Here is a 72,089-nt window from a genome sequence, read left to right as displayed (position 1 = left end):
CATGATAGATAACTCACTGAAAGTGTCAAGACAGTGTGCGTTTGCAATAAAAAAGGCCAATGCCATGCTGGGAATTATTAGGAAGGGAATTGAAAACAATTATTAGGAAGGGAATTATTAGGAAGGGAATTGAAAACAATAAATCGATGGTGCGGTCTCATTTGGAGTACTGTGTGCAGTTCTGGTCGCCGCACCTCGAAAAGGATATTATAGCTTTAGAGAAGGTGCAGAGAAGGGCAACTAGAATGATTAAAGGGCTGGAGCACTTTCCCTATGAAGAGAGGTTGAAACGCTTGGGACTCTTTAGCTTGGAGAAACGTCGACTGCGGGGTGACATGATAGAGGTTTACAAGATAATGCATGGAATGGAGAAAGTAGAGAAAGAAGTACTTTTCTCCCTTTCTCACAATACAAGAACTCGTGGGCATTCGATGAAATTGCTGAGCAGACAGGTTAAAACGGATAAAAGGAAGTACTTCTTCACCCAAAGGATGATTAACATGTGGAATTCACTGCCACAGGAGGTGGTGGCAGCCACAAGTATAGCCACCTTCAAGAGGGGTTTAGATAAAAATATGGAGCAGAGGTCCATCAGTGGCTATTAGCCACAGTGTATGTGTGTATATAACATTTTTTGCCACTGTGTGACACAGAGTGTTGGACTTGATGGGCCGTTGGCCTGATCCAACATGGCTTCTCTTATGTTCTTATGTTCTTATGTTCCCGTGGCACTGTAACACCCCAGCCACACTGTGGATGTCCCAGCTGCGCCCTGCTCTCTCTCTAAGGCGCTTAAACAGTCCATTATTGCCTGGCGCATCTCACTACCATCCAACAGATCCTCCTCTGGACTACCCAGATGAACCCATTTTCTAGTACCTTTAGCGAGCTGTTCGCCCATAGAAGGGCCTTGCCCCTTCTTTGGACTCATTGCCGCTGCACTCCCAGAAGCCTACTCCCAGCCGAATAAAATGTGAGGAGGGGGGTGGTAGCAGTTAAACCACTCACCCACCCCAAAGAGCCCCCAACACCACAACGGCTCAATAATTTTTTATATATATTGGGGGGGATAAAGGGAACTAGAGAGGGCCGTGTGTGCCACCAGCCCAACGGCCACCAGCCTCCACACAACCACCACTGCTACCACTCAACCCCACACCAGGCGAACACTCCTACTTCACCCCCCAACCCAGTACCACACAGGGGCTGCTGCTCCAAGGCAGCCCCCTGCTCCCCCTTTTTACTGCTGCCCCTCCAGGGGCTTGGAGCCAACACTCGCAGCCTCGTGCTGCCCAAAGATGCTCCCTGACGCCGCACCACAGGCCGCCGCTACCGCTGAGCGCCCGCTACGTCTGCGCCCTCAAACACCACCGCCAAAGGACGACACTCCCCGATGCCGCTCCGCAGCACATCGCCGCCACACGCCTGCCACCTGGGCCTTCGGCCCTCCGCCGACACCTCCCCCACTCTCGGCCTCGGAAGCCTGACGTGCCTCTGACTGGGCCGAGAGCCAAAAGAAACTGCGCAGTTTGGGCGGGGCCGAGGCTATATATATAGCCACCCCCTGGCAGGACCCAGATGACCGGGAAGCTCACTCCGGCCTCATCCATCTGGTGAGGCAAATGCTGTCCCCACAGCACTTAGCCGCTTTTGCGGCCCAGCCAGAGCAGGAACAAATTCTGCTTCTAACTTCTCTGGGTGCATACGCTCCTGACTGACTCACATAGGTTTTTTTTAAACTGGTGAGGGAAAAAAATCCCCATAGCTGTTGCAGAATAAAAGGCCACAATTGAAAACAAAACTTAAATGTTATTTGTTTCTCAGATTATTTTGGAATGAGAGTTGTATGCATGCACTAAATTGTCAAGCTGGAAAACTCATATAAACATGCATTTGCTATCATGCTACAGTTCTGACTTTCCAGAGAAATATCATTAAGCTGGAAGAGGTTCAGAAAAGGATGTTACTAATTATTGACATGTTTAAAAAAGTAAAGGTAGTCCCCTGTGCAAGCACCAATCGTTTCTGACTCTGGGGTGATGGCACATCATGACATTTTCACAGCAGACTTTTTACAGGGTGTTTTGCCATATCCTTCCCCAGTCATCTACACTTTACCCCAGCAAGCTGGGTACCAATTTTACCGACCTTGGAAGGATGGAAGGCTGAGTCAACCTTGAGTCGGCTACCTGAACCCAGCTTCCACTGGAACCAACTCAGGTCGTGAGCAGAGGGCTTGGACTTCAGTAGTACAGCTTTACCACTCTGTGCCATGGGGCTCCTACTGTTGACATGTTAGAACACCTTTATTTATTTATTTAAAATATCTATTAGTTGTCTTTCTTCCCAGTGGAGCTCAAGGAGGCTTACAACAGAAATAAAATAATTAAAAACACAATTAAAACAACATAAAATAACTGCTCAGTTCCTACATTTCTTCTGTCTTCTCTTGTGAGAGAAAAGGTGCTCCTTATGGAAAACAGAACACATGATGAGGGAAGGGAGTTGCAGCCTAGGATCAGCACAGGGGTAAACACCTAGTTTCTTTAAATGTTTTCCCTAAACACCTAGTTTCTTTAAATGAAACTAAGTCCTTGGGGCCAGATGAACTGCATCCAAGGCTACTGAAAGAACTTGCAGACATAATTTCTGAGCTTCTGGCTATTATTTTTGAGAATTCTTGCAGAACAGGTGAGGTGCCAGAAGATGGGTATAGCATAAGCAGCTCTGACCAGGCCCCTTCTTGCCTCCTGTGTTGTTTTCAGCAGAGAGTGGAGGAGTATTCAACAGAATGGGTTGAGTCCTTTGATCTGGTGGAATCAGCAAAAGGGGAAACCTGCCTGATACAGATACCATGGGCCTGATACAGATACCATGACTATGTTTTGGGACAGGGAGGTGGACACAGTCCTGTTATACTAAATGTGGGAGCAGGATATGGGTTGTACTGTAACACCCTTTCATAATGAGTAGCATCAAATATGTCAGTTGAAAGCTGGTATACCATAGCAGCTAGGACAATGAACTGATTACGAAACCACCATTCAAATCTTGCTTCTGCCATGAATTTACTTAGTGATCTTAGGCAAGGCACCATTTCTTGGCTGCAGTCCCCCATCAGCAACATGGGGATAATAATATTGGACTGCCTTGCAGAGCTGTTGTATATAACACACTTTTAAACAGACAGACAGACTAAGTTTTGATACAAGATCAGCTCTGAGAATCTGTAAATAATAAAAGGAAAAGTACATGCAATATGACAAGCCCAAAACAATGAACACAAATTAAGAGGGGTACAAAGAAAGTAATACCCTCCTTGAACAGATAAACAAAATTACTGGGACTTGATCAGCTGTTTGCATATCCCACATGCACACAGGCAAAATTTGGCCATTTTGTAAGTTTTCTCCTTGGAGGAGTCAGCAAAGAGGAGAGAGGCATAAAGTTGTTCACATCTTCCCAATATAGTTGAGAGAACCGGAGCAACATAGTACTAGATGTCATTGCAGAATGGACAATGCAGCAGAACATGTTCAATAGACTCTACATTCCCTATATGACATAGGCAAAGCTGTTGAGGAAGCAGGACATGATGGTATCTGCCTTCCAGAAGGGCTGAAGGTAAAAAATGCAATTCTGGCTGCAGCCACTAGGGGCGCAGGGAAGTCTGAACATAGCAAAAAGCATGATAGGTTGCCAATCCCCAGTTAGGGGCAGGGAATCACCTGGTTTGGAGCCCCCCCCCTCCACTACAAGGTTATCAGAAAGTGGGTAATCAGAAAGCAGAGTTATCAGAGAGAGGGATGTTGAATGTCCACTGGACATTTCATTATACCCTATGGAGACTGGTCCCCATAGGGTATAATGGAGAATCAACCTGTGAGTATCTGGGACTTGGTGGAATGTTCCCTGAGGTAGAGGCACCAAATTTTCAGCGCAGTATTTAGTGCCTCTCCTAAACTGCTCCCCCCCTACCCGCCCAGGTTTCATAAAGATTGGACCAGAAGCTGGACAGCCCCAGACTAGTCTGATCTCATCATATCTCAGAAGTGAAGTGGGGCTGATGTGGTGACAAGCAATAGCAAACCACCTCTAAATGTTGCTTGTCTTGAAAGCCCTCTAGGGTCACCATAAGTCAGCTCTAACTTGACTGCAAATAAACAAAAATAGAGGTGGGGGTGTTAAACATTATCCACCCCCAGTGCCAAATAGGCAAGGTACACCACTGGCTGGTTCTCTTGTATTTAGGTGTTAAGTTTTACTGGCATTCATTTCATTGTTTTATTATTATTTTGTGTACTGCTTTGAACAAAATTTGGTTTTAAGAAAGCAAGATAGCTGTAATTGTGTGACCCTTAATTTGTGAACCGCCCTGAGCCTGCCTTTGGCAGGGAGGGCGGGATATTAAATAAATAAATAATTTGAATAAATTAAAAACTAAAATATACTAGACATCCAAGTTACTTCATTAAACTGAGATGCAGTAACTTCAGAACAGACAAAAAACCCCTTATTTATACAACACTTAACTAATTCACTGACAAGAGATTTGGTGATAGAGCTTAGATGGGCTTTAGAACAGATAAAGAAATCCATGGAGGACAGATCCATCAGTATTATATTGAGACTAACAGCTAAACAGAATTTCCATATTCAGATTCAGTGTACCATATAATACATGATGCAGAGAACAAACAGAACTGCAGAAATGAAGTGAGAAGGGTATAAAAAGTGAGAATGTGGCAGAGCAGGGGCTTAAAATCATATCTGCCTTTTGTAACCACAGAAACAGCACTGAAGGGGTGGGTGAGAAGGTCACCTTGAGGAGAAACAAGATACAAAATCCAAGAAATACACATGCATCAATTCTATTATTCTTTTTTGAAACAAAAACTTGAGCATTCTTGGTAGCTGAAAGAAGTCCCAATCAAATTGTGATTGTCAATTTTCATTCTAAATCAATTTGCTTTGTGATCTGCATTATAAGAAATGTCAGTGTAAGGTGACCTGAATGAGAATCCTTTTCACTGGCATTAGAAGTCTCAAAATGAACCCTTCCTACATAAGTTCTGGGGAATGTATTGCCAACCAGAAAATCCTGCCCTGGCAACGGTGGGATAAACAGCCATGTTCAGACACTTGTAAAACGTTTATACTTTATGTAAAAAGACAGTGACAATCTACTTTACTCTCATGCTAAAAGGTTAGTGAAACCTGTCAAAAAGCATCTGGTTCCCTCTGAGAAAGCAAAGAAGACAGATCCCAGGTTTTGAAAACTGCCTTTAAAGACATGGCCAGTTAGAATGGCAGCTGGCAAACTTTGAATGAGAGGATTTGCCCGGAAGGTAAAAAGGAATCACTTTACGAAACATAAGAGAAGAGGGAAATAAATGGAATTCAGATGTGGCACTATTTGTAAGGGGTTATATAATTAAAGTCTTTTAAACAATGTCCCTAGTGACTAGCCATGAACCATTAAGAACAGAATGCTAGATAAGAGTCAGAAGCAACTATTATTTATTTTAACAGATATCTATCCCATTCTTCCTACAGCACAAACATCTCTCTCTCTTTCATACATATACAAATATTAATTATGTATTTTTTTAAGTTAGTTCATTCTTCTGCAAAAGGGGTCAGGGCTGCTTGCAATAGACATAAAAATAAAACTGAAACAAACTTAAGTCAATAATAGAGTTAAGAATAAAAATTACTAATAACAAACTATATCAACAAAAAAATAAACAATAAAAGAATAATGTGAATTTGGAATAATGCCAATCTCCAGTTGAGGGCAGGCAATCCCCTGGTTTGGAGGCCCTTCCCCCACTTCTGGGTTATCAGAAAGTAGGGGAGGGGTGTGAATGTCCACTGGGCACTCCATTATACCCAATGGAGACTGGTCCCCATAGCATATAATGGAGAATTGATCTGTGAGTATCTGGGGCTTGAGGGGCTTTTCTTTCTTTTTTTGAGGCAGAGGCACCAAATGTTCAGTTTAGCATCTGGTACCACTTCTAAAAAAACACACAACAAGTTTCAAAAAGATTGGACCAGGGGATCCAATTCTATGAGCCCCATAAGAAGGTGCCCCCATCCTCTGTTATTTCCAATGAAGGGAAGATATTTAAAAGACGTGTGGTCCCTTTAAATGTGATGGCCAGAACTCTCTTTGGAGTTCAATATTGCTTGTCACAACTTTGCCCCTGGCTCCATCCCCAAAGTCCCCAGATATTTCCTGAGTTGGACCTGGTAACCCTTAATGGGATCTCTGTATCCTAAATCAACCGAAACAGATTTTTCCAACACCATGGTGCCACCAATTAAATTTACAAAAGGAGGATTTAAAAGTCAAAACTCAGTTTTATTCTTCTGCCTTTCTTACAGCCTCTGCCCTTCTTTGATCTCCATCTTTCTTTCCTCTTCCTACTTTTCTTTCATTATAGAGAAGCCTAGTCTACCCTAACCAGCAACTAACTACAGACTCTCTAATGAGACAAATTGCTAAAAACCAACATTGCATTTAACAGGAGGTAGTCAAATATAACAAAAGCCCCATCTGGGCTTAACTGTCACAGTGTCAAAATTATGGAACTTCACCCCCAGAGTTATTTGTCTGTCCCTCTCTATCACTGTTTCCCCCCAGCACATAGAGACCATTGTTTGTCAGGGAGAGGGAAAGGTAGGGGTGTAAGCCCTCAAAACGAGGTTGGGAATTGACAGGTGGGCACCTGGCTTAAAAAGGATCTTTTAATCTATGTATACAGGATACATGTCCAGAAATTATTGCTTAAATTTACCAAGGACACTAATTAAGTAAAAACAATTAAAATTTATTCCAGAAAATATAGACACACATACAAGATAATAAACTCATAAAACATACATACAGTCCTAAGAAAAATAGAGAGATTCAGAGACAACACAAGGATAGACAGGGTGATAATTATCGATCGTAGTCTTCAAGGAAGGCTCCAATGGTGACGAACAAAGACTAGGGGGAGGAGACTCTCAACTGATCAGGAATCGGGGATGTATTTAGACAGAGGAACTGGGGTGCTGCTAGATGCACATCTGGGAGGAGCTGGGTCACAGGTTATAAGGACTACCTTGAGCCCTTAGAGGATGGGAGGTACAGGGGCAGATGACAGTGGTCAGCTGGTACATGACCTCAGAAAAAGGGGAGGCTCTGCAGTGACCATAAGGGCTGGACTTCTGCAGTAGCCAATAGCCAGTTAATTGGCGGCCCCTGATTGGATGCTCATAGCTAGCCAATGAGCAGACTTGGCCTTAGTTACCTGATTGGACTTCCAGATAATAATGGGACAAGGGGGAGGTTCCAGGATGACCATTAAGGGAAAAAATGGGAAAAATTATTGTGGGGGTACTTAAGTCTATCAAACTTATCTAAAAAGGTGAGAATAGATGGCCAAATTGCTACCTAGGTAACACCCGGTCTATACAAAGAAACTTGGCTCTGGGTGAAGATGTTCTTCCTCCTCTTCGATCTTCTATTGGCACCAGTCTTTGTCTTGAGTTCCGTTGGAGAAAGGCTTAGGCGGTCTGGCAGGATCCACGCCTAAGATAAGCTTGATGGCTTTATGCATAGGTGACATCTGTTGACTACGTGAGCTTCTCGCTTCGCTGTTATGGAGTCTGGCACTGCAGGAAGATAGCTGCTGGTGGTGTTAGCCTCCCAAGATGGATTCTGTGGTTAAGGCTGGAAACTGCTTGCCCGGACAGTTCCTGGTGGCACACGGAGAGCTGCTGCAATGTTGTGGCTGTTAGTACTCATAAGTCCCTTCCAGTTTGGTAGACAAAACCCACTCCTGGCAGATGTGTGTGAGTTGAGTCTCCAGGCACCCTGGCAACCAAGCAGGTGACTACAATGTTCTGGAAATAGGGGTATTATTCTCACAGGGGTGGGGAGAATGATGGACCAATGGTACAACATCACTTCCAGAGAATACCTGGAAGTGATGTCACTGCACTGGCATGAGTCTCTAGGAAAATTCTTAATTGGTATCCATTTTGGTGGCCATAACGGAGAAGAGAGAGGGGATATAAATTTTATAAACAGATAAATAATCTCTGTTGGCTGGAATACCTGCAAATGGAAATCTACAGAGGATCTGAATAGAGGGCTTGGTTTGTACATGAGAAAGCAGTCCTTTAGATACCCTGAGTCCAAATCATAGAGATAATTAAATGTCAAAAGTGGGTCTTCAAATTGTAACCAGAAAGAAACTGCTGACCAATGAAATTCTTTTAAGATGGCTAAAAAGACCATTATGGTGTCGCCCCATCAACACATTTATTGCAGCATTTTGGGCCAGCTGAACTTTTTGAGAGTTCCTGAAACTCCCTTAAAGCTATGAGTGTAACTTGCTAAGAATTAGGCCATATTTGGAATTTTTTTTTTATGAGAAAAGTTTTTTATTTAGAAAAGTTGCACGTACAGAAAAGAAAAGAAAAGATAATACACATAAACACATATACACACAAGCATGCATACCAAACAAAACACAGGAAATACACTACCACAAAACCCAGTCATACATACTGGGAGAAGGAGAGGTTTCTAAAAATAAAGAATCATAGTTACTCCAATCCAAAACCATATTTGGAATTTTTATTAAATCTAGTTTTATTTTAGATGTGTGAGAATCTCTTAATCTACAATGAAAATTCCCTCTTGTTGTATGCTAAGATTATCAGAATGAGTGTTATGTATTAAAGCTGTGAAATAAGCACAAAATGACCCCAGTGCAATCCTTTCCACGGGTCAACAGTTAAGCATAGCTGTTCATCTTACTAGAAGTGCCTTTCAATCTGCAATGAGGAGTACCTCAAGTGCATTATTGAGCACAAAAGAGAAGGGAAAACATGATGTGCTTGACTGGAGAATAGCCTTCACTCAGAAGATATTTTGGAGCCACTGTCTAATTACAAGGACCAACTGCTTTCCAGCTATCTTGTGATAGGAAGATTCAGGCTGTTTTCTGAAAAATTCTCTTTCACTTAAGAAAAACAAACCCTTCTTCTAACAAAATTTACATACATTAAGGAAAATGTCTAGAGTCTTTAATTTCTGTTGGTTTGTTGGACTAGTCTCATTAATATTTGGCTTGAAGCAAATTCAAGGACAATAATGTGGAGATGAAACCTGAGTAGTCAAGAGTTTTTAAAAGACAATGTAGGTCTGTCAGGAAATGTTTCGCCACATCTGTAGAAAATCCCTTTTGCCCATGAGGAATGCTTTTGAAATTCTCATTGGTTATTATTTAATATTTTGCACATTTTGTTTCATTCCTCCATTGCACTAAAGTAAAACAAATCTTATGAAAACTGGTTATTCCCCCACCCCCAGTTTCAGCTTGTTTAGAATATTTTCCTTCAGGAAACATGCATCCTGATTTTATTTATTATCTAAAATATTTATAAGCCTGCTTTTCTCGTGACAACACAGGACTCAAGCTCAGTAACAACAGTATATAAAAAATACAATCAACTTAAACATAATACATTCAAACAAAATGCATTAAAACTGCATTAAAATAACCAGTATGAAATTACCCTGTTCACATGCCCTATCTTGCCCCCCGTCACACTGTTCCCAAAGTATTCTGCAACAATGCTGTTTTACAGCCTTGCTGGAAACTCAGGAAACCAGAAGACCCTCTGACCTCTTCTGGGAGGCTGTTCAGCTGTTCCCCAAGTATAGGGCAGCCATTCTTGCAGAACACACCATACACAAAAGAGGCACAGACAATAGACCTTCCTGTGGGGAGTGAAGCTGCCATATGCATCTAAGCATGGGCATATAAACATAACAATCCCTCATTGACAGTTAACATATGAAAGGTGTATAGAAAGAATCCCACAAAAATGCAGGAAAAAATGTGAACAACATGAACAAAATGCCACATGGAAAGTGAACTGGAAGATAAATTGATATCTTTATTAATAACAGATCTCATTTGCGGCAAAAGTTCACAGGAGTGGAGCTCCGGAACCTCTAAATTTTACTGTGCTCTTTCTTTCTGACCCCCTCCCCCTCTATCTATCTATCTATCTATCTATCTATCTATCTATCTATCTATCTATCTATCTATCTATCTATCTATCTATCTATCTATCATCTATCTATCTATCTATCTATCTATCTATCTATCTATCTATCTATCTATCTATCTATCTATCTATCTATCATCTATCTATCTATCTATCTATCATCTCTATACACACACACACTTGCTTCTGGGCTCCATTGTTCAAACCCCCTTTGAGAATTTTGCTGAACTCTAAGATCTGACAAACTTTCCAACGTTTTTCCTCCACAAAAAAATGGGAAAATAACCAAAACATGTAGACATATGGAAATCTTCATCATGCCACTATGGCCACATAGGAGAAAGTAATTTTGATATGATGGGAGTAAGGTTTTATTATGACAATTATAATTCAAGAAGCATTTTAAGGTAGATGCTGAGCTGATATAATTTAGTACACTTTCCAGTGATGTTAGGGGTATGTGGCATATGCAAATAAGTTATGCAAATGACTTGTTCTAATGATCTACGGCACCTCTTTTTCTACGAAATGACCCCTGATGAATAATATCATTATTGATATTCCTAATAACAAAAACTGATAAATAAAATGTGACACATTCATATATCTCTACTATGAATTCTAGAACAAAAAAGGAAATTGTGAGTGGAGAATAAGTGTGGTTGAAGTTGAAGTCTTCCTATCAGGCCATTGGGCCATCTAACAAATGACACAGAGTTAAATAAACAAGCTGGGATAGTGCAAATAATGATCAGAAGCAAGCATGGACTTGCAAATATTTTCTCCGTTGCCTTCTGCTATCCTACTCACAAGAATACGCCACAAAAATAAAAGAGGAAATAATACAATACATGGATTCTTTCTATTTTATACAGCATGTTGAACAAAATTCTTGATTCCCCATGATAATGTTTCCCTCCCTTCCACTCGTTTGCTACCCCACACTAATTATACCAGCTTTGCCCCATAAACAAGGCTGTAACTCATTTAAAAACTGGCTTTGTCTTCCTCTCCAGCAGACCTTTCTCCCTTTATAAGCATTCCTCATTAGCACATCTCTGTCTCTAGACTAATTAAGTAAACACAGATGTAAGCGAGAATATTAATTTGCTACAAAGTAGCATCCCCCCCCCTTCTCCTCCTCCATTTCTACAATCTCTCAGCCAAATAACATGCAATTTGATTTGGAAATCTATTTGCCTTCAATAATTATCTGAAACAGGTTAAATTCTGTGCTTCATTATGCAACTGACCTTGGATCATCTTCATTTCATTTAAGGAAATGTGTTAAGATGGAAGAATTTTCAGCTTTGAAAGGGCAGCTGGTGCCAACTAAAGAACAAAAGGGGGAAATCAAATGCAATTTGAGCCGAGGGCAGTGATTGTCAAACTTTCATCCTTCAGACTTGCCTACATATGTGTGTTGCTATACCCCAAAGGATTATAGAAGACCAGGAATAAGGCTTGGTGAGGGGAAAAATACAGTGGGCTCTAGAAAGAGGCTCTAGGAGAGTGCCCCCACTCTTGGTGTCTTCCCACCCACCCACCCAAGTGAAGGTATTCACTCCCCCCACACTTGGTGTCTCTCCCCCACATCCTCCAACTCCCCCCCACCCCCAACCACCTTTTCCTTTCGACAATCCCTGCACCCTTGGCACTCCACTACTCTCTCCACTTGTGACATTCACTCACCCCCACCCTTGATGCCTTCCCACCTACACCCCAGCTGAAACAGATGCTGGCTTTCCCCCTACACACACACACACACAAGTGTGTGTGTCCCCATGTCTGTAGTAGCTCACAGCTTTGAAAGAGGCCCAGAATGGAGATAAGGAAGAATAATTAGGGGTGTGTGGGGGGCACGGTCACACAGTTGCTGAAGCTCAGCATTCCTTCTGTTTGCAGTGCATTGCTGCCACCTTTTTCTGTCATATTCAGCCTTGCAGCACTTAGCATCAGCATGAGCTTGAGGTGTGGTCTGTTTTTTTTCGTCTGGCATGATTGTGTCACATTACTAGTTTCATCTTGTCTCTTTGCCATCTCCCTACCACTGCTGCCTACTTTTTCTTCCTCATGCCACAGAGCGTGGGTAGGTGACTGTGGGCAGAAGAGAAGCAGACTCAATCAATGGAACACAACAGAATGTGAGTGGCAGTTGATGGACCAATGGCTGATGCAGTGAGTTGTGACCAGTACACTTGAGCTTTTATATTAAAAGGATATTCTTGTACATGTTGACTTCCAGAAAGCTTTTGATAAAGTTCCTCATCAAAGGCTCCTTAGAAAGCTTGAGAGTCATGGAGTTAAAGGACAGGTCCTCTTGTGGATCAAAAACTGGCTGAGTAATAGGAAGCAGAGAGTGAGTATAAATGGGTAGTCTTCACAGTGGAGGACGGTAAGCAGTGGGGTGCCGCAGGGCTCGGTACTGGGTCCCATGCTCTTTAACTTGTTCATAAATGATTTAGAGTTGGGAGTGAGCAGTGAAGTGGCCAAGTTTGCGGATGACACTAAATTGTTCAGGGTGGTGAGAACCAGAGATGATTGTGAGGAACTCCAAAGGGATCTATTGAGGCTGGGTGAGTGGGCGTCAACGTGGCAGATGCGGTTCAATGTGGCCAAGTGCAAAGTAATGCACATTGGGGCCAAGAATCCCAGCTACAAATACAAGTTGATGGGGTGTGAACTGGCAGAGACTGACCAAGAGAGAGATCTTGGGGTCGTGGTAGATAACTCACTGAAAATGTCAAGACAGTGTGTGTTTGCAATAAAAAAGGCCAACGCCATGCTGGGAATTATTAGGAAGGGAATTGAAAACAAATCAGCCAGTTTCATAATGGCCCTGTATAAATCGATGGTGCGGTCTCATTTGGAATACTGTGTGCAGTTCTGCTCGCCGCACCTCAAAAAGGATATTATAGCATTGGAGAAAGTCCAGAGAAGGGCAACTAGAATGATTAAAGGGCTGGAGCACTTTCCCTATGAAAAAAGGTTGAAACGCTTGGGACTCTTTAGCTTGGAGAAACGTCGACTGCGGGGTGACATGATAGAGGTTTACAAGATAATGCATGGGATGGAGAAAGTAGAGAAAGAAGTACTTTTCTCCCTTTCTCACAATACAAGAACTCGTGGGCATTCGATGAAATTGCTGAGCAGACAGGTTAAAATGGATAAAAGGAAGTACTTCTTCACCCAAAGGGTGATTAACATGTGGAATTCACTGCCACAGGAGGTGGTGGCGGCCACAAGTATAGCCACCTTCAAGAAGGGTTTAGATAAAAATATGGAGCACAGGTCCATCAGTGGCTATTAGCCACAGTGTATGTGTGTATATAAATTTTTTTGCCACTGTGTGACACAGAGTGTTGGACTTGATGGGCCGTTGGCCTGATCCAACATGGCTTCTCTTATGTTCTTATGTTCTTATGTTTTTAGAGTACGTGTTCAGTTAGTGTTGGGAACTAATCAGGGTTATTAAGTCTCATTTGAACTGAATCTCACCTAGAACTAGGATTGCCAGTCTCACCTAGAACTTTGATTGCCATGAGATGGCAATCAAAGCCGCAAAGAAAACATACTTTGCGACTAAGATTGCGTCCGCAACTTCGCGCCCGGCACAATTGTTTGATATAATTCGGAACCTTACGACACTGCCACAAGGCAGACCAAATTCTATTGAATTGGAGATTGGCTGTGAGGCTTTTGCGAAATTCTTTGCGGACAAGATCGCGTCACTCCGCACCGACCCCCCGGCCATATTTGAGACAGTTAGTGAAACCGAGGCTCCGGGCCTGTCTTCGGATTGTGTTCTGGATGGCTTCGGCCCCCTCAGCCTGGAGGAAGTTGACAGGATTTTCTTATCTGCACGCCCAACAACCTGTAATCTGGACCCTTGCCCCTCCTGGCTTATTAAATCTTGCCAGAGGGAGCTTAGATATCCTATACGGGATATCATAAATAGATCCCTGATGGAAGGGCATTTTCCAACGCCGCTCAAAGAGGCAGTGGTCTGCCCCCTCTTAAAAAAAACCAACTTTAGACCCGGCCCAATTGGCGCACTATCGGCCGGTCTCAAACTTGCCCTTTTTGGGCAAGCTTATCAAGAGGGCAGTGGCGATGCAGTTACAGACTTTCCTGGAGGATGCTTCCGTCCTTGACCCACTCCAGTCCGGCTTTTGCCCGAGTCACGGGACGGAGACGGTGTTGGTCGCCCTGGTGGATGACCTCCAACGGCATCTGGATCGGGGCGGCTCGGCGGTGCTGATGTTGTTGGACCTGTCGGCGGCGTTCGACACTGTCGACCATCGGTTACTGACCTGCCACCTCACCGACGCAGGGATTCAGGGGTTGGCTTTACAGTGGCTTTCCTCTTTCCTCGAAGGTCGGGGACAAAGGGTCGCGATTGGGGGTGAGCTATCCCAGAGGCGAACGCTTGATTGCGGAGTGCCTCAGGGGGCGGTTCTCTCCCCGATGTTATTCAACATCTATATGCGTCCCCTTGCCCAGATTGCTCGAAGGTACGGGCTGGGTTGTCACCAGTATGCTGATGACACCCAGTTCTATCTACTTATGGATGGCCGACCAGTGTCCGCCCCAGAAAATCTAGACCGGGCATTACAGGAAGTGGCTGGGTGGCTCAGACTGAGCGGGCTGAGGCTAAATCCAGCGAAGACAGAGGTCCTTTGCTTGGGTCATCGGGGCCCAGGGAGGGAAATCCCCCCACCAGCTTTTGAGGGTGCGCCACTGATAGCGGCGGACAAGGTCAAAAGCCTGGGGGTACTATTGGAGCCCTCCTTATCGATGGAGGCTCAGATAGCAGCCACTGCCAATTCTGCATTTTTTCACCTTAGGCGGGCAAGGCAGTTGGCCCCCTTCCTGGAACGTGACGATCTAGCAAGAGTGATCCATGCCACGGTCACCTCGAGGTTGGACTACTGCAATGCTCTCTACATGGGGCTGCCTTTGTGCCGAACCCGAAAGCTGCAGCTAGTGCAGAATGCCACGGCCCGGCTGTTGTTAGGACTCCCAAGAAGGGAGCACATCCGGCCGGGGCTCCGGGACCTGCACTGGCTGCCGATAGCTTACCGAGTCCGGTGCAATGTGCTGGTTATTACCTTTAAAGCCCTATATGGCCTAGGACCTGCCTACCTGAAGGACCGTCTCTCCCCGCATGTTCCCCAGAGAGTACTGAGATCGGGAACTCAAAATCTCCTAGATATCCCCGGGCCAAAGGAAGCCCGCTTAAAATCGACAAGGGACCAGGCCTTTTCTATTATGGCCCCCTCCTGGTGGAACCAGCTGCCGGAAGAGGTGAGGGCCCTGTGGGACCTCGCCCAGTTCTGCAGGGCCTGTAAGACAACCCTCTTCCGGCTGGCCTATGACTAGCTGGTACAAGAAACTGAGCGTAGTTATACTGGATGTCTGCTGCCCCCATTGTTTTAAATGGTTTAATGTTTAAATTTAATGCTCTATGTTTAACGCCTATTTATGTCAGATTCCTGTATTGTAAGCCGCCCTGAGCCACTTGTTGGGAAGGGCGGGATAGAAGTCATAAAATAAATAAATAAATAAATAAATAAATAAATAAATAAATAAATAAATAAGTCTGCACAATACAACCAGCGGGACTTAGGGGCACGGACATGGGGAGGCAAGTACAGTATCATGAAGTGAGAATGTGTAATGATACTGTATAGCTCATTCTCATCAAATCTTGCCTCTGACCCATTCAGCTTGCTAGCCATCTCTTTCCTCGCACAATTCAAAGTATCTTTCAGTTCCAGTGCAATCCTATGCAGATTTACTCCAGTCTAAATCCTTTGAAATGAATGAGTTTAGACTGGAGTAACTTCCCTTAGGATGGTACTGATTTAAGGGTTGTGGCTAGGGTACCTAAAGGACCATCTCATCTGATACTATCTAGTCCTCTAGTTAAAGTCTGTCTCTCAAGCCCTGCTCCATATGCCCTCATCTTCAGAGGTGAAATGGATGGTGACTAGAGACAGGGCACTTTCCTGTGGTGGCACCTCACCCTCCCCATTGAAGCTTACCTGATGCTTCCATTGTTTTCATTTAGGTGCCAGACTAAATCACATCTTTCTTTCTTTTTTAAACTCAGATTTTTAATTAGGGGTTTATTTTATCCTCTTTTAAAATGGACTGTTTAGTTTTATGGATAGCTTTTATGCCACGTACATCTAATGTCTTGCGTATTTTACTGGTTTGTACTTTATACTGTGTTTTAATTGCAAGTTGCTTCAAGCAGAACTCTGAAGAGTTGGCATAGAAATATTATAAATAAATACCCTGGTTAATAAACAAGAAAGACTAGGGTTTAATTGCTGACATTCCCAGTTGAATGATCTCAGATAGTAGGTTATGGGAAAGACTTTCCCGCATCCTGTATCCCCAGAGAGCTGCTGCCAGTCAGAGTAGACAATACTGAGCTAGATAGAATCAGTATAAGGTAGTTTCGATGATGCTCAACTTTCTTTTCCTTTGCACACATATCCCCTTTAGATAACAAAGATGCAAAATAGCTGGAGTGTAAATGATAATAAGTCTCATTATAGTTCAATTGCACAGAATGACAATTACATTATAAAAGATCTCCAGAGATGCCTTGATGTCTTTGTTTTGCTGTGTTTTATTTTTAATCTCAGGATACACTACTCAAATCTAATGACACCAATAATTAGCAGCAGAAAAGGAGGGGAACCCTCTTTTGGGATCCTGTTGTGGGGAATGTGTTGTGATCATGAGATATTTTATAAGCGTGGCTCTGGGCATATTTTCTTGATCTGAAGCATGCAACTTTCTATCACCACAACATGAAGCCTTGATAATGTGGAAATGCTCACCGTTAGCTGATTTCTCTTTCTTTGTGACACAATCATGAGAATTATCAGAATATAAGAATTTGTTGTATCAGAAGTAGACCAAATTTCTACCTAATCTCGCCTTCTGTGGTCTGCTGTTCGTCAGCCAGATGACTTTGGATGCTTACAGCATCTCAGTCTGACCCTACATCTCCATCATGAGTTATTTAGATGCATATTGTATCTCTACACAATGAGAATTCATTTTAGTAAACGTAGCACTCATGGGTCCTCTTATAGATTAAAAATTGCTTCATGTTAACCAACATGAAGCAGAGAGCAAGAATCAATGAACAGTTGTGACACTGGAGGAAAATAAGCAGTGGGATCCCAAAAGGATAGGTATTTGACTAGTGCTGTTTAATTGGAATATCTCAAAACTGCTCAAATGAGCAATAATGTGGTAAATGAACTTCAGCACAGGTAAGTGCAAGATGTTGTGCACTGGAAAAACATCAAAAAACTTCACTTTAAATATATGCTGATCAAGTCTGAGAATGAGAGTGAAAGAGATCTCGAGGCTGTAGTGAATAGCTCATGAAAATGAAGACTACATGTGAAAAAGACAAATTTAATGCTGGGGATTATTAGGACAGAGATTAAGGTTGCCAACTCTGGGTTGGGAAAATCCTGGAAATTTAGATGGTGGGGTTTGAGGATGGAACAAAGGTCAGTGCGATGTGATGCCATACAGGGCTTTTTTTTTTTGTAGAAAACGCCCATCGGGCACTCATTTGCATATTAGGTTGCACCCCAATGCTAAGCCAATTCTAGGAGATCTCCAAGCACCAGCAACCCTAAACAGGACTGAAAATAAAATGAACAATGCCCTCTGATAGATCTATGGTGCAGGCTCATTTGAAAAACTATGTACAGTTCTGGTCACCATATCTCCAGAAAAGTACAGAAGGCAACCAAGATTATTACAAAGCTGTAAGGAAAGCCTAAAGATTCTGGGGCTTTTTGGTTCAGAAAAAGACAACTGGTATGGGGGTTAATTTATAACATATAATTTATAATGGAGATCATTTTTCTTTCATAAAATTAGAACTCAGTGGCACTCAGTTGACAAAAGAAAATAATTTTCTTAACTCAATGAGAGATTAAATTGTGGAATTTCTGTCAGAAGATATAGTGATGGCCACAACCATAGATGGCTTCAAGATGAGGTTAGACAAAGTCATGGAGGATATAAGTCCACCAGTGACTACGAGGCACCCTCCACATATATACAAGCAGTAAACCTCTGAATACCAGCACCAGAAGTCAGTATTTGGCCTCTATGTTCAGTTTGTGTTGACCCTCTATGGCAATACTGAAAGAAATAGAATGTTGTACTATATTCACCACTGGTCTGATCCAGCAGGGTTCTTCTTGTGTTCTAGTCGGCCCAAAGACGTTTACAGTAATGTGCATACAAGATAATAACAATCAGGGGTCATTTTGTAGAAAACTAGGTAATGGAGCTCATTAGCACAACTCATTTACATAACCTATTTGCATATGCCACATACCCTTGACATCACTGGAAAGTGTACTACATTATATCAGCTCAACATCTACCTTAAAATGCTTCTTGAATTATAATTGTCATAATAAAACCTTACTCCCACCATGCTTTTTAAATTATTTTTTCCTATGTGGCCACAGTGGCATAATGAAGTTTTCCATCTGTCTGGTTTATATGTTTTTATTATGTTCCCATTTTTTGTGGGGGGAAATATTAGAAAGTTTGTCAAATCATAGAGTTCAGCAAAATTCTCACAGGGGGGTTGAACAATGGAGCCCAGAAGCAAGTATTGGGGGGGGGGAGGTCAGAAAGAAAGAGCACAATAAAATGTAGAGGATCCGGAGCTTTGCTCCTGTGAGCTCCTGCCCAAAATGAGGCCTAATAACAATTAAGATCATGAAACAGCCCAACTCTCTAGCAGAAAGACAGCAACCTACAACTCAGTCCAACAACTCTCAGTGATGATCAATGGAATTGGATCTGGGTCATCTAACCTATTTCATACTAAACTGATTAGCTCAAAACTACTGTCTTACAAAATCATAACTCATTGGTACTTTACACCTAAAAAGCTATCAATATCATCTAACCATTCCCCATTATGTTGGAAAAATTGTGGTGAAGTAGATGACTTTGCTGGTGGAGGTGCCCCCAAATTGTTTCATTCTGGCATGAGATTTTGCAACAAATCAAAATTATAACGGGATATGAAATTCTCTTTCTTCCTCATTTGATCTTCTTAAATATTTGGCAGAATCCAACAGTACCTCACTTTAGATGAACTCTGATAACAAGCATGTTGGTAGCGGCAAAAACTCTAATTGCTTCAAAATGGAAATCTCCTCAAGTTCCATCAATCTCCAGTTGGTTATCCAAAGTTTGGGACATTCTCATCATAGAAAAGATTACTGAATATATCCAACAATCAAACTCAGACAACGTACACTCAAAATTCACAGAGAAATGGTTTCCTTTTATTGAATTCATTGCAGCAAACAACATTCGACCACACAAACCAGAATTTCTTGATCTTCTCTACTTATAAGTTATTACTATTTTTATTATTTTTGTAATTATTATTTTCTCTTTCTCTTTTCTTTTGTTCTTTACCTTTATTTTCTCTTACTGTGCTAGTCGTGGATCACACCTAATAATAATTACCTAATAGTAATTTTTTGAAATAACCTGCATAATACGTATAGAATATATTTAGGCAGTTAGGGATTAATATATATGATATAATTTTTTAATCATATAAGTATTTTTTTAATTGATTGTATCTTGATATTCATCTTGCCCTCTCTTCTTGAATAGAGAGTGGTTAGCATGTCTAGTTACTTTTATGTAACTTAATATCCTTCCTCGATATTTATTATATGCATTTAAGTATTTGTGCTAGTTTATAACTTGTTTTTAATTAGATTAATTAATGGTATACACATATTAATATTGATGTTTACTTGTTTACTTCAATAAATAACAAAAAATGTTAATGATAAAAAAAAACTCAGTCCATAATCCATGGACTCAAATTTTGCTCATAGTTCATATAGGCAGCATTAAATTCAAATTTCTATCAGGCAAAAATCCTTCAATGTAGCAATATCATGCATAGTGTCTGGAAAGCACATGGAGAGGGTATAACTCTTTCCTCAACTGGTAACCTATTCCAGACCACCAAAACAGCTAGAGCAAACTGCCACAGTGCACAAAGAGAAAAGTAATTGGATATGAGACCCAGGCCCATCATTATGTTTCAGAACATCAAAATTGCACTCTCATTGTGCTACCAGATAATCCAGTTGCAACTGTTTGCAATCACAGGATAGAACTCCAATATCCAACCAAATGTGAATGTATTCTGTGTCTGTATCAAGTCTGCAGGTGTTTCTGTTGCAACTAATTTAATTAACATTTTTAGATTAAGAAACTGAATCAAAATATGAGAGAACTGCTAACAACATTAAAGCATAAACAAACATTAAAAAGCAATAGGTGGCATTGTTATAATGGAGTTACTACTTGGTTCATTCATTCAGATAATTCTTATCAAGTTCTTGCAGTGGTTTGTTCAGTTTATTTATCTAATTGCAACATATAGTCACTTTCTGCAGATATCTAAATCTGTAGATGAGGGCCATACTAATGCTGAACAGATTTTCTAGCAAACTCAGGGGACCACCCAGGTCTTCAGAAAAATCTGAAATATTTTAAATAAATATACTGGTGTGTATGTGAGTTAAATTCCTTCCCAAATAAAAATGTCTTGTTTGTGCAACCACCGATGATGCAACAGTGATGATGGCAGCCAATGTCTACTGCAGGTCTGGCAATGGCAGCAGCCAATCTGGCAACAGAGTTAGGCTGACAGAGAAGAAATGGGGGCAGAAGGAAAGAGTGTTATCATACTGGGAAATTGGTATGAGTTTGGCATTAGCTTGAGTTTGGTCCATTTCCAAGCTATCAGACAGCCACTGCTGAAGCGACAGGATCACAACAGTGGTCTGTGGTTCGCCATTCACACTGCTAGTGTGCCTCAACCATGGACCTGCTGTGGAAAGGGTTGTTGTTGTTTTTTTAAAGTCCCCCTATGTGTGCGCTCAAGCAGAAGTGTAGAAGTGCTCCTTGGAGTGGAGTTAGGGGGATAAAACCCCAAACATGCCAGAAACAGCTTAGCGTGATCACACTTCTCTTCTGCTAATGAGTCACGCTACGGTGGTCAGATGGCCAGTGAATATGTGACCTAAATGCAATTCAGGGGAAAACTACTGGGAAGATCTGGGTTGGCGATCTGGCTGGTGTACCGACCGCCTAACGCACCGGCCAGCGCCTTACCGTCCCTGGTGGAGGCCGCGGCGGGCTGGGCGTTGGAGCACCCAAAGCTTTTGGTCTTGGGTGACTTCAATGTCCATGCTGATGATGTGGCCTCCAGCCAGGCGACGGACCTGGTGTCATCCATGGTGACACTGGGACTCTCCCAGGTTGTTACAACGCCCACTCATCAGGCGAGACACATGTTGGACCTGGTCTTTGCGGCCGGAATATTAGTGACTGATATTGCAATGGAAGCAGTGCCATGGTCAGATCACTTTGCCCTTAAGGCTTGTATGGGGGTGTCACCCAAAACCTGTTTAGGCGGAGAGCGCATTTTAGCTCACCCGCGGAGCCTGATGGACCCGGAACGGTTCCTAACGGCTCTATGGGACACCTGGCCCACTGGCGATTCCCTGGATGATCTGGTAGAGTCCTGGAATGATGGGCTCTCCAGGGCCATCGAGGAGGTCGCACCCAAGCGCCCTCTGTGCCCCCGCTCAAAGCCGTCACCCTGGTTCAACCGGGAGCTGCGGCAACAAAAGTGGGGACTCAGACGACTGGAGAGGCAATGGCGGCATACTCGAGACGAAGTGACCCGAACATCTTATAGAGAGAGTTTGAAGGCCTATGAGATGGCAATCAAAGCCACAAAGAAAGTGTTCTTTGCGGCTAAGATTGCGTCCGCAACTTCGCGCCCGGCACAATTGTTCGACATAATTAGAGGACTTACAACACTGCCGCAAGGCAGACTAAATTCTATTGAATTGGAAATAGGCTGCGAGGCTTTTGCGAATTTTTTTGTGGATAAAATCGCGTCACTCCGCCCCGACCCTCCTGCCAATTTTGAGACAGTTAGCGAAATCGAGGCTCCGAGCCTGTCTTCGGATTATACTCTGGATGGCTTTAGCCCCCTCAGCCTGGAGGAAGTTGACAGGATCCTCTTATCTGCTCGCCCAACAACTTGCAAATTGGACCCATACCCTTCCTGGCTTATTAAATCTTGCCAGGGTGATCTTAGATATCCTATACGGGATATCATAAATAGATCCCTGATGGAAGGGCACTTTCCAACGCCGCTCAAAGAGGCTGTGGTCCGCCCCCTCTTAAAGAAACCATCTTTAGGTCCGGCCCAATTGGCACACTATCAGCCGGTCTCAAATTTGCCCTTTTGGGGCAAACTTATTGAGAGGGCAGTGGCGATGCAGCTACAGACTTTCCTGGAGGATGCTTCTGTCCTTGACCCATTTCAGTCCAGCTTTCGCCCGGGACATGGGATGGAGATGGTATTGGTTGCCCTAGTGGATGACCTTCAACGGCATCTGGATCGGGGCGGCTCGGCAGTGCTGATGTTGTTAGACCTGTCGGCTGCGTTCGACACGGTCGACCATCGGCTGCTGAAGGGTCGCCTCACCGACGCGGGAATTCAGGGGTTGGCCTTACAGTGGCTCTCCTCTTTCCTGGAAGGTCGGGGGAAAAGGGTCGCAGTTGGGGGGGAGCTATCCCGGAGGTGCACACTCGACTGTGGTGTGCCCCAAGGGGCGGTTCTCTCCCCGATGTTATTTAACATCTATATGCGGCCTCTTGCCCAGATTGCCCGAAGGTACGGGCTGGGATGTCACCAGTACGCTGATGACACCCAGCTCTATCTACTGATGGACGGCCAGCCTGTCTGCGCCCTGGAAAATCTAGATCGGGCATTACATGCCGTGGCTGAGTGGCTCAGGCTGAAGCTTAATCCTGCGAAGACAGAGGTCCTTTGCCTAGGTTGCCGCGGCCTGGGAGGGGGAATCCCCCTACCAGCCTTTGACAGTGCGCCGCTGATAGCGGCGGACAGGGTCAGGAGCTTGGGGGTGCTATTGGAGCCTTCCTTAAAGATGGAGGCTCAGATAGCAGCCGCTGCCAAGTCTGCATTCTTTCATCTTAGGCGAGCAAGACAGTTGGCTCCCTTCCTGGAGCGTGACGACCTGGCAACAGTGATCCATGCCACGATCACCTCGAGGTTGGACTACTGTAATGCCCTCTACATGGGGCTGCCCTTGTCCCGAACCCGGAAATTGCAGCTGGTGCAGAACACCTTCCTTATGAAGAAAGGTTGAAACGCTTAGGGCTCTTTAGCTTGGAGAAACGTCGACTGAGGGGTGACATGATAGAGGTTTACAAGATAATGCATGGGATGGAGAAAGTAGAGAAAGAAGTACTTTTCTCCCTTTCTCACAATACGAGAACTCATGGGCATTCGATGAAATTGCTGAGCAGACAGGTTAAAACGGATAAAAGGAAGTACTTCTTCACCCAAAGGGTGATTAACATGTGGAATTCACTGCCACAGGAGGTGGTGGTGGCCACAAGCATGGCCACCTTCAAGAGGGGGTTAGATAAAAATATGGAGCAGAGGTCCATCAGTGGCTATTAGCCACAGTGTGTGTGTGTGTGTGTGTGTGTGTGTGTGTATATATATATATATATATATATATATATATATATATATATATATATATATATATATATATATTTGGCCGCTGTGTGACACAGAATGTTGGACTGGATGGGCCATTGGCCTGATCTAACATGGCTTCTCTTATGTTCTCTTATGTTCTTATGTTAATGCCGCGGCCCGGCTGTTACTGGGTCTCCCAAAGTGGGGACACATTCAGCCGGGTCTTCGGACCCTGCACTGGCTTCCAGTGATATACCGAGTCTGGTACAAGGTGCTGGTTATTACCTTTAAAGCCCTATATGGCTTGGGACCTGTCTACCTGAAGGACCACCTCTCCCCACACGTTCCCCAGAGAGTACTGAGGTCGGGAACACAAAATCTCCTTACTATCCCTGGGCCAAAAGAAGCCCGCTTGAAAGCCACCAGAGAAAGGGCCTTCTCTGTTATGGCCCCTACATGGTGGAATCAGCTGCCGGAGGAGGTGAGGGCCCTGCGGGACCTTGTTCAGTTCCGCAGGGCCTGTAAGATGACCCTCTTCCGGCTAGCTTATACCTAGCTTGAGAATTTAATGCAACTTGCCAGTTTTCCTCTTTTATATTTAGAATATTTATTAATTTTTAAGGTTTTATCTGTTTTAAATGTTTAATTCTTTCATATTTAAATATAGTTTAATTTTTATGCTGGATTTACTGTTGGAAGCCGCCCTGAGCCACTTGTGGGAAGGGCGGGATATAAATTCTAAATAAATAAATAAATAAAATAAGATCCAGGTGGCTTTTTAATCTGGATAGGACAGAGGCATCTGGAGATGGGGTGAGAACGGGTGCAGCTTGGAGGTGTGACTAGATCTTGTGTGAAAGCACCCAAAGAGTGACAGAAGTGGCTGAGTTATAGAAGAGGTTAAGTGACAGAAGAGAATGAGTTTCTGTGATGGGATGAGAGAAAGGGGGGAAAGTGAGGACAGGGGAAATGGGATGCACTCTCTCCCCCAACTTCCTTGTGGGTTCCTGCTTATAGGTTTATATTTGCGAGAACTTCTCCACTACAAGTAAAGAGGGAAAGATGTGAAAGTTCCTGAGTGGGCTGATAAAACCAGAGAAATCCAAATGTTTTGTTGCTTATCCTCTTTCTTTGCTTTGGGTTTTCATCATCACTTTAATATATTTAATTATAATGTAGCAGTCTGGATAATTATCTCTCTAATAGTGGACCCCCAAATGTGCCATGCAGTATCCAAATTGTAACTATGTAGAAAGGAGACATGTAGCTATTTATTTTAAAGCTGCTTTTAAAAAAATAGAGGACACTTCTGCTAACCATGCTGTGGCTGTCAAAATAGGAAAGGAAAAATGGTCTATTCTTCATTTTCTTTTTAAAATAAACACTCACTTTTACATCTTTCCTTGTATGTTTTCACCCTTCTACACATTTTTGCTAATTTTATATGAATTTCCTGTGTTGTGAGAATGATGGACTTAGAAATATTTTTTTCATGTCAATCAATCATTACCCTCTTGTTTACACATTGATTTTTTTCTATTCTAGTTTCACAGCAGCCATTTCAAGGTAACAAAGTAATCAGTGCAATCCAGAACAGAGGTATACTCTCCAAAGCCCACTAAAGCCAATGAATTTAGAAGAATTTAACTCCGCTTCGAATGACATACAAAGTTATACAAAAAAAGTTTTATGTTTCTAGTGCAAATACAGTTATTGATGTTTACCATGCATTATCATGGTGTTATCAAAACTTTTATTCCAGTTTTAGTTCCAGTGTTGAAGTATTAATGTTTTATAATTACGTTTTGTATTTTACTTATTTATTGTAAACCATCCTGAGCATAATTTTATGGCAAGGCAACATATAAATGGAATGACAGCGTATTTATTTATTTTGAAAATCTTTATGCTAGCTCTTGCTTGAAGTATTTCACAACATTAAAGCAGTACCAAGTAAACAATCAACACACAACACAAAAACAATCAAAAAGTCATACCAATAAAAATATATATCAATAACACAATTCAAGTCCATATAAGCAAATCAAACCAAGTCAATAAAATGGCAGCAGATTATAAAAACAATTCTGAAAGATGGAACTCCTTTAGTAAAATCTGGGTAAAGAGAAATGGATTGACCTGGTAACAGGCAAGCCTCAAGAGGACAGGTATTCTTCCACAGGCAAGGTGCCACCACTGAAAAAGCTCTGTCTGTGATCTCCACCCACTTCACCTCTGTGACCATGCCTTCAGATGACAACACCTGTGAGGAAGATCTTTGCTACTGGGCTGCACGACATGGGAGGCATGTAAATCTGGAAGTTGAGAGGGATAACTAGGCTCTAGATTGGGAAATACCTGAGAATTTGGGAGGTTGAGTCTGGGATGGTTAGGGTTTGGGGATGGACCTCAGCAGGGTATAATGCCATAGAATCCACCCTTCATAGCAGCCATTTTCTCCAGGGGAACAAATCCTGGTTTTCTGAAGATCAATTGTAATAGTGGGAGATCTTCAGGCACCACCTGGATGTTGGCAACCCTAGGAATGACTGAGGTTGGCTTCTTTAACCAGACAGGCTCCTGCCCTGAGAAAAAGAATGCCATCAAAATTTTGAGCTGAGACTCTCTCCTCCAAAAAAGAAAGAAAGAAAGGGAAATAGAAGTAAAGAACAGGGGAAGAATGTACATGATGTTTCAGTTGCATACACTTAGACTTAGGATGTGATCACACAAGCAGTTCTGCCTAACATAGACATCCCTCCTCTCCAGATCAAATTGGTGCGATCAAACCTGCACATCTGACTCCCGTGCCCTACTCGGCCCTACCTCATGCTAAAAGGACTCCCATGCAGATTAAATAGCCACCAGCAAATTCCTGAGGCTACCTTGATGAAGTGTTTCCATGGTGGGTTTCCAGGTATCTAATTGCCTCAGAGCCCCCATAGAATGCAGCTAGGAGTACGTGTGCATTTGTCTGCTTCTGTGGATGCACAGTGACACTTAGAAAAAACTAAACCAACTCAACCATAGGTCCATGATTGCAGAGTGTTTGCAATGTGACTGACCAACCACCTTCCGACAGCACTATGCCAGTTTGGGGGGCACTGTCTGATTGACAGAAACTGCCCCAAACTCAAGTGGTTTATTTAAACATACCGCCATGGCAACCCACCCGTCTGATCACATCCATAGTTTGGTAAGGGATGCAGTCTACGGTTGCCAGCTTCAGCTTTGGAAATACCTGAGGATTTGACAGAAACTGCCCCAAACTCAAGTGGTTTATTTAAACATACTGCCATGGCAACCCACCCGTCTGATCACATCCATAGTTTGGTAAGGGATGCAGTCTACGGTTGCCAGCTTCAGCTTTGGAAATACCTGAGGATTTGACAGAAACTGCCCCAAACTCAAGTGGTTTATTTAAACATACTGCCATGGCAACCCACCCGTCTGATCACATCCATAGTTTGGTAAGGGATGCAGTATATGGTTGCCAGATCCAGCTTTGGAAATACCTGAGGATTTGGGGGATGGAATTTGGGGAGGGCAGGGTTTGGTGAGGGAAAAGACCTTCTCAAGGTATAATGCCATAAAGTCCACCCTCTAATTCAGCCATTTTCTTCAAGATAACTGATCTGTCAACTGGAGTTCTATTGTAATGCCAAGAGATCTCCAGCCCCACCTGGAGACTGGCAACCCTATGTCTAAGGGATTGTGCCAAACAAGCAAAAAGAAAGTAGACTGGGATTAAAATGAGAGAGATAGCATAATACAGATGTGGAGGCAAATAGCTGGAGGCTGAAGGGCAAAAAAGCAACCAAGGGAGAAATTGTTGTGGGCTGTAACAGCCCTCTGAGTGGAGATGAAAGAGCAACTTGGAAAACTGAAAATTATCTGCTACAAGCCCAGTAGATATGAACAGGAATTTCATAAGGGGAGGGAGAGATTGTGTAGGCCATTTTTTCAGGAGATGCTTTCTAAGGGCTTTCCAACCTGCATTGCAACACTGTGTATTTAATTATTAAGCACAGCCGGTTTTGCTCCAGGGATGGTTCCTATAGTACAGTTCAGGGCCTTCACCTAAAGTTTTAATTAAAAATGGCTTCTGCCTTAACTCCTCTCTGTTATCTACTGCCTCTTCAATTAGTGGATTCATTTTAGTTGCAAAAGATGGGATAATTTCTTGCAGCATGTGGCAAATGAAAGGGAAAAAAGAACAATCCCATTGCTAATAATGACTGGATTATGCAAAATTGTATGCACAGAAAATAACATTTATTTGAGTTTAATCAAGCAAGTAGTCAGCAGAAGTGATCTGAAGCAGTGCAGAAAGATAATATTAAAACTGAAGGGTTTATTTATTGAAATTCTAAACATTAATGCAGTGAGATACAGGTAATTATGTACCCTTGTGAAATGTGGAGTCATAAATACTAACAAAAATAAAACCACAGCCATTTCTTATCTAACAAACTACCCCTCTTTTATAAGAGGTATACACTTCCCTTCACCCTCTGCCCTATTTCTGGCTTGTAAATCTCAGGGGCACTGATGTAAAATTATGTGTTACATAATGATACCCTTCACATTTGTGCTCTGCAAACTTGGAGTCTGTCAGCAGTCATGGAAGCAGGGGGCAATTTGGAAATCCTACCCTACCCCTCAAAATTTATATATATATATATATATATATATATATATATATATATATATATATATATATATATATATATATATTTGCAACACTTTCTCTCCCTGTTCTTGTCAAATGGCTCTCAGTTGCCCTTAACATTCCATCCCTTCAGTCTTCATTGGACCATTGTGGAGGGGTGTTTCTTTTCCTTTTAATTTATTTACAAAGTCATTTTTTCCCTGCATACCTGGGGAAATCCTTGAGTAGAGGTCACTACTCTGCCTGGCCTGATTTATTAGCATGGAGGGAGGCAGCTGCTTAACTCTTAAATTCAACAAGCTGGTGCCCCCATAGAATTGCAGGACTGCAGGAAAGGGGGACTAGGCAGACCACCCTCCCACACTCTCAAACTCACCTTTTCTATGATTCTGCAATCTCTCCTCACATGTTCTTCTAAGAGTCCTCTAGGATTCTCAGAAGTTTGAATGGACTAATCAGTCCCATATCTAGGAATATTTTCTGGAGGAGGCACTGGGGCGCCAGGGGAAGCTAATTTAATTTATGAAGCTAATTAAATCAACTGTTAATTAATTTAAGGGAGCTAGAAGAACAAATGAGGCTCAGCCTGCAGGTAGGGCAGAAAAAGGGGAAAAGAAGAAATGGGAAAGGGAAAGTAGGCGGGTCCAAGAGGAACCAGCTCTGGTAGGTGGGTTTGCAGTATGGGAAACTGAGCAGCCCCAGCAGCTGACCTAGACACTTGGCAGGCTCACAGGATCTCTGGCCTCTGGCTGTCAGGTTCTCTGACAATATATTCTATTTTTCATGTATTCACAAACAGGTGTTCTAGTGTCTGCTTTGTATGCTTGCTTGCAACCACATGTTACCAAGCTGTGCAGGAAGACGGCTATCGCAGAGAGCAGGCTTATTTGGTAGTTATGGCAATGACTTAGAATAGCAATGGGGAATGCATTGTAACCTTGAAGATTCAAGGAAGATGTCTCATATTTACACCAAAGCCTGAGAATTGTAATGGACACTAGGGGGAATTTAACTTTTGTGTGCATTTTTTTGTTTCCTATAATTAGGGCTTCCAAGCCCCTGGTCTGGAGGTTCCCAACCCACCGGTCCACATTGGGCTGGCGGGGGAAACCTCCCCTTGTGTTGCTGGAGTGATGATGTCACCCAGAATTGACATCATCAAAATGGTGGCACTCATGCAAGGTCGCTCTAGGTGTTTTTGAAAAAACTCTATGGTTTTCCCAGACGCTCTAGCCATTTGGGAGGTAAAACTCTGTGGTATAGTTTTAACCTTCCAAATGGCTAGAGTGTCCGGGAAAACCATAGAGTTTTCCTGAAAATGCCTAGAGCGGCCCATGTGCGCACCACCATTTTGATGATGTCACTTCTGGGTGACATAGTTTCATCACACACATTGCGCGTGTGCGAATGTCCCCTGCCGGGGCTTGAAAAGGGCAACCCTAATCAGGCCTCAGATTCAGTGGGAGCTCACAGGAGCGCAGTTCCTGAACCTTTCTGAGATTTCCACCTCCTCCTTCTGAGAGTTCCACCTCCTTGTCCATTGAATAGTATGCAGCTGCATAACAATCCCTGGATGAGCTCCACCACCTATTTTTCTACAAAATGACCCCTGCCTATAATAATCACCATCACTTGTATTCAAACCATTTCGGCAATGGCCTTCTGGCAGAAGGTCATTGCTATGTGCCTGATTTCCAATAAACCTTGACCATATTCATATGTGCTTGGACACTTTGGGTCAGCAACTGGCAAAACTTTACATTGGCTGTGCCTGATACCCACAGAAGCCCACAGAAGCCACTGGGCCCAGTGTGAGGGCTGTGCTGCTGTGGTGCAGGGGCTGCCTTCTTTCCTTGGTGGGCCGGTAGCATGCTTCCCAACCCTTCCCTCCTTCTCCTGCCGAGGTGCTGCTGCTGCCTCCCATTAAGGGCTTGCCAGTGCAGCTAGAAGAGTCATTCAAACTGACAAGCAGTGAGGGTGAGGAGAGGGGTTGGTGGGACCAGGAAAGGGATGTGTGGTAGATTTGAGAGTGGGCACCGACCCCTCTCATCTCACCTAGTTATGGCACTGGGACTAATTTCCCCATCCTTCCTTTCTTGCTTTGACTCACAGCTGTTCTCAGCAATCCATGTTTCCTGGAGCACACTCATTCTCCCCCCCCCCCCTCCGCTCTAATAATTCACAAAGTCATTTTTTTTCCTGCATACCTGGAGAGTCTCTGAGTATAAAAGATCCCTACATCATCTGTGGGTGACCTTGTCCCGCCTTAATTGTTTGCTTATGAATCCTCCACTTACTATTACCTATAACAAGAAGGGGACCTGTGAGGACTTGTGGGGGGAGGAAAGTGCCATCCATTCGCCAGGTTCTAAACTACTATCCTCTTTCCTCACCCCCATTCCCTTGAGGCTGCTGCTTTCTCCCTTTGTCCACCCAATCTTTCTGTCATCTTCCCTCAATGGTGTTGCTTCTTCTTCCTCTTCCCAAACCTGCCACCACTGCTGCTGCTGCTACCTCTTCTACCTCAAACCTTCCCATCATTGTTTCTCTGTCTCAACTTCCTTGTTCCTGGTTCTTTTCTCTCTGACTCTGTTGCCATGACCGCTGCTGCCTCCCACCATCCCAGGGCTCCTGTGGCCACTTCTCCCACCCCCATCTCAGGGCTGCTTCCTCTGCCTCTGTTTTTTCTATCCCCCTTCCCCTCCTTACTTTAAGGGTGGGGGGAAGCTCCTTGTGATGGGATTTCTAGACATCCCCTAAGCATTTTGAAAGTGTCATCCTCAGCACTCTGAATGTTATAGGATTGGGGCCAAAACATTTAAGAGAAAAACAGTGCCCTCTAAGGCCTTTTCACTGAGCATGTATTGGTATGCTAGCTCAGTTCTTTTCTCCTGGTCTCAATGTAGGGTGAGCTGCAGCACATAACACATTAGAGGAAATGGTTTCCCTAAGAGGAAGGAAAAAACAATGAACAGTGATTGTTTTGAAAGTAAGGAAATGAGCTGTCTTTCAAATGAGCAAAATACAATATATATAAAAGCTTTTTATAAAAGATGAAATTACAGATTACAAATTGCTGAATGGGAATTTAGGAAGAAAGAAAATAATTTCCATGACACTGTGTTTCACAGGTTTCCAAGTGTTCCACATGGAGACCTGCGGAGTGAAGTGGTTAGTGTGACCTTGGTACAGTCACTTTGTCTCTAATCTGATTCATGGGGTTAGGGTTGCCAACTGCCTGGAGGGGAGATGAATGGCTTGGCTCTCTAATGGAGGTTTTATGGGATGTCATTTACAGGTGATGTTGTTTACTTCTATGACATGAAAAGCTTCAGCTGCCTATTTCACACATTAAACCTCTATTAAAAAGACAGGATATTTATCTCCAGGTCTTTGGGCAATGCTACACAGGATTGGTCTGAGAATAAAAGTGCTATGTGGTTAAAGAAGACAGATATGCTATCCTGAGTTTCTTGAAAGACAGACAAATGTAAATCTAACAGATTCTTGTACATGATCACAGACATTTTAACAGTTTTGTAAAATAGGCTAGTCTGATTATCCCTGTACTGATGGAGGGGGGGGGGCACAGTTTCTAGGTTAAAAAAACAATCTGGTTGCCTAGTGAGTTTGTGGGTGATGGACAGGTTAACCCAGCTCTGTCTACGATGCCACACCAGCTTTTATGCCCCCACCAGATCTTTTTGGTGTTTTTTTTTAAATTATGTTATTTATAGTCTGCCTTTCTCACTCATACTCAAGGTGAATTACACAGAGTGAGTCGATACAATCAACAGGACGGGGCATTCAGTAAACAAAGCAATAGGATTGGGGTTGTAGAACCAAACAGAAATCTAAAAAACAGAACTGAAACAAAGTGTAAATATTAACATGGCACATTCAATCATGTAAAATTCCACAGCAGGATCCTAGTTTCAGCAAGCTATACACAGTCATAAAGACCACAGTCCATAATAATAATTTTTCCAAGTAACTTTGTGAATCATTTAGTACAGCACAACTCTATTGCCTATGTATAAAAGCCCTCTTAAATAATTCAGTTTTGCATAGTTTGTGAAAAAGCCAAGAGAGTGGGAGCCTTATTGACCTCCTCAGTCAGGCTGTTCCATAAGGTGGGGGCCACAATGGAGAAGCCACCTGTACAGTCAGGTGTTGATTCTGCCCATTTACATGTTGGCACCTGCAGAAGAATTTACTCAGATGAGTAAAGCTGTTGTGGTGGTGCTTAAGGGGAGAGGTAGTCTCACAGAGATGAGGATCCAAGGCCATGAAGGGCTTTGTATGGGGATGCTAATACTTTAATTTGAGCACAGTAACTGATGGGCAGCAAGTGAAATACCGGCAGGATGGGAGTGATATGCATGCTCCATCTAACTCTCAATAATAGCCCAGCCATGTCACTCTCCACCAACTGGAGTTTCTGAATTGATTTTGACCAAATTGCTGGTGACCAAAGCAGGCTGGGAGAGGCAGATTTAGTCTCTCCCCCTGCTGTTTTCACATCTGCAAACTGCCCCATAGAGCTGTTACTGGCTGAGTTGTAAAAATCATGTTACTTACATGGCAACACATAAGTTTTCCACTGAGCCAACAGTAGCTCCACGGGGCAACATGAAGAGGTGAAAAACAGCAGAGGGGGATGCTAAAGCCACTTTCAAACCCAAAAGAGCTGATGTGCATTTCAGAGGCACAAAACTCCCCTTGTACATATGAGGCAAAGTATTTGTATTGTTCCCCAATAAATAGGACTTTGTAATGTGAAAGGGGAGCCTACGAGACAGAGTAACTGACCCAAGGTGACGCATTGAGTTTTATGGCCGAAAGGAGATCTGAAATCAGATCTCTCTGGGCTTAAACATACACTCTAACTACTGTTCTGGTTCTCACCATGAGTAGATATTAGGAGAAGACCTTGGTCTGGATCCAGTCAGTGTTTTTGCTGGTGAAAAAGGGAAGTGGAGTCCCCTTTGGCAACCAAAACAGTTCTGGGCAGGCCTTGAATTCAGCAGGAGCTCACAGGAGCATAGCTCCTGAACCTTTCTGAAGGTTCCCCCTACTCCTCCCCACCACCTACCTTGTCCATTGAATAGTAGATGCAGCTGCATAACAATCCCTGGATTAGGAGAGCAGCCAGATAGCCAGTCACCAGGAGCTTTGCCAAGCTCCCAGCAGCCCTCATTAATCCTGGGGGGGGGGGTGGTCAAGGAGACCCCCTGGTGAGTGAGGCTAGCTTGGGCTGGCTGGATCTCTAGCCAGTCCAAGCAGGCCTTGCTTGCCCGGGGCTCTCCTTTCTTGAGTTGGGTTGCTTTTGGCTGGTGGGGGAGGGTAGCATATGCTAACGAGTTATGTTAATGAGCTCCACCACCTATTTTTCAACAAAATGGCCCCTGCTTCTGGGTATCATGGAACTGGCACATACAAAAGTTATGTAGGTCAGAGGCTCTAGGAAGGAGGAGAATTGGATGTGGTTCAATGAAAAAAACTGGCTGAGTCTAATCCATCCCCCATTAATATATCTTTCAATGTTTGCTTTCCCGGACACTGTCCAATGTAAACTCAATTTTGTCAAGTAACAAGGGCTAAAAACAACAGCACAGCCTTAGTCTCACTAGGGTCAAACATAATCAATGTCTTATTAATTTACACACTCTCACTTGGTAAATAACATCATAATATAGTATCTTATCTGCCCCCAAGAAATGATCCAATAGGGTAATTCTACTGGCAGTGACCTTTGGTGATGGTGCCTGACAAGTAACTATTACCTCCAGGACTGAACTTGAGGGTTTTAAACATGACTAGAGAAGTGACCCATCAGAATCAGTCAACCATAACTCACAGCTTCCAGGTTGAGGGACAGTGGTCACTGTTAGGGCTACCCAATGGTTCTTTGCTGACTCTCAAGCTGGTTTAGGGTCTTGCCAAGTCAGGAGTTGGATAACAGAATTAAGGGGGGATTAGATGGCATGTTTCCCACCCTACTCCCTTCTATTTGATGATTTTAAACTAGGCTGTCCTTAATTACGATATTCCTACTACAATATTTATTTAGGCATCTATGGGCTGTATTTTCAGCCAACAAATGAACAACTATTTGTAAACCTCATCATGTAAAGTTTGTACAAGTGCAGTTGTCTTGATAAGACAATATGAGCACAGTTTTCATGCTGAAGTTCATGTTACAATGTTTTGTCTTTTAAAAGCAAGATGTAATTAATTGGCAGGGATGACTGAAACATGTTAGGTCTCTTACTTACTCCCAAAATGGTCTGCAATCAAAAAAAATCCTCAACTGAGTTAAGCTACCTTATAATTACTTTCATTATCTAAAGCTTTATCCCTGACAACACTCTTCTATTTTAATTTGATCTTCCCAATGTGTTTCCTCTTTCCAGTTCCTTTTATGGCTTAATGCAGTATTTATTTCATAGCTGTCTCTTTTGATAGGCTGGTGTCTAGCAGCACTTATTTAGAGAAAGTGATAAGCTGTTTTGCTCTTTTGGCACTCAGTGGATGAATGATGTGGCAGCCTTTCTTGTGGACTTATGAGTCGTCATGAATTATACTCCAATGTGTTTTAAAACTCTGAATAACTGTGCCATAATATTCCTTTCCCCAAAGCTGAAGTCAGCTCAGATTTGGTTCCAGAGGCTGGCACGACTGGGCATCTGCTGAAGCCCCAAGATTTCCAAAGGGCCATCTGAACCAATATAAGGATTGTGTGAAACGACAATCCAATATAAAAATTGTGTGAAACAATATTCTAATATAAGGATTGTGTGAAACAACAATCCAAAATGCACATTCAAATTCTGAGTGTTTGTCTCTTGAAAAATGTATCTTTAAAAAAAAAAAACCTTAAATTTCAGTTAGTTGTAATAAGAAATCAGTGTAATAGTTGGTTAGATCCAACCCATTACTGCTTCAACAGTCAAAGAGGGATGACCCAATGTTGTTATTATTGACAGTCAATGTGTGTAGGGTTGGAGACTTGGAATAGGTTCTAGGAGTCCTGGGTTTACTTACTACTCAGGCAAAAAGATAAACTTGGGCCAGTTATGCTGTTTTAGCCTATTCTATCTCACAGAGATATTGAATAAAATGACAGGGGAGATCGAGCTATATATGCCACTCAGAGTTCCTTGCATGAAGGGTGGAATTAAAAATGGATACTCCTCATTTTGAACCATCTAATTTCTATTGTTCATTATTCTTTTGTTTCTAGTAGGTTTTTAAAACTCTATGTTAATGTCTTTGCATAGTATTTATAAGTTATTTATGCAATGCTTGTATGCACACACTATTTACATACATCTGATATAGCACTGAAAAATACACAGATCTTTACAGGGAAAATCTGGCACAAGGTAACAGAAACCGATGTGAATATAAAGGGTAATGGGTGGTTTGTTTCCCACAAGTAAGAAACAAAACCAAAGCAAGGATTTCCAAATTGAACCAGCAGTTACAAAATTTGGTCTCATCTCAACCTCTAAAAGACCGCTTGGGAAGCTCATTTCATGCTTCTTCTTCGGCTGCTGTGTGCACGGGCCACAGCCTCTCACATGGGCTACAAAAAAATTACAGAGCCAGCGCTTCTGAGGTGCTGGGCAATTGACTTTCTACATTGTCAGAAAGCCAAAGGGAGCTTTAAGAAAACACATCTCCCAAACAGAGCTTTATTTTCTTGCAATTTCTTCACAAATAGCCAGATAGTCCACTGTCACAAAGACACTGCAAGAAAGCTGCCAGGAGCCATGAAAGGAGAAGCGATCCTGGTAAAGTGGAGTATCTGTCGATATAAAACTTTCATATGCAAAGAGAGAGAAAAGGAAAGAAAGAAATGGCGGGGGGAGTGGGGAACCTCTAACAGCGTTCAACTTTCAAAGAGACCCAGGGTGTTTGTGCCTAGGCATGTGTGTGGCTGCAAAGGAAGTACAGAAAGCTCTCAAGAAAGTCTATTTTAAAACAGCAATATCACAGGATGGATAAATAGATAGATAGATAGATAGATAGATAGATAGATAGATAGATAGATAGATAGATAGATAGATAGATAGATAGATAGATAGATAGATAGATAGATAGATAGATAAAGCACTTGATTGGCAAGGCAAGGGTACTGTCAAGCATCGATATTTCCCAATAATCAGTCTTTTGTTGTTGAATCAAAAGTTGCTTTATTTAAGAAACTCAGAAGCTTTGCCAAGGACACAAGCCTTGGAAGTAATGACATACATAGAGTTACACAGTTACTATATATAGGATAACTTCAAAGGGTACCATACATATGCAGCTTGAGTCACGGGTTCAAAGGTTACGACATACTATCTCTTTTATTACTAAGGAATTTAGGTTATTAAAAACATCTCCCCTTCTCACACTTCTTTCAGCTCAGATAAGAATGTCTGTGTGAACCTGGGAGAGAGGCAGCATGAGAGTGGTAACACTCAGGCTGTAGCGTAAACATCCTTGGGCCAGATGGATTTATTACTTGCCCAAAGGTTGTAAAGGAAGGGGGAGCAGTAAACGATGGTTGACCTGTTCTCTATCGAAGGAACCATTATGTTATAGAAATATGCATGCTTGACAGGTACTACTTTTTTTTTTTAAGAAGCTGAAGAATGTTGTGAGAGATTAACATCTGAATGATTTGAATGCATGGAATAAGTGATTAGGAGGATTTACATTACAGTTTAAACCTATCAAAGATTTTGCCCAAATACCAAAGCATCTCCCAGTCATCACTAGCGTGATGACATCACTTCCTATATGATGCCATATCTCCTGGTAAGTCCCCCCACTGGCCAGTGGATTGGTGACTGGGGGGCAGGGCCTGGTAGTGGGGGAGCCCCACCTCCATTGGGAAGTCTGGCTCCCTACTCCAGACCACAACCTCTCCATATAGATAGATGTGCCATAATTTTTACCATGTGACAGTTATATACATACAATATGGGGAGGGGCTGACCTTCAATGTTAGATCATTTGTTTTGTATACACTAATTCTCGGGTTCAGTTCCCAGCACCTGCAGCTCAAAGGACCAGGTAGCAGGTAAAGTGAAGAACCTCTGCCTTAAGACAGTTGTGATCATATGCAATATTTCTATATTATTGCTATTACTATTACTTTGATTTGATCTATTGCCCTATCCCAATAGGGCAAAACTTGCGCAAAACTCTGGGCAAAGAACAGATAGGCATGATGCCATAAAATAAATATACAAATATTTAAAATTCAGTATACAAATTAATAAAAACTAAGAACCAGAATTTTAAAAAAAAATCTAAGATGGTGCCCTATAGGGTTTCTCTTCCAATTCTGGACTGCCTGGCCATTTTATGGGCAAGGGGAAGGAACTTATCAACAAAATATACACAAGGGGGAAGGTAGGATGGTGCCAGCTGATTAAAAAAAAATTGCTGCCCTCAACCAAAATCCTGGTGGAACATCTTTGTCTTATAGGCCCTGTGGAATTGCATAAGATCCCACAGGGCCCTGGTGGTATCTGGCAGAGTTCCACCAGATCAGAGCCAGGACTGAAAAGGCTCTGGCCCTGGTCAAAGACAACCAGACATCCTTAGGGCCAGAGATCACCAATAGGCTGTTATCTGAAGAGTGTAATGCTCTCTTGGGGACATAGCAGAGGAGACAGTCTCACAGATATGTTGGATCCAGACTGCTCAAAGCCTTAAAGGTCAGTTCCAAAACCTTGAATCTGACTTGGTACTCCACTGGAATCTCCCCTATAATTCTCCAGACAGACTGGTCATGGTTCAATTAATCTCCCATTGGCTGAGCTGCCTGTCACTCAGTCTCAGTGGAGAGCAACCCCCACCATCCAGCCCCAGGACAGACAAGAATTTAGGCACTGCTTTGCAGAGGTGAGGAAAAAAGCCTTCCCTCAATTGACTGAGGGAGAGAGTAGGAATGAAAGAGCCAGAGAAAGCTTTCCCTCAATTGGCTGAGGGCTTCTCCCTCTCCTACTCTGGAAGGGAAACAGCCAGGGACAGAGGAAAAATTGTGTTCTGTGGCAGCAGACCAGATACAGAGAGAGAGATAGGAAAGCAAGAGAGAGAGAGATAGAAGTCAAGTGCTTAAGACCAACAACATTATAGAGAGGGTCTGAAAAGTATCACTAAAGGCCTTTGAGGGAGAACTCATTGGGGCCAGTTCTGACTAGGGCTGGCAGTTCCAGGTTGGTGGGAAATTCCTAGAGATGTTGTGGAGTTTGAGGAGAGCATAGGAGCTAGGTCTTCATAGTGGGGTCTGCCAGACCCAGATTTTTGCTGTGGAAGCTGACTGGGTGATTTTGGACCAGTCACAGACTTTCAGCCTAACCTGCCTCACAGGGCTGTTGTGCAGATCCAAAGGGGAAGAGGAGAATGATGTAAGCTGCTTTAGTCCCCCCCCCTCAGTGGAGAAAGACTGTGCTTTTCCTAGGTAGAGACTGCAGGGAGGGGGGAGGTGATGAAAAACTGAAGTCAGAGGGGAAGATAAAGGGAAGGAGATACAGTTGCCAATTCCAGGAAATTCCTGGAGGTTTAAGGGGTGGAGCCTGGAGAAGGTGGGGTTTGAGGAGGTGTGGGACCTCAGACAGGTACAATGCCATATGCTCCACTCCAAACCAGCCATTTCCTCCTTAGAAACCATTGTTGCCCTACAGAAAATGGCCACCTTTGGTGGTGGGAAGACAGCAAGCGTGGGAGTGCACTCACCCAGAGCCTCTTTCTAGAGTCTGTTGTATTTTTCCTCATAATGGGCCTTATCCTATATTAAAAAAACACATACTTATCATTTTACAATTAATGCTGAAAAAATTGTACAAGGAAACAAAAGATTATGGGAAAATGAGAATTGATTCACACAAGAGATAGACAAAATTGATACAAGAATATTTAAGTTATAACAGTGGGAAAGAGAAGTTTGAAATCATTCCTACATCAAAATCAAATGAGATTAATCAGAACAGAGTTCCATGTAGTTTAATATTGTTTGTTCTAAATGGTAGCTACGATACTTCTCTAATTTCTTCACTTATGTAGTTTCCCAGTACCTGCTATCTGAAATCCATTTAACTAGATGCTTGTGATGGGACAAAGCATGTGCTCTTCCACTGAGCTGTGATCTCCTGCAAATGACTAATGCATGTCCTTATGCCATAGTAGTTCCATTCAAAAGAAAGACAAAAAAGGCTTTCATTTTTGAGCACCATTTGTGAAACTGGCATGTACTTATTACTTATATAATGCACACATTCCAATAGGATTTACATGGCAGCAAGTCTTGAAACATTGTGTCATACAGATGAAGAGGAAAAATGAAGAAATAAGCTAAAGAAACAAAAATGCACTCCTTTGTGTATCATTACTAGCCTTTATGTCACATAGCTAGTGCGCTTCCTGTCATCAAACTTCATTATATACGATCACCTATGAAAGTGCTATGAAAGCTGAATAACAGCAAAAGGTTTAAGCTGAGATTTTTTAGAAAGAGAAAGATGCCATTTTTTCCCATGTAGACATCATAAAAAGGAGCCTATATTCTGAAACAATTAACATTTTGGTTAAGAAAAAAGTATGGATTCCATGTGAGGGTGCAAATTTAGTTTCTTACTTGATTCAAATATGGTCCCCAAATCTTACAAAAAAATGGAATCTTTAAAAGTAAGATGAAATTATCTCTATACATACGAAATGTGAAGCACTGAGGTGCAAAAACTGTCCATTCACATATGCAGATTAATTTTCACATTCTCATGTGCCATACATCAAAATGGAGATCCAAATATTTATGGTATATTGTCCTTCATTGGTCTAATTGCACTGGATGGGCCTTAATCAAAAGTACAGGCATTTTTTCCAAGTATATGATGCAGATTCTAGAGTTTGTTCTGGACCTTATTGCCCATTATCTGTAGTTAGTTTAAGTGGGCTTCATCTTGAATGTCCTACAGTTTCTTTAAAAATAAATTTGATTAGAATATTTTGTAGCAGAATATTTGGGATTATGGTTTACCAGAACAAATGAGCTTTTTTCATATTAACAACCGAACCATGAAGCAAAATTTGTGACAAATTTTGTATCTGTGGTTCACAAACTGAAGTTTGTGCTTTTTAAGGCAGTTCGTGGGAATCATATTGGTTTGTGGCCAGAGGAGAAAGTCACAAAAACAGCTGAGCAGTCTTTCCTGTCCCTTGTTTAAAAGGACTGCACAAGAAAACTGGGAAATGGGGAGGAGCCTGTCCAGGGTCAGGACTGGGTGCCACTTAAACAGGGGAAGCCTCTGTCATCACGTGACAATCCTGGAGAGCCTGGCTGCTCACCCACCCTCCCCCCACCCTCTCTCCATCGCCTGAGGATGCCCCAACATCCAGGCCATGAGGGGTGCTTTTTTTCTCACTAGCATGAGGAATACTCTTTTGATTCTCAGATCATTTTTGCATACATTACCTGAACAAGAACCTCCAAATCTGCCCCACATTGTTGCTTCAGGTGGAACTCTGGTGGCCATTCTAGATCTGTTGTTTCAATAATCCATGACCTGGTGACTTTTGCTTTGCTCTGCCTCTGTAAGGCAGCATGCAACCTTCCTTGGCATTCCCCAGCAGAAGGTCATGGTATCAACTTCATATTAAATGATGTCCAGTTAGCATCCAATTAAACAAGGACTGACATTCACTTTGAGCTATGGCAAGGTTATGGAAGCACATGCCGGTGCAGTACAATTTAATGCAACCCTGCCCTGGCCTCTTGATGTAATGGGAGGCTTAATTAGAAGCAACCTGTAAATTCGGGCTCTGCTTTGCCCTAGTGTGTTTGTGCAGGCTTAAGTGGCAATAACTATGCAGCACAGAGAAGCCAAATAAAAAACAGAGCTCTTCAAGCAGAAAGCCCAATTATTTGTTCTAGATTACTTGCTTACAGTAAATGAGTTGTCATTTTTGAATGAATGCATTTTGAATGTAAAATGTTTAATGCAAAGTGCAAATGTACTAAAATGGGATGCATGCCAAGAGTGGGGCAAGGTATAGATATTTTTGAGTGTTTTTTCCCCCCTTTGATTGGCATTTCGGTTTTCTCTTAGGATGCTCAAAGTGGTCAAATTTCTTATCCCATCTCAACACCATTCAGGCCATGACTTGTCTAGCTTTAATTATGCCAAAAGTGCCCCTAGACCATTGGACAAGCCCAGCTGGAGTGGACAAAGGGCCTCTCCTGTTTAGCATCCAATCATACACTTGTTAATATACCAACAAGCAAGATTCAGCCTGTAGGTACAACACCTCTACAAATGTGGCCTTTCTCAGTTTTCTTTGTTTCCATTGGTGTTGCCAGTATGTTTTACATGACATCTGTTTTTGCTGCTGGTACTGCCAATTCATTTGTATTTTAGACACCATTTTTAGTCCAGATTTATGACACTGACATGCCATTTATATACAATTGATGAAAAACTAGCATAAAAATAGCATAAATGTTACAAAAATGCTATGCAAAGAAACAGAAAATAGTATGGAAATAAAGAATCATAGGCCTGATTCACACAAGGGAGGACCAAAACTGAAATGAGGACTTTGAAATAAAAAGTTCAATGAGAAATTCAAAATCATCCCTACTTTTGGTGTAAAGCCTTCAGACTTCCAGTTCACAACCTTCTCTGTTCCTACCAAATTACCATATGAAGACCTAACCAGCGCTACTAGGTTCAAGTGTATTTAAATGCCCAACTTGTCCCAGAAAAATATGAAGCGAAAGGGGGGAAGGCCTCTCTCTGCTTGACCCTGAAATGACTGGATAGCCCCACATGGTTCCTTGAAGGACTGGAAGGGCAATCATCCATTGTAGTAAAAGCTCAGGGTTTACATAGCCATCCTTTCCTCCACTTTGGTTGGGCTTTTGCCCATGACAGCTTTGTGTCTAATTTCTGAAGGAGATGAAGCCAAAATGGCTCCCACTCAATAAAAGAGTAAGAATCCTGCTTCTTAGTTTCTAAGGATAGCTGTGCTCACCAGTCAACAAATTATTAAACTGTTCAGAAGTAAACATTCTAATTTTTCTTGATCATCCCCAACCATCAAGAAGGTGTCAGGAAGAAATTTTCCTCCAGGCCAGATTGCTCAGGGATCCTAGAGATTTTTTGCCTTCCTCTGGCCATTAATCAGGTGTTACTGGGGGAGTGGGGCTGGATAGCCATGGATTTCCTGCATTAGGCAGGGGGTTGATGACCCTTGTAGTCCCTTCCAGCTCTATATTGCTGTGTTGTTTCTAATCACAAGGAGCTGAAATGCCTCCTTTGCTATCTGCTTAACCAAAGAAGAAACATTCCCATTTGTACAACCTTAAAACAAGGTGCCATTTCATCAGAGCATTTGCATCTCATATGGAAGAGAAAGACGAAAATCCTGTAAATAAATAAATGTTACCAATCTTCTATTCCTTAGGCAACTTTAAATTGATGAAGTAATCTAGTGTTATTCAGATCAATTTTCCTCCTGGAGTCAGAAGAAACTCATTTATTGAATGTCATTTCCTCTCTATTATTTGTCGTCCCATCATCCAAACATATTTGATCCACTTCATCACATTTGTTTTTAAGACGTGATTCTGTAAGCTATGTTTCATTCAGAAGCAAAACAGAAAAACTGTGCATGGAAATAATGTGGCTGTTGCCAGTGCTCTCTTTTGCTCTGTTCTGTGTGCTTCAGGGAAGGGACAGGAAACTCATTGATATATTACAGAATATAAGCGCACTGTAAAACTGGTTGTGCCATTTCTGCTGCTCAAACCCCGGGTTCTTTAATCCCATGGTTGCAATGCTGCATTGAGTGGGAGAAGAGGATGAAATCTCTCCCTCCTGCTTCCTCTCCATTAACTTATTATAACTTGTTCTTAATAGGTTCTTCTGCACAGAAGTGACCCTGCCTAATCATATAAAATTATAAATGATTAAAGGGGCAGGGGATAAATAAAGTAAGTAAATAACAAATATAGTTGAAGATGGGAAGCAAATGAAAAGTAGGTTGGCTGCTGGGTAGGAAGAAAAGAAGGAAGAGGAATAGAGGGAATGGGCAGGGGATACAGGGTGAAGTTAGGTGGTCTCCACAACTCCATGCAGGTTTCCAATCAGCCCAGCCAGCACCACACAAGTGTCTCATGGATGATATTTGTGCTCACCAAACAACAAATTAATAAGTTGTTCAGAAGTAAACAATCATCCCCAACAATCAAGGAGGTGTCAGGACCCTCTAATGACTGGCACTGTGGAACTTGGCTAGGGTTTTCCCAGGGAGAGGCTGCCAAGGTAGGGAAAGAGGGAAAGTTGAAGATGAAGGTGGCATTTAAAGGTAAGTTTGTTGGTGGGTGGAAAGGAGAGGAGAAAAAGGAGACAAGCTATGGAGGCTTTCAGGAAAGAAAGAGGACATCAGGCTCCCAATTTGTGGATTATATTTTCAAAGAAAATACATTCTGCAGGTCCATTCATAGTTCTTCCATACTTTTGACCCCAGGATGAGATCTGACATTCTTCTATAACCCTACTTCATTTGGAAAAGAGCATCCAGGTGTAGATTGTTGGATCTAGTGAGGAGGAGTTTTCAACTAAGGCCTCAATACGTGTTTTCCCCTTGAACGTTGCAAAGGAACCTCAAGGACTCAGAACAAACAGTCCCTGGAACAATTCTGTGGCTTTTAATCAAAGCTAAGATCTGTTCCAAGTCATGTAGTACTTCTTCTGAGCCACACTTAAAAAAAAAAAAAAGCTGCTGGGATTATTCCTGTGTGTCATAATGAAATGAGTTGTTTTTCTTCTAAAGCTAATGCCACACACTGAATTGTTTCCACTCATTTGGCTATATTTCAATGTCTGTCTCTGCACAGGCACTGCAAGCTCCTCAGGACAAAGACTTGCCTTTGTTGTTCCATGTGGGGAGCAGATTTGACTACCCTGAGTTGGAGGGATAGGAATCATGTCACCTGAGTGAAGACCCTGTTCTATGGCTCCTCTCTGGCTATGCCATCATTTGAAGCATTCCACTTGGTGAAGCCCAAGTCATGTTGCAACATTTGCTTGGGCAAGGTTTCAAGCCTAGGGATATACTGGTAGTGGGAGAGCTTTTTTTCTGGTTGATGTTAGTTATTTAAAGAGTTTGGCCAAGGCCCTGTATTCAGTCAGCTGAGGACATGCCTTTATTTTGTTGGCATTTTAAAAATTTATTTGTGTGTGTGTGTGCATGCGCACACCTAGAAGTCATGGCAACTTCTGGTGACTGACCCCTACTGGGGGGCTGTAGGCTATTCAGAGAGGTGGCTGAATAGACCTTGTTGCTGTCCTCCTGACTGGGTATTTCAAGGAAGTCTCTCATCCAAGTACTTACCACAGTTGACCCAGCTTAGCTTCCAAGATCTAATGAGATCAGGCTTGCCTGGGCTATCCAGGTCAGGACAACATGCCTTTATTCAGCTCAGTTTCTTTAAAAAGATTAATTATGTAACAGTCAGGATTTCAACACAGAGACTTTGCTGTGAGACAGAGGATGATTTTTGATTGATGGGATCACAAAGGAATTAGGGATGATTTCAAGTGCCTCATTCCTTTTGTTTTGAAATTCCTGTTTCCATTTCACTTGTGCAAATTCAGCTTGTGGTTTTCTGCTATATCATATTTTTCTATAAAATATGTGTGGCTTTCCCTTTGCTATTGGTGCAATATGTATATATATCAGGTGTATTTATGATGTATGTTATGCGTATAAATTACATAGAAAACTGCACAGCATGCATATACAATTCAAATTAATCCACAAAATTAATGGTGAAAAATTGAGCACTGGAACCACTGACAAAAGTATACACGAATATATAAAACATGGAACAATTGCTCATTCTCAGTATGAACTGTTCCCAAGATTCCAGGCAGGCAAAGCTTCACTGTGCTAAATATCTACAATGTCAGGCTGCCACTAAAGACCCAAGAAAAAGGATCATGAAATTACTAAGCGGCCTCAAGGAAGCCTCAAAGTTCTCAGTCTAACCTCCCTATCAGAAATGTGGGGATAATAATACTGGCCTACCTTACAAGGCAGCTGAAATGATTTGAATAATATATCAGGAAGACTTTGAACACTCTCCACTGATTGATTAGTCATTGGGGGGGCAATTTTAATCAGCTGAGAGCTATGGGGACAGTTGTTAACTTTTCATGCTGTTGTACAAAAATGCTCTTCAAATGGGCTTTTCCTCTCTAACAAAGTCTGGTAGATTTTTGACATTCAACTTTTTGTCTTCTTTCGCATCCTAATGGATGAATTTAATGTTTTAACCATAAGTCATAACATTAACATCAGATATAGACACATACAAAAACATACCATAACTAAATAACATCAAGACATAACAAAACACAAATAAAAACCTATAAATCTCATCCAACCGCTATTTAAACTCATTTTTTTTTATTTTTTATTAACAAGAGAAGGTTTCCAAATAAGAAATACAGTAGTTCAATATTTTAAACAACAAGGACATAATCCCAAACATATCCATACCTATCTATTCATGCACAACATAGCTTAAAAACTATAATTTAGGACTACAATTTAAATGCAAATATTGAGTTTTTATTAGCAGCCTGAATAGCGCAGTTTATGTCAAGCTCATCAGCTCTTGGAACACTAAGCAGGGTTAGCCATAGTTAGTACTTGGATGGGAAAACCCCAAGGAAGCTCAGGATTGCTGCTGCATAGGAAGGCAATGGCAAACCACTTCTGTTCATCTCTTACCTGGAATGTCCCATGGATGGGATCCTAATGAGTAAATATTCAGTGACATATTCTTCTTCAACATATCAATTAACAATTCTTTAATTGGCATTCCTGCTTGAGAGCCAATGTGGAATATGTTAAGCATGTTAGACTTGGACTAGACAGAGATTCAAATTCTGCATGAGCTATGAACCCTAGCTGGCCTTAGGCCAGCCATATTCTCTCAGCCTAACCTCTGTCAATAGGTCCTGCTGTGGTCCGAAGACCCCTGATGCTGCCACCTTATTGATGCTAAGGAAGGCTGGGTTTGATAAATGCTTGATGCCAGACCTCCTAGGAACCCTATGGATGTTTGTTTTTCATTATAAATATGCATTATAACAAATATCAAACTCAGCTCTTTTTATCATCTTTCTCATCTCACATTTTTCATTCATAAGTTCCTCAAGGTGAAAACTTGTCCTTTTGTGTGTGTGTATATAAAATTACAAATGAAGAGGTATAGTTAGAAGAAAAGTGTTTGCCATTACATTTTTATCCTGCTTTTCCTCCAGGGCAACATATCTTCACAACAACCCTGTGAGTTAGGTTTGACTGGGGGGTAGGAGAGAGAGAGGGATCAGCAGAACACAGTCATTTTGTGAGCCCTCTGGCTGGAAGGAATATTTGAACCTAGATATTTGAAACTAGATCGCCATAGTAGGGTTGCCAGCCTGCAGGTGGGGCCTGGAGATTTCCCATTTTTACAACTGATCTCCAGCTGGCAAAGATCAGCTCCTCTGGAGAAAATATACTGATGTTACCCCTGGAGAAAATGGCTGTTTTGAAGGGTGGGCTCCATGACATTGTACCATACTGAGGCCCCTCCCCTCCCCAAACCCCGCCCTTTCCCAGCTTCACCCCCAAACTCTTCCAACACAGATCCGGCAACCCTACTCCGTTGACAACATTCTAACCATTACAACACACTTGCACTTTCTTTCAGTCCATTTCTGAAGATAGAATGAGACCACAAATGGCTTTGTGTCATCCAATTTGAGAACCTTGAAGGCAGGAGAAATGTGATGAATGAATTGGAGAGTTAGATGCGCAGAATAAAAGCCCCCCCCCCTCCTTTTTTGCTACTGTGTTCCTACTGCAGATTTTGATTTCAGAACTCCCCCTCCCCCCTCTCAAAAGTGAATAATGAAGAGAAAGCAAATAAGCTGTTAAGGAAGTGATTCATAATGCCATATTCTGGGGTTTAAAACAGTACAAAAGTATAATATACAAAAGAACTATCTTATCAACAGAAAGGGGTGGGGGGTGACAGCTGGGAAAATATCCAGAGAAAATGAGAACACTTGGTATTGCAGAATGTTTCCATAGAGCAATTTATTCCTTCTCTGCTTAAAGCTTTGGCATCTATTAAAAGTCATGAATAAGAAAAAAAGATAAACAATCTTATTTCTTGAGTTATGGAATGGGGCAAGCGTGGTAAGAAAATATTAGCAGCTATTGTACAATACTTTGTTTTAAAGAGAAGGTATGAAAAAGAAAACTAAACATTGGGGTCCCAAATGTTATCAGCACTGACTAGCCTATTTTGGGTACTGAAAAATCCATTATGGCAGTCTTCAGTTGGCTGATTGTGACCCTTGTTGGTCATCTAACTCGCTGGTCTGAGCTGCCTGAATAGATAGATGGGCTGCTCATAATGGACCACCTCTCTCACTACAAACCTTTAAGCCATTATTTTGTCCCATTTGTACTTCTGACTAAGGGTATTAAATCTACCCCAGTCCGCTTATATGCATTGTTATCAGTGATTCAAATAGTCTTCCAGATTATCATGGGAGGAAAGGAATGATATAAATCTTTCAATAAAAATAAAGACCCATTTTTCTCTTTAGCCTCTGAACAAAACCCACACAATGGCGATAGGACAATTTGTTCAGTATTTACTCTACTTTTGAGTGGTCATGTGAACAACACATCCTGAAATTACAGCTGCAGATCTGAAAATGGTTGATAGCCCTAGACTCACTACCCTTGGGAGCAGTTCAGTGGCTCACAGGGGAGAGGTCATATCACTCCCAGCTCAGTGAGCAGCAGTGATGTTACATTGTCAGCAATGCTCTAAGGCAAATACCATAGAGATTCAGGACATTTCTAGAGCGTCACCAAGGCTGTGATGTCAATGCTACTCACTCAAACTTTTTGAAGGAAAACTGTGGCAATAAAAATGAAAATAAAAGTTCTCCCACCTCAAATAATACAACATGTATTTATAATTTTCCTATCTACAGGTTGCTCCAGTTCAATTTGAAAAATAATAGTATAATAAACAACTCTTTGGCAAAGACCTTTGTTTTGCATTTTGTTCTTTCCAGTCTTATTCTACCCAGCTGTGTTCCTATAAAATTAAAAAGTTACATTTTTAAAATACATGTTTAGCCTGGAGAGGAGATAACTGAGAGGTGATATGATCACCATCTTCAGGTACTTGAAGGGCTATCATATAGAAGATGGTGCAGAATTGTTTTCTGTGGTCCCAGAAGGTAGGACCAGAATCAAGAGGTTGAAATTACATCAAAAGAGTTTCTGGCTCAACATTCGGAAAAACTTCCTGAGCAGTTCCTCAGTGTAAAAGGTTTCCTCAGGAGGTGGTGGGCTCTCCTTCTCTGGGGGGTTTTAAAAAGAGGCTAGATGGCCATCAGACAGCAATGTGGATCCTGTGAATTTAGGGGGAGGTATTTGTGAATTTCCTGCATTGTGCAGAGGGTTGGACTAGATGACCCTGGAAGTCCCTTCCAACTCTATGATTCTGTGATTTCTCTCTCCACTATAAATTACAAGCAGAAAAATCTCATCTAATTCCCCCTTTGCTGTAGTGTCTATTCCACATGACTTGTGTCTGCAAAGGTCCCATGATACCCTTTTTTGGGGATTCTGCAAAGGTCCCATGATCCCCCTTTTTGGGATTCCCAATGTCCTTCCCTCATCTTCACCAGTGGAAAAGCTGGCTGGATCCAACCCTAGCCCTGAATGTGCTGGAACAAGCTGTTTGGCTCCCTGCTACTTCTTACATGGACCACTGTGACAGAATCCTAGTTTAAAACTAACTCTGATTCTGTGTGTCAGATGTGCAACTTAAGTAGAATTAGAACAAAGTTGTCCAGTGGCACCTTTAAGACCAACAAAATTTTATTCAAGTATAAGCTTTGGTGTGCAAGCACACTTCTTCAGATATAAACAATGGAATAACATCTTCTCAAGTTCTATTTACAGGAAAAGAGAGGATGATGGGGCAGCCGTTAGGAAGGGCCACTCAGAGCCAAGATGCATAAGTTGAGCTGAAATAGTTCCACTTGCCCCTACAACGTTTGTAAACCACTCTTTAATTCAGGTTGAGAACCCTGATGGGGACATGGAAACAAGATGTATGCCCATATCCGTGCACAACAGATAACTCTTACCTAGATAAGAAATGAGGAAGGAAGTGGGAGCACAAGTCTGGCAATAAGTCAGATTCATGCACATTCAGGCTTAAAGGGGTGTCTGAACTCAGCCTTGTACTGATATAAAGATCAGATGTTCACAATGCTTGTTCATCATGGAAAAAGTTGCCTTTCTGACTGAGTTAAGTATCATTTCTCTTTTTTATAGTATCACTGGAAGTGAGGGGAAAAGAACCCTAGGGAAATGTGATTCTGTTTATATACCCATATTCTCAGGGCTGTTTTTTTAATGGGAACTCCTTTGCATATTAGGCCACACGCCCCTGATGCAGCCAATCCTCCTGGAGCTTACAGGGCTCTAAGTACATGGCCTATTGTAAGCTCCAGGAGGATTGGCTACATCAGGGGTATGTGGCCTAATATGCAAAGGAGTTCCTGCTACAAAAAATGTCCTGCATATTCTTAATGGGACAATGAGAGATCATAAGTTATTTAATTTAATAGCATGTGTTATTGTTTTATAGTACAGGTAAACACAGAGAAACTACAGATCCTGAGTCTTCATCCCTATGTTTTACCTTCTTTTTAAATAAGCACCTTGTATAATGCAAAAGAAGCTGTTTGAAAGTTGCTTGATTCAGTTGTAGTGCTTCTGAAAGTAACAGAGGGGAGCATGACTAAGACTACTTCCTTCACCTAGCTTATTGGCTGCCTCCTCCCCTCATTGCTACCTCTTCAATCTGCCAAGAATATCTTTTTAAATATTCCATCCAGGTTCCAAGTTTAGAGAGCAAGGACTTGTAGAAGGGCACTTGCACGACATCTAATTCATTTCTAAACAGTGTTACACCCTTCTAAGTCCACTGAAGTTAATAAGCTTTAGGAAGGTGTAACTCTACATAGGATGGCACTGATCTACATTACAGAATTTCAGCTGTTTTAACTATAATTCCTTTTCTCCAGGGAAACCTGAGAGTTGAAGTTCTGTCAGGAAAGAGTTCACAGTTTGTTAAATGAGAATACACAGGGCCACACCAATCAGGAGTTCCTAGGGCTCTTTGAGCATATTAAAATAGTTTTAAATGAATATGTGTTTCTAGGATTGATAGAGTCTGAGGGTCACTCCCAAGTCTTCAGTTCATCTGAAGATTCAATAAAATCAGAACCCATTGTTTACCAATGTACTTACTCATCCACTGTTTCAAGCTATTTGAAGTCACCCCCTTTTGATTAAATTAAACCTATGATTCTTGATTTTTATACCATTTTCTGTTTCCTTACTTCCCCCATAAAATGTATGCATTTTTCAACAGTCTTATATATCAATAAATTAGCATTTTACATTATAATTTATACCTATAAATATATGTGTATGCATATGTATAATATGAAACATGTAAAATGCCAATGAATTTATAAAAGTTGATAGCAAAAAATAAAGAACCAAAATAATTGAGAAAGATATAAATGAATATAAAATTAAGGAATATTAAGCTCTTGTCTGTTGGGAGATTCCAGAGGAGACCAGCAGGCAAAGATTATGGATCAAGTAGCCTTTACCTTCCAAGATTTGTAAGAAAAAAACTTCCCTTCTCCTTTCATATTTCCTTCTGCTACCAGTAGGATTTCTACAACTATCATGGGTTCCTGTCATCAGTGACTTTCTAGTGGTGTAGATCTGAAACCCTCCATTCTCCACGGATCCTTCCCACATGTTTGACCCATCCAGATCCTTGTAGTTCAATTCTCCAACTGTGCAAGAAAGCTTTTCATGCATTGATATTCCTCTCCTTTGAGGGTAACACATTACACAGTCTAGGTCTTTTCATCTCCAATCCCAGTGTGCTAATGAGAGCAAGTTGCCCTTTTGATATGATAATCCACCCCTCACCAAAGATGTTTTAAATTGTTAAGTCCATTGTCCTTTGATCAGTGGTTAATACACTGTATATGAAGTGTTTCTTTTATAAAATGTTGTGCTGGCTGATATGCTTTCTTCTTCTTTTTTTAAAAAAAAGTTTGGGTGAAATTGTCTTATTTTCTTCTTCATTTGTACAGAATCTCTACTGTAGCCATATAAATATACTAAGCTTCCAATAAGGACCATCTGTGACAGCTTTTCAGCAACCCTTTTGGGCATCCATGGACAATGGTGTCTAAAAACCCTCCTTACTGTCCTGAAGAGAAAGGGTATGGCTAGTGACCTCTGCTCCATATGTTTATCCAATCCCCATATTGGATAATTAAAAGCAGCAGATAACTTAGTTGAATATGCCAAAAAAGAGCCAAATGGCCTCTGGCTCCTTGAGTGGTTCTGGATCCAAGCAACTGCCCAATTCTTCTAACCTCTGTCATAAGCTATTAGTACAATGGCAGGTTGCAATACTGTGCAAACTACTCAAATCTGGTGGAGGTATATATATTGTTCAACACAATGATATCTAATACAGAGCATCTTAGCAAGCTTTTCTTTCCATCAATTGCTCCTATTAGTGTACTGTTTTCTTGAGTTTCTGGATGTAGGAAAGAGCTAGGACCTTCTTAGTGGTGGCACCCTGTCTGGCTTATTCCCTGTCTTGCAGTTACAGTAGTTAAAGATTGGTTAACACTTTTCTGTAAATGAGAAATGCTCTTAGTCCTCTGGGAGTCTTATGTAATAATTTCCTTCTGCTTTATTTTGCTGTTCATTTTTGACTGATTCTTGGTTTTGATCTGTTGTTGCTGCTATTATTAATGATCATATGGGTTACTTGTCTAACTAAATGTTTCAGTCAGCTTCTTTGAGAGCCTGGTATCAGGGTAAAAGCAAGATATATGATTTACAATGAATGAATGAATTAATTAACAAAAACTGTTTGCTGGTGTCTTAATCTAGAGAGTCCTGTACCAAATCCTCAGGACCTATTGCTCATGATTTCTTTGAACTTGCAGGAGCCACTCAGACAGCTCTTCCTGCCAATCCACGCATAAATTACTCCATCAAAGAGCTGGTGTTTATTCTGGGCTCTTTGAAATTCCAATCACTTGTGCACACCTCCTCAGGCCAGTCTGTCCTTTGAAAGTTTGGATTCCTTACAATCGGACATTCATAAGGATTGGGCTTTATGGTGTGGCTTGCCACTCATCTACCAGTTTATGCCAATCAAACTCTCTTTATGAGTCCCAGTTAATCAACCCATTGGGTCTATAGCATATTTAAAAGGAATGAATAAACTTCAGTGAAACAGACTTACTATGAATGAACATAATCCAGAAGACAATCAGTCAATTACTGTTTTGCTGCATCATTTCAAAACAAGCTAGTTGTTTTGATGCTGGAACCTCTTTGTAGAAAAGTCTTCTAGCAAGGAAGCCAGCAGAATAATACAGCACAGAATCATAAAAGGGACCTGAGAAAATTAACTAGCTCACCAGCACATGTGGGATAAGAAGGGGAACACATCAATACTGGGGAATTGGGATGATTATTTTTTTTTTACAAACTCATAAAATTCTCTACCACCAAATTTCGCTACCAAAGTGGATCTGTGAATCCATGAAAATATTGAAATTCATCTGGCTTTTTCTTTTCTTTTCTCATTTTACCACCTAACAAAAAAAAATCCCTTTAACACGTATTTATGTATTATGCATTTACACCCTCTCTCTCTCTCTCTCTCTCTCTCGGCTTGGCTTCGCGAACGAAGATTTAAGAAGGGTGCAATAGTCCACGTCTGCTGCAGGCTCGCTACAACTTTCTGGATATAATGTCAGAATTCACAGACATTTGTGAATTGTACAGCCTAGAGGGCAGCACCTGAGCCTTGAAAAATGTGTTTCATGCCTCCCATCTCCCACAACTCAAGCAAGCTCCAAACAGACATGCAACAGACCTTGGGGAACAGTGTATGACTGCAGTATAGTATAGGAGTTTCTTTATCAGACTAGGATCTGGGAAACAAGGCGACTCACTGTCCTTAAGCTACCCACTAAATTTAGGCCTACACCCACTAAACTTAGAGCCAGTTTAGTGTAGTGGTTAAGTGCACGGACTCTTATCTGGGAGAACCAGGTATGATTCCCCACTCCTCCACTTGCAGCTGCCAGAATGGCCTTTGGGTCAGCCATAACTCTCACAGAACTGTCCTTGAAAGGACAGCTTCTGTGAGAGCTCTCTCAGCTCCACCTACCTCAGAGGGTGTCTGTTGGTGGGGAGGAAAGTAAAAGAGATTGTAAGCTGCTCTGAGATTCACAGCAGCCCTGTTGTGGCTAGAAATTGGAATAGGATGTACCAATGACCAGTGGCAGACTGGGTCTAAGAATATTTGTTGCCAGGAGACATAGGGGACCCACCCACAACTATAAGGCTATCATTTCATTTTTGTAAGAAGTAAAAATAAAATTTTCAAAAAATACTTAAGTGGAGAAAAGGTACAATTAAAACTTTTGTGAAATAAATATATATTTTAGTCTTTACAGTGTACATATATTGTACATATCACTGGCAGTATACAATAGATACTAAATGTAAATGCAGATTGCATTTTCTCCAGGTCAGCAGATCTTTGCCAGCTGGAGATCAGTTGTAAAAGCAGGAGATCTCTAGGCCTCACCTGGAGGCTGGCAACCCTAAATGCAACGCAAATTTTAGTTGCATTACAGTAAAAAAAAGCGAGGGATGGAAAAGGAAAAGTTGTTTCAGGGCACAAAGGAACATCTATTATATTTTCAAGCTACTAAAAGTGTCACTTACATCTTTAACATATTACCTAATGTTCAAGGGGGCCCCCTTCATTAGGGACCCGCAGGGTCCACTTGCCATTAGGCAAGCTGACACCCTGGCCAGTCCGCCACTACCAATGACACTGCAGATGTCTTGGAAGCTCTTACAGTGATCAAAGATTCATCCTCCCTTAACATCTTTTAACCTCAGAGAATGCACATGCACAATCAGAGTTTATTTTTCTCTCTGCACAGGGATCCTTGTGCTCTGAGGTCCACTCTGTATTCAACCCAATATCAAAAACAAACACACACTCCAGGTTATGAATCATGCAAGAAAAAATTTAGCACCCATGCCCACTGAGCTGGTTGCCACAGGGGATGCAGCTAGGATTAAGAAGATCTTGACTTCCTGGTGGTTTGGATAGAATCATGATGTTTATCTATCTATCTCTATCTATCTAGTACTGCTCATATGGCTATTGCCTTAAGCAGAAGTTAGATGTTTATGTATAAAAGCCATATGGTCCATTTGTGGAGGAAATTAAACAAGAGAGAGAGTTTTCTGAAAGGTACAAATGAAGAAATCCCATATGCCTCCTTCAGAGATGATTAGCTCTGCTCAAACTGGAAGGGGTTCAGAATACTCAGTTAGTTTAAAGACTTAACATCATCTTGGGCTGTATGCTATGGTGGTGTCTCACCTCCGAATTTCCTTCCAGATATGAAAAACAAGGAGGAAAACAACAGCACAATGTCCAATGGCAAGTGGATTGAATCTTGGACTAAAACCTCCCTGTGGGTCTGACTTGGCCCAAAGGCCCAACAAAAATTTTCATTATTTCTGCCTTTTCCCTTCACTTTTGATCCTCTGGAGTCAGACTGTGTTCCTTTCCTTACTAATTTCCCAAGGTTCTCTGGGATGACTCTTATACCAGCATTTATCCAGTATGTAACCGTTTGCTCCCATATTGTACCATCTGTCACCACAGCACCCTTGTATAAATTGAGTTAATACTAATACCATAGAAATGATTTTAAAGCATATGGAGACACTTGAAGTTCATAAATGCAATGTCATTTATTACAAAGTAGACCCTCCTGTGAAATCTTAGCACCATTTATCAAGCAAAAGAATAGAGAAGACTGCCTTTATTATTATTGCTATGATTTATGTTTTTTGAATAAAAAGGAGACAATATTCTACAGGTTGACTTATCTTCATTTTTCAAAAGGTTGGTTCTACACTGTTACCTTTTCCTACATCCATTCAATACATTTTTAAAATAATTTTAAATAGAGATTGTCATATTCCAGGTTATATCCAAACAGCTTTTTCAGGGCTGAAAAGTGGTGGAGGTGTTTTCCTTTGATCACTTAAAAGGCTATGATGTGGATCATAGGACATGCATGGATAAAAGTCATGTAAGATGGGATCTTATGTATTAAGGATGATGATTAGATGAGATTGAGTGGAAAAGCTGGTTGAATTCAACCAATGTTTGGAAGGATAAAGGCTTATATTCTGGTTGGGAGCCTGTAAGGTCACAGCCCTTTAGAGATGTTCAGTTCTGGCACTCAGACCATGTGTATTGGTAGCAACCACTATGCACATGTCTCTTCAGATGTGCACTTATTATTTTGTGTGAATAAAGCAAGTAAAGAGAAACTGGTATTAAAGTAAAGGCTTGGGTCCACCAGAGGATTTTCACAAACAGAAAATGGCAGGGGGGGGGGGGCGGGGAGGGAGATTTTTGCAATTGCCCCTCCTGCCACAGACATTTGTCCCCTGTCCTCCCAAGAGTAGCATTTCAGGGGGCATTTGGGGCTTTAGGTGGAATGAGGAGTCATTGTGTTTGACTCTTTAACATATTACCTAATGTTACCTAATGTTAAATCTCTTCCCTGTGGAAATCCTCTGGTGGATCCAACCAAAGACTCAAAGATTCATTTCTCACAAGAGGGGGGAGGGACTACTTTATTTGAACCAAACAGCTGTCAAAGTTTAGTCATCACATCTGTGGTTTGTTCCAAGTCATGATATTTTTCTGGATGGCGTCACATTGTAGACTCATTCTAAGATCATATAAATGGGGTGTGGGGAGTACACCAATATAACAAAAATCAAAGGGCAAGAGTAACCAGAGCTCTGCCTCTAAATATGGATCTTTAGCCTTTTTTATTATCTCTTCTTAAACTGGAGCTTTACACAACAGATTAAACAAGACAACAACTGCAGTTAAAGATTTTTTTTTTCAAGAGTAAGGATATGTTAAGCAGTTCTGCTTAATGTGAACTCATTATATCCTTGCAAAGCACCAACCGAATCCTTTGCAACAAAAGGGGGGAGGGGAAGCAGAGTTTATTATCCTGGGGTTTATTATCCTTGTGTATTTGTGTATGAAAAAATAGGTATTCAGCACAAGTGCTCGTCAAGAAGAGCAAGATCCTATGGCATTTCTGTCTGAGGCATGAAGGAATTCAACATGTTGATCCCTGCATCACTAACAATGTAGTCCTTTTTTTGTAAATTGCCTGTATCCCCTCCCCCAATTTACACATTCCAATAAAGGAAGCCTGACTGAGAAAACTTGCAGAACAAAATAGCTAACACAGCATTAATGTGCTGGAGAAGCATGGCATCTTTCTATTTGATTCACAACCAGCAATGTTTCTGGCTACATAAAACTTCTCAGTCCTTTTTTACTGACTGCATCATTCATTGCCAAAGGTCTTAGAATTGTTAAGGTACCTCCTCAAGCATACCAATGTGAAGAGCCCTACTCCACAATGAAGATTGTCAAATGGCTTTAGTCTAGTCACAGTTTCTAAGTGGAGATAGGATATGGCTTAATGGAAGATCATCCGCTTTGCAATGTAGAAGGTCCCAGGATCAATCCCTAGCCTCTTCAGTTGAAAGAAGCAGGTAGTAGGTGATGTGAAAAGCCTCCTCTCAAAAACCTGTAAAGCAGCTACGAGTCAGAGTAGACAAGACTGACCTTGTTCAGTGTTCATATATCCATGTCTTTATGGCCACAAACAGCCATGTCATGGGCTGGAATGATGTGAAGGAGGAAGACAAAGGACACTGAATAGCCATAGGTAGAAAGTAGGGTTGCCAGATCTAGCTTGGAAAACTCCTGGAGATTTGGGAGTGATACCTGGGAAGGAAGCTCATCAGAGAAGACTACCCTCTGAAGCTTCCATTTCCTCCAGAGAGACTGATCATTATAGACTGAAAAGGAGTTGTAATTCTAGAAGAATTCCAAGGGCATCTGGAGACTGATAACACTACTTTCTGTTGACCAGGTAACAGCAGAAGACCAGGTCCTGGTTTTGTATGCCTAAATGGCCAATACACAGACTCAAACTGTGTTCCCATAACATGGGGGACAATTTTGTGCTCACCTATTCCTGGGCCTAAATACAAGCATTAGGGTCTGAACCCTCACAGTTCCAGTTATTTCACTAAGATAGGCACATGAGAACCTCATGAAGTTCTTATTATAAATCCTCTGCTGGTAGTTCCTTTGGGTTTCACAAGAGGAAAGGCAGGAAGGTTGCATCAGTGCTTGGTTCTTGTGGTCCTTTCTCACATGTCCTGGGATTTTACATGCAAATTGCCACTTTGGGGTCAGGAAGCAGTTTTCTCCAGGCCAGTTTGGCCAGCGATCCTGGAGGGGTTTTTTTTGACATTTTCTGGGCATGGAGTAGGGGCTTGGGGGGGGGGGGAGGTAATTGTGAATTTCCTCAATTGTGCAGTGGGTTGTACTAGATGACCCTGGAGGTCCCTTCCAACTTTATGATTCTGTGATTTTCCACAGAAGTCTGAAAGGCAAGGGTTCTCTCACTATAATATTGAGACATTCTACCAGGGGTTCTTCAGAACAGTAATTGTCCCATTTTGTGATACCTTTGAAAGAAAAGATTATTGGAATAAGGGTGGGATATGTGTAATTAATAACAATAGTAATGAATCTGTTATTAACTAGATTATTAATATTAGTATTTAATAATTCAAACAATGAATGCAAAAATAGTCAGTGATGTATTCCCATGGAGAATTCTACCACCCATTTAGAAGAAGAAGAAGACTGCAGATTTATACCCCGCCCTTCTCTCTGAATCAGAGACTCAGAGCGGCTTACAATCTCCTATATCTTCTCCCCCCACAACAGACACCCTGTGAGGTGGGTGGAGCTAAGAGGGCTCTCACAGCAGCTGCCCTTTCAAGGACAACCTCTGCCAGAGCTATGGCTAACTCAAGGCCATTCCAGCAGGTGCAGGTGGAGGAGTGGGGAATCAAACCCGGTTCTCCCAGATAAGAGTCCACGTACTTAACCACTACACCAAACTGGCTCTCCACACCAAACTGGCTCTCCACACCAATCAATATAATTGCCCAGATATTTAAAAATGAATAAAGCCATGATGGATCTGCTTTTGATGAAGACCAATAGATAATTGCTGTTATTAATGACATAAAAAGTTGCATAAGAATTTTTAAAAGTTTAGAATCTCTCATTTAATCTCAACAGAATTTTCATCTGATCAATTCATTTTCAATTTAGTCAGTACAGTGGACTGGGTTATGCCATAGGGATATCATCTCTCTCTCTCTCTTGTGTCCAATTGCATTCTTAATGAGAAATGAAAGGGACAAAAAAGGAACAAAGTAAGCATCAAAACTACAAAATTCCCCCCATATGCATCATAAAATTTAGGGCTGCTGGGTCTCCCAGGAAGAAAGGTTAAACCACTTGAGGCTCTTTAGCTTGGAGAAACAATGACTGAGGGGTAACATTTTAGAGGTGTACAAGATTATGCATGGGATAGAGAAGGTAGAAAAAGTACTTTTCTCCCTTTCTCACAGTACAAGAACTCGTAGGCACTCAATGAAATTACTGAGCAGTCGGGTTAGAAGGAAGTACTTTTTCACCCAAAGACTGATTAACACATGGATTTCACTGCCACAGGAAGTGATGGCCAGAAAGTAGTGGCAGCTATATGCATAGATGGCTTCAAAAGGGGATTGGATAAATGTATAGAGCAGAGGTCCGTCAGTGGCTATTAGTCACAAGGTACAGATGGAACTCATTGTCTGGGGCAAGTGATGCTCTGTATTCTCAGTGCTTGGTGGGGGGGGGGGGGCAACAGTGGAAGGGCTTCTAGCATCCTGGCCCCACTGGTGGACCTTTTGATGGCCCCTGGTTTTGTGTGTGTGTGTGTGTGTGTGTGTTTTGGCCACTGTGTGACAAAGCGTTGGACTAGATGGGCCTTTGGCCTGATCTAGCATGGCTTCTCTTATGTTCTTAAAATTATTTAATCAAAACGCAAGGCTACAGTCCTATGCAGTTTTACTTGGAAGGAAGTCAGAACCAGTACAGTGTAGTGGTTATAGAAATGGACTAGTCCATGTATACCAGGGTTCAAATCCCTGTTCTGCCACAATATTTACTGAATGGCCATGGACTAATCACTCACTCTCTAGCTCACCTGACAGGGATGTTGTGAGGACAACACAGAGGGCAAGAAAATGACGTAAATCTTCTTAAACGTTTTGAATTATAGGGATAAAAATATGATAGCTAAGCAAGATTAGATAGTCTCAATGAGCATAGCAAGTCTAATACCCATCAAGCATGCATGGGATTGGACTGTATTTCTTTAATGTTAGCCATATTGAAAAAAGGTTCTTGGTATCGGAGAAGTGATATCACTAGAGCCATTTGATTAATGTGCATACTGAGACAAGATGTATTTAGTTCATTCTAACTCTAGGGGGAGCTGTAATGTATGATTTCTACCCTTAAGGGTTTGTTTAATGTTTCTCTTGTTTTTCACTACCTGTTGTGCTCTTCTCTGCTCATATGTTGAAGGCCTTTCTGCTCCTGGAAGGCGTGCAATTATCTGATGTTTCTTTGCAATTCTGTTGTTCACAGCAAACATTACAGGATGCAACTCCGTGAATGTGGGTTAGTTTCCCCAGCTCTGCTAACATTTGGAAACTAATTTCTGCTTATGTACACTGCCTATTAAATCAGCTTTCTCCCTTGAATGGTAATCTGTTCCTTACACAATCCAACCTACTTTAATGTAACTTCTGTAAAGTCCCCCATGCTGCTCATTTTATGATACATGTATTTAATTAGTTCAACACTGAAGATTTCAACCTGAATTTTTTAATCATATGTTATACCCCAAAGTAGTACTTCATGGCACATGTCATGTGGTTGGGCTATTAGTTCCTGCAGATACTTTAATTTTTTATAGTGATATATGTTTAGGAATTATTCCTAATATGAATTGGCATAATCACTTCCAGCTCAATAAGCATAAATGATGCAAGTAATTATCACTATCTCATATATTAAAAATGAGATAAATCTCTAGCATTATAATAAGAGTAAAAAAAATTGGAATGGCAGGATATAAATATGGTAAATAAAATTAATTGAAATAGGTAAAATTTATGCAGCAATCATCAATGAATGTCTAAGGTCCTAATGGGAAGGGGTGTGACTAGAAATGAGCAAATTATAACCCTCTTTGTTTCTCTTTGATTTTATTATTGGTTTTGATTCACTTTCATTTTGTTATTCTTGATTAGGGATAGGCACAGACCTGAACACCGAACTAAAATCTGACCCGGACTTGACTTTATTCGAGGCTCGGACAGCTCAGTTCGAAAGTCCCATGTTCGGACCAGGTTGTGGGGTCCCCTTTCTGCTCCTCCAAAAAGCACCCAATTTCTTCCTGAGTTGGTTGAGTCTCTGCCTGAGGGATATCCTCTCTCCTCTCCCACTCAGGTACCCAAACTACCTACAGATTTCTGGGGGGCTTGGCTAACTGCCCTCTTCCCTGGCTGTGGGGTACCCTTTCTGCTCCTCCTTTGCCACATATTCACACACATTCCCTTAGCTTGTCCACCAGTACTCCCTCCCAAAGCTGTGCAGTGAGTCCCAGTTACCAGGCTTGATCGTCCCTGTCACCTTTCCAGTTAGGATGGAAGGCTTGGTCCCAATCAGTCATCATGTCACCAGGGCTCAGTGGCTGGTCCCAGAAAGACACAGCCACCTGCAGCCATGTGGGTGGTCCCTGGGGAGGTATTCTGGGAGTCTGATCCTGTAGCTTAACCAGGTCCACACTGTAGTGTCTCAAACTGGCGCTGGACAATTTCCCCAAAAACAGTTTCCTGGAGGCACCTTGCTTGGTGGTCTGCTATTTGGATCCCCCCAAATCTGACATGCATGTAATTTTTGCAATTCAGTCTGCATCTCCTGGAAGTTTTACTACAGTTTAGAATCCAAACTGGAGCAGGGGTTTCTTTCCCAAACCTGTTTTGGTATGATCATTTTCATAAGATCTCAGTCAAAGCTTGCTTGTCTGCCATGCAGACAGGAAGATATGGATTTTTTGTAGGCCTGCCCTGCTTATATTGGCACTATTTCCTTTCTCAGCCCCACTCCACCCCACAATTGCAACTCCTCCCGCATCATTATAAGAAAAATGTACTTGTGATATATCCTGACATAACAATCCATCTAGTAGTCCTTCTGAAAGTAGTAGTTCTTCCGTGGCTGGACTAGATGACCTTAGAGGTCCCTTCCAACTCTGATTCTATTGATTTCAATTGTCATTTTTAAAAAAGTATACCTTTGCAATGAAAGGGTCTAGAACCTTATACTTTTTAAAATAAAAGCTGGGAATTAAGAGGCATTAGCAAATGGTTTGTTATAATAATATAATATTATAGTTATACTAGGAATAAGATCTGTTGTGGGGGGAAATATAATGGTCTCTAGAAAGAAGCAGAGTATAATGACACAGAGTCCAGCCTTCAAAGCAACCATTTTCTCCATGGGAAGTGCCATCTGGAGAGCAGCTGTAAGTCTGAATTATCTCCAGCACTCAACTGGTGATTGGCAACAATGCTTCCCAAGGAGAAAGTGGCTGGTTTCGAGGGTGGTGTGTATGGTATTGTACATGTTTGAGGTCCCACTCCTCTTCAAACCCATCCTTTCCAGGCTCCACCCCACAAATATCCAGGAATTTCTGAACCTGGCAACCCTATCTCCTTCCCTTTATCTGCCCCACTAACTTCAGCTTTCCATTGCCTCCCCCTTCCCTGCAGCCTCTACCTAGGAAAAGCACAGTCTTCCATAGTCATTCTCTTCTCCCCCTTTGAATTGCACAACTCTGAGGTAGATTAGGTTGAAAATCTGTGTGTGGTCCAAAATCACCCAGTCAGCTTCCAGAGCAAGAACTTGGGTCTGGCAGACCCCACTCAGAAGCCCTAACTCTTATGCTATACTGGCTGTCATAGGGGGGATACTGCTGAACAGGAGCAAGCAGCAACCAGGCCTAGGGTAGCCAGCCTCCAAGTGGAGCCTAAAGATCTCCTGGAACACAACTAAACTCTAGACAATAGATATCTCTTCCCCTGGAGAAAATAACAGTGTTGGAGGGTGGGCTGTGTGGCATTATATTCATCTGAGGCCTCTCTCCTCCCCAAACCCTGCTCTCCTCAAACTCCACAACATCTCCAGGAATTTCCCACCAACCTGGAACTGGCAGCCCTAGTGAGGACTGGCCCCAATGAGTTCTCCCTCAAAGGTTTTTAGTGATACATTTCGGACCAACACTGTCTCTCTCTGATAATGTTGTTGGTCTTAAGCATAGGACTTCAAACCACCCTCTCTTTCTTGCTTTCCATCCCTCCCCCCTCTCTCCCTCTCCCCCTCTTTCCTTCGCTCTCTCCCTCCCTCTCTCTCTCTGTATCTGGTCTGCTGTCACTGGATGCCATTCTTTTTTCTTGTCTCTGGCTGTTTCACTTCCAGAGTAGGAGAGGGAACAGCCCCAGCTAGTTGAGGGAAGGCTTTCTCTGGGTCTTTCCCTCCTCCTAAAAGGGAGTCCCATGGAACTTTAAAGACCACCAAAGTTTTATTTCAGGTATAAGCTTTCCTGTGCATGCACAGTGACAAGCCCTGCTCTTCTGTTTTCTTTGAAACCTGATCACACATGCAAACGCATTAAAAAAAGAAGAGGGGCAAGAAAGAGATGGGATAAGGGAAATTATTTTGGCTTATTCTGGGATTTTCAAGCACAGAAGGAAACAGGCATATACCATATACACCTCTTCAATTGGCAGGCAGCATGAAATATCTGGATTGGGCCAGGACTATTATAAATTCTGGAAGCCTGGCTTTCTGCCTTTACGTGGTTAATGGATCAGTATCTTCTGTGCTTTCTGCATTTCCAACTTCAATTCCCACCTCAGACCATCAGCCCTAGGAACCTTAAACTAAAGAATATGCTCTCTGGGTCTAGCATCAGAAACAGCTGGCTGCTAGGTGCTATCTTCTGGAGCTCCAAAAATAATGCTTAGACTTCAGAAAGTACTTTATATATAGCCCATTATATTACAAATTTAACTCCATAAGGAGTAATCAAGAAGAAAACTTCTGGTTCAGAGCTAGTTTTTGGGCCCATAACATATATTTTCCTTTCTGTATTTACCAAGATGGAGGAGAAAGTTTGTCTGGTTACTTTGTGATGAGTCCCAAGTGAAGTGTTAACTGACCCCACGTGTCCTTGTGCATATTGAACTTTTTATGGGGGACAGATTGCCCCTCTATAGCAGCCAGCAAATGAAGCATCAACAGATGGACAGCAGTCTGCTATTAATTATATTGACATGTTTGCATCAGTAGCTGTTGCAGTAATTAAGGCCACACTGTTAATACGTGCAATGGAAAATCTTTTTCCAGGGTCAGTAACTCCCTTAAAAGTCACTGTGGATTAAAACTTCAAAGAAATTGGCCTATAATACAAGATAATTTTCTGAGATTAAAATCATCAAGCATTGGGTTCAGGATTTAGTGGCCTGATAATTCCCCAGGGGTGTTCAGGGATAGGTGCTGAGTCACAGAAAAGGCAACTGATGCTCAGTCTACTGCTGTTTACCAGTTACATTAGCTAACTGTCTGTAATTTTTTTAAAATATATATGGGATGATAATACTTATTTCAATCATTGAGCTGGAAATTTTGCCAATTCATATAAGCAGTCACAAATTGAGGGCCCATGAGGAATTTTCTAGGAGAAATAAACCATTGGGGCTTTACTTCTGGCTCAGTAAATTATGAAACTTAGCCAACTAACAATACAGTGTAGTCGCCCTAAACTTGGAGCCATTGAAACCCTGCTTTTTGCTCCCCATGTCTTTTCACAGCAAAAAGCTGCAGGGAGCAGAAAGCAGGGTTATCAAACAGCTAAGCAATGCTCCAGCAGCTCAGCTGTCTGGAAACCTTTCTGAAAAGCTCCTTATGAAAAGCCGTGAGGAGCAAAAAACAGGGGTTTAAACTTTAAATGGCTCATGAACTGATACAAACCTGATCAGTTCATGAACCAACCTCCTGGTTTGTCCACAGATAGAACTGCAAAAATGCAATTTGTGCCCATCCCTACTACAGGGTGCTGGGCAAGGGGGGAATGTTCAAAGTAGCATTTTCCAGCAGTTCATTCAATATGCAGAAACTGTCTGTGGGTAGTCTCATTTCACTTTCATCAATGATGGTTCCCAAACATTTTTAAAACTTCATAGCCATGGAATAGCCATATAGAGCCTTAAAGGTAAGGATCAATATGCATATGCATGAGCATGTAAGCTGCCCTAAGCCCGCCTTGGTGGGGAGGGTGGGATATAAATGGAATTAAATAAATAAATACACCTTTTAAAAAAAAAATCTATATTCTTCATTTATTATCTACTCTTCTAATTGAGACTCTAGGAGAATTACAGAATTATTTTAAAATGCAAGAAAACCAATATAACAGAAAAAAATAATGCATCAAAAGTGCAATACACCATTAAAGAATTGCAAGTGAGGCACCTGCAAGGACTTGCAGGAGACATCTCATTTTCCCCTTCATCACTACATTGTCTTTCCCTTTCCTCAAAGTCCCCATAGTCTCTCCTCTTTTCCCATTTCCTTCTATCCTTTCCAGCCACCAGCCAACATAACTTTATCTTCCCCCCATTACTTCTCTCCCCCTGGCAGCATCTCTCCGCTTATGGGGTACCATCTGAACTGGGCCCATTTGCACTGGCGGGAACCTGCAAGGACTTAAGGATAGATTTCACTTTCTCTTGCATCCCCTTCTCACACTTTTTCTTCTTTCCCTCATTCCTAGCAACTCTGATATCCTAACTTTTCCCTACTTTCCTCAGTCCTTCCCACCCACCCTCCCACTCACCTTCTATCTATCCTCCATGTTAATTATTTGATTTAGTTAATTAATTTACTTAATTTATTTAATTAATTATTTAATTTATTTAATTGCTTAATTAATTGTTTAATTAATTATTTAATTATTTATATACATATAAATAATTAATTAATTAAATAATTAATTAAACAATTAAATAAGCAATTAAATAAATTAAATAATTAATTAAGTAAATTAAGTAAATTAATTAACTAAGTATATATAAAAATTATTTAATTTATATCCCCTTTACTTCCTTCCCTCTTCACCTTAACCAGGGGTCATTTTGTAGAAAAAAAGATGCAGGAGCTCAATAGCTTATCTCATTTGCATATGCCCCAAGATCTGTGTGCAGCAGGGAGAGAACTCCCCACTCCATGCAGATCCTGGCTGGAAGTTCAGGAGCTGTGCTCCTACGAGCTCCTGCTGATTTCAAGCCCTGCCCTTAACTAACAATCCTCTTCCTCTTTCCTATCCCTTCCCCTTCTATCTTCTCCCCTTCTTTTTCTTCTTCCCTTATCTTCTTCCCTTCCCTTATAGAGAGCCAGTTTGGTGTAGTGGTTAAGTGTGCAGACTCTTATCTGGGAGAACCGGGTTTGATTCCCCACTCCTCCACTTGCACCTGCTGGCATGGCCTTGGGTCAGCCATAGCTCTGGCAGAGGTTGTCCTTGAAAGGGCAGCTGCTGTGAGAGCCCTCTCCAGCCCCACCCACCTCACAGGGTGTTTGTTGTGGGGGAGGAAGGTAAAGGAGATTGTGAGCCACTCTGAGACTCTTCGGAGTGGAGGGCGGGATATAAATCCAATATCTTCTTCATCTTCTTCTTCTTCTTCTTCTTATCTGTCAAGCTACCCATTCTCTCTTTTGCCCCATCCCTTCTCCATTAATCTTCTCCCCTACCCTATCAATGTTAACCCATATTTCTACCCCTCCTCTTCTCTGACAATCCTCTTTCTCCCACCCCCCTTTACCGTGATCTCCTCTTGCTGGGGGGCCTGTGAGACTGGTGGGGGGAATGCCATCCTCTACCTTTCTCTAAGCTCCATGCACCTCCAGGCTTCAGCAGCCTGCTTTGGGCAGCCACAGCAGCTGCAGTGTCTGGGAGATGCTATGGGCCTGGATCAGCTCTCCTATACCAACTCTGCAGGAAAATCTGCTTAATGTTAGTGTGGCCCCAATCCACAGATTTCAATATCTGCAGATGGGGACCACACTGTGCTATTAAATATATAGATTAAAAAAATAGTAGTATATTATTATTATTATTATTATTATTATTATTATTATTATTATTATTATTATTATTATTATTATTATTATTATTATGCTGTAGATAATGCAGTAGGAGGGGAAAAGAAAACTGCTGAATTTTTTTCCACAACCAATTAAAAGTGCAACTCTATTCCAAATATACCAAGTACTCTCTTACACACTTCCAGTTTGCCACCTTCTTTTTCCCTTTGTAAAAATGGAATAGTGGTGTATATTATTCATTCAGATGCTTTGCTTATGGGACATGGTGGGCTGGAAAATACAAATTAATCTGTGGAAGCTGGTTTTGATATCCAGTTTTGATCAGCAGCATAATGAACACTGTATAAGCTGTGTCATCTGAGCCTCAATTGTGCCTATCCATAATTGTAGAGGAACGTCAGACACTGGGCATGCATAACTCTGTAGACGAGCCATTCAGTGGTGTAAAAGCTGCCAATGGGTACGAGTTACATTGTCACTGGAGGTGCCTTTGTAAAACAGTGACAAGAGAAGGAAACAGCAGATGGCATCCTCAAGGGCCATGGATACTGCCACTGTGATGAACCAGAAGCAATTAGAAGTCTGACCAGTATTTTTAGACTTGCCATAAGGTGTGTCAACAGCCTCTCTTCCTGAATGAATTAGCTACAAATTACAAGTATCCATTCCCAGAGGCCAAGGAAGGGGAGGGGGAAATACTCTTGTTGAAAGGCAGAACATTACAGTTGTGAGCTGTCCATTCTGAGCTATTTCTCCCCGACAGGATGAGTCAGATGTGCTCAACTAACATGATTGTCTGGGCCATAAATACCTTTTTCTTTTTAAAAAAAAAAAAAAGAAGTCGCCCAAATGATTCATGCTTTTCAATCAATACTTTTCAGTGATTATGTTTGGAATTTTTTATAGACTCATTATGGTGGTCTTGACTTTTAAGGTCAAGGGTAGGTGTCCTTAATCAGTCATAAGCACAAATAAAATTGAGAGTGAATTTTAAGCAATTAAGAAACTGAGATTCTGGTTGTTTCTCTAACCATTGATTCAGAAAATCAGTTTATTAAGAATGTATTGGTTTTCAGGCACCAATAACAGACACAGGAATCTCCACATACTCTGAAACCCACTTCAGGGTTGCACATTCACCTCCTGAAGATTTTAACATTAGACAATGATTGAATGAAAGCCATCACAGATCAAGCATCTTGGACAGAGACTTCTTATCCAGTTACACTCTCAAGCACAACATTTCTTACAGGAGAAAATGGATGTATTCACCTAGAAGTTGTCAAGTGATGAGCCCACTGAGCAATAAGACCTAGAATACTCTATACTGAGTCTGTCTGAGATCCTTTCTTTTTTCAAATATGTATTCCTTTACATTTTTATTTGTACAGTTTTCATCTGCCATTCATGTGATATTTATTTCTGCAAAATATATTATTTCTGTGTATAAGATACATATGACATATAATGCTGATGCACAAATAACACTGAAAGCTCATACATTTTATGGGATACATTTTATGGGATCGAATGGTTCAAGGAAACCAAAAATAGTGTAGTAGAAAAAGAGCAAGAGTCCACTAGCACCTCAAAGACTAATAATATTCGTGGCAGAGTATGAGCGTGAAGAAGTGAGCAGTGACTCTCTGCTACTGCTACAGACTAGCATGGCTACCCATCTAGAAAATGGTGCAAGAAACAGAGAATCGTAGCTTTGATTTGTATGTGAGGCATGAACTGGAAATGGGGATTTGTAAGCTAAAATAGTAGGGACGGGAAACTTAAAATCTTTCACAGTCATTTTAAGCTTCATTTCAATGGCTCAGGCTTTGTATAAAATGCTGACTGTATAAACTCCCATGTCAGTAGAGTTTCTATTTACATAATATGCATTGATCACAAAAATCATACTGATCTTATATTTGAGCCCTGTGTGGACTAAGAATGGTGCATCACTCTGTTTGGCTGTCAGGCAGAATGGGTGATCAAAATAAAAAAGTCCCCAAAGCATCAATTGCATCATGATGCGATTGTGCATAAAGCTCTATCATGATTCTTTTTGTGTGTTATTTTCTCCAATGTGCAGAAGAACAAAATGTTCGTCAGCAAAACACTGCATTAAAAATGTATCTGGATGCCATGACACTATAATCACAACCAGGCTGCTTTTTTTTTTTTTTGCACTGTTCTGTCTATTATTTATTTTCTTTTATTTAAATGCTTGTATCCTGTTTTTCTGCCCAATTAGCATCCTCAAGGCAGCAAACAATTAAAAAGACATTTAAAACCGACTAAAAACAAACCAGAAGGAGGGTCAGTAGGGGAATGCCAGATGAAACAGACAAGTTTTCACTCACTGGCAGAAGGCAAGAATCAGGGGGCACAGATAAATCTCCCTAGGGAGGGGATTTGATATTTTAAAAGAAGTTTTATCAATATGTGTGTGCACCATTGCTTATGAACAAGGAAAAGAGATGCAAATGAACTGAAGAAGCAGAACACTTCAGCAAAATCACATGATCCAATTCTAGATGTATGTTTAGAAATCCTTTGAAACATAAAAGGAAAGGACGGGGGGATACACTCATCCCTTCAGGCAGGCCTCTTACTGTCTGAACTGGGTATCGTCTTCTGCCTTTCCTCCCAGCTGCAGAGCTTAGTATGATTAACGAGGCCTTTTATAAGCTCCAGACTGGATTATTATAATGAATGTCACATTAAGCAATTACAAAAAATTACTTGGAAGCTTCTCTGTGGGCTGAACGAAGCTGGTGTTTCTCTGGTAAAAGGCTGGGCTTCAGGAAACCAAACAGATTCATTACCTTGAATGTTAAGGACGAGTTACCTGAAAAATGCATCCCTCCACTATGTATCTGAAAGAGATGACTGAGTGTATTTGTTTAGTATATATTGTTTAGTATAGTCTATCCTTCCTCCTGGAAGTTCAAGGCAGCATACCTAGTTCCCTCTTTCTCATTTTGTTTCTCAACAGCCCTGCAAAATAGGTTAAGGTAAGAGAGAGTTATTGGCTCAAGGGGAGCTCCATGGTGAACTGAGCCCAGGTTTCCCAGATCATAGCTTGACACTGTAATCAGTATGCTACACTGGCTCACTGAACCACAACTTGACTTCCAAACAAATTTTGTCCAATTATCCCAAAGCATGTGTGCCATGAGGTTTCATACAGCTTTCAAGGAAACAGCAGCTGTAACATTTAGGGAAGCCCTAACTGTTATTCACTATGGTGCTTCTTTCTGCTGCTGTAATGATCGAGAAGAACCAGGGCCAAGTTATCCAATGAAAAGAGACCCCTCTTCACAGAGATATCCAGCATCTACAGTAGCAGCATTCAATTCCAATTACTGTTATTTCCACTGGCCTTGGGAAGCAAGGACACACTAGCAACTGGATCATGTGTGGGAAAAGCCCAGCTCAGAAGGCCTCCTTCTCCTTAAGAAAATTTATTTCATGACCTCAATTGTGAATTTGTTTTTATTGTACACTACCTTTGGATCTGTGACTGCTGAAAGGTACTCTCTCTATATGATCAATATTGTAAACGCAATTTAACTGACAGTGGAAAATGCATCAAGTCACAGACAACTCACAGCAATTCCCTAGGGTTTTTCAAGGAAAGAGATGCAGAGATGGTTTGTCATTGCCTGTCTCTGCATAGCAACCCTGGACTTCCTTGGTGGTCTCCCATTGAAGAAATAACCATAGCTGACCATGATTCTGAAATATGATTAGCTCAGGCTAGGCAAGGTCATCCATGTCAGGATAAGTACATATGAGCAGGATGGGGGATGGGGCTTACCTTGCTGGAAGCAAGGAATAAAAAGCAGGAAATGAACCAGGAAGTGACACAGGAATGTCAGTGATGTGGGGGAGGCACTCTGGTTTCTGGACAAAACTCTATGGTTTGAAGCCAGAGCATTATCGCTGATGTCGTGGACATGCCTACATCACTTCCTAGTTGCATAAGCATGTCACATTTATTTCCTGCTTCTTGCCTGTGTGGGAGGTTATTCCTGCAACAGAGAGCTGTGACCCATGGCCATTTCCTCCCATATTCTGATAGCTCTGAAGTGGGGTGAAGGGCCACCCTGAACCTGCTTTAATGAGGAGGGTGGAATATAAATCAAATAAACATAAACAAACTGGGGGATCCTCCACTCCCAGCTGGGGACTGGCAACCCTACATGGGAGCAAAAGGAATAGTAGAAGGAAGAGTGTAGATAAGACAGTATATAGATGGCAGGTGCTCCAAAGGGCAGAAAGCATCTTCTGGAGCCAAAGTAAAGGAAGCTGGGAAGTAACAGAGGATGTTTTTCATCCTAGCAATCAGTTCTTGGTCTACATTGTGGCCACAGTTTCATACACATTCTTACCACAAATATTTTCCTAGATTTTTCACATGTTTCTGCACCTTTTTAACAGTTTAACAACCACATCATTGATTTCCAAAAAGCCATGTCTGTCAGCAAACATTGCAACTGAGATGGACAAGATGGTCCAACAAGCCATCAAAAATCTATTACTTTTAGTCATTTTATCTGCATCCTTTTCTAAACACTAAGTGCTTTATGCATTAAAAATCAATTACAGGGTGACAAAAATGACAAGCCAGGCCATTTAGAAAAATCAATGGTACATATTAAGTTAGTACCCAATTAGTCCATATAACCCACTTCATCTAAAAGGAGCATGCACCAAAATTGATTAATTGACCATTTTTTCAAAGCCAGTTGCTGCAAATTAACTTTACAGATCTGCCAAGTTTACTGGAAACAATTCATTTACCAAGCAACAATGCCATTGTAACCAGCCCATCATTTCATGTGCCAAACATGCTATCTAACCATCCAAAGACTGAAATGATGCAGATCAGGAACTATATCCAGTGACCAATTATTTTTGGGTCCAGTTTTAAAATACTTACTCAGGCATGTGAGTCTCCATGGAATTTTATCTGTGAGAAGTGTCATTTCACAACGAGTTTTAAAGTAGTTAGGAAAATAGAAAGTGACATAGTAGACATGTTGGTAGATAGGTGGGAGGTTGGTTGGAGAATGGATTGGTGACTTCTCACTTGGAATAGGAGACAATCTGACACAATGTTTGACATGTGCCAAACATGTCAAAACTAAGTATGTAAACACACACACAAACAAAGCTCTAGTATTTTCCAAAACACAAGTTCTTGAGGAAAGTCCACAATATTTTCAACACTGAAAGTACAGAGCAAGTCATGG

The sequence above is a fragment of the Heteronotia binoei genome, chromosome 11 (assembly GCF_032191835.1).
Source record: "Heteronotia binoei isolate CCM8104 ecotype False Entrance Well chromosome 11, APGP_CSIRO_Hbin_v1, whole genome shotgun sequence".
NCBI classification, from domain to species: domain Eukaryota; kingdom Metazoa; phylum Chordata; class Lepidosauria; order Squamata; family Gekkonidae; genus Heteronotia; species Heteronotia binoei.
This window is presented reverse-complemented; position numbering follows the sequence as displayed.